Source organism: Bactrocera dorsalis, chromosome 4 (assembly GCF_023373825.1).
Source record: "Bactrocera dorsalis isolate Fly_Bdor chromosome 4, ASM2337382v1, whole genome shotgun sequence".
Taxonomy (NCBI): Eukaryota; Metazoa; Arthropoda; class Insecta; order Diptera; family Tephritidae; genus Bactrocera; species Bactrocera dorsalis.
The window spans coordinates 19,692,700-19,764,788 of NC_064306.1; the positions used below are offsets into that span (position 1 = coordinate 19,692,700).

A 72,089-nucleotide genomic window follows, 5' to 3' on the forward strand; every position below is an offset into this window, starting at 1 on the left:
TCATGAATTCACATCGCTTAATATTTATCAAAAGAAAAGATTGTCATATAGTATTTTGAAATAAAAGCCGTATTTTTTTAATATTTTCCATATAATAGAAATAATGGATGCATTTTTTCATTTGCTTGGTCGATTTTCAGGTGAAATTAGATTCATTGCTTTAAAAAAAATTTGTTTGTTTACATTTTTTTCCCTTTGTAGTGTCTAAATCAGCTGTGATAATGTAACAGTTTTCCAGTGCTGACTAGTATTTTTCCAGTGCTGACAAGTATATTGCGCAAAATCAGAGTCGCACGGACAGATTTAGCGTGGATCAGTTTCAAATCATTTCAATGAAGTGATTTGGAACTGTCATTTTTGTATGGTGAAATCTTGATAAATTTTTAAGATTAGTGGGATAATCCATTCAACAGCCGAAATCGTGTGATGAAGTGTCGGTCTGAACATAGCATTAAACATCTCTTTATCTCTGCATTTGATATACAATATATCTGGTAGTATCTATTTTATGTGAACATGGCTTAATGAAATTTAGTACATTTAACAATAACATAACCAGAATTATCGATAATGATGGATATGAAGGACAAATATTTGTAAAGGTAAACAATCTTATTTCTGAGATCTAGCGTGAAAATGCAAATGACTCAAATAACAAATTCCAAAGAATTGTTATCAACAGCTCTTCAAAGCCGCATTATTCCAAATCAAGAATTCTTGTTACAGGGATCCATATTAGATTCGGCGGTTGATCATTTAATACACAGGTTAGTACAAATATCGTACAATTTTAGATGTTAAGAGAGTTTATAAAGCCCTATTAGAAATATTTTATTTTTAATATCACTCAAGTTTTTACAAATTTTAAATTTTTGGTGAATTTTAGAATAGCATCCCCCGATTTCGAAGTTAGAAATATATGTACATACTCTGAGCGTCAAAAATAAGTAAACAGCAGTTCTACCAATATTAAAGTGTTTATAACAACGCAGTCTTTAATGCAACAATAAAAAGTTGTATTACAGAATTCAAGGTTTGTATTATAAGAACTTAACTTAGTATAAATAATAAACAAAAACTAAACACAGCCAAAAATAATTCACATAAACTAAAAATACTCTCGTTTTTTCGCGTCAAAAATAAGTAAACAGAGTTCTGTAAAGTTAAAATCTGTGTACGTAAACTAAATTAATATTGATTCTAGTATTTTGTTTAGGCTGGGATTTAGAATAGCATCCCCGGATTTCGGGAATAAAATGGGTATCAATGGAAAGGTGACGTTCTCCAGATCACGAAAATATATATATATAGTTGCCGCTGACTTATAGTTTTCGAGATATTCGCATTTAAAGTTGAAAAATTGACAACTTTTACATTGATAATTTGTGTATTGTGAGTAGCTTTTTCTCTTATATTATGCACTTTTCACTTACTAACACTTCACTATAACGTTTCTGCATATTCATTTTTTTAATATTTGTTGTAAATAAAGCTTTATTTTAATTATTTTATTTTAGTTACAATTCTCTGCATTTGCACAATGAGAAAAGTGCTGCCATTGTTATTTTTTTTGATGCGCGGCGCGCCAAGCGGCAACTATATATATATATTTTCGTGATCTGGAGAACGTCACCTTTCCAGTGATACCTATTTTATGCCCGAAATCCGGGGATGCTATTCTAAATATGACCCCTTTTTTGCAAATTTCAAGTTCATCTGTTATTCGCTTTTGATGTATAGGCCATTTGGCGTGGTACTCGTCCACGCAAACCGCTTTTGTGCAAAGTTCTCCTGATTGTACTGGCACTTACTGGTTTACCCGATGTCTCCGCTATATCTTTTGATATTTGAGCAACGTTTGAAGCTGGATTTGTTTTTACTTCCCGTACTATTTATCGCGCTTCAGTGTCAGTAAGGCGCTTTGGTCGGCTCGGCCGTGACAAATTTTCAACAGTCTGATGTGTACCATGTTTATCAATAATTTTTTTTTATTGTGCAATAGTGTCTTCCAACTATTTCTTCGATTTCGCGCAAAGATTTATCTTTTTTGTGCAAATCTAATATGAGTTTTTGGGTCGGCTTTAGTATACCATCCCACGATTATATTCATTTGATAAATGTGTAATTATGGCAACACTTAATATCTGTAAACACGGAATACTATGTGTTATTGTGCATGGAATTAAAATTGTGTAAAATATAAAATGCTTATTTGAAGCAAATAACTAAATAATTACTAAAAAATAAATATGTAGAAACAATGTAATAAAGTATAAGTGCATAAAAAGTGCATAATATGAAATAAATAATTACTAGAAATCGAGAAATTGCAAGATAAAATTTGCAAAATTTTCAACTTTAAATGCAAATATCTCGAAAACTATAAGTTTGCGGCGGCAACAATTATATATTTTCTTAATCTGGAGCAGCAGCTCTATCCAACCATACCACTTTTAACCCTGAAATCGTGGGATCGTATACTAAAGTTTCCCCGAGTTTTTAACCGTTTCAGTGGTCGTTCGCTTGGTCATTACAAATATTGATATTTTAGCGACTTAACCTCAAAAAAAAAAAAACATAATGATATAAAAAATATGTTTTACTGCACTTAATCTCTTGAATAATAACCCTTTACAAAGGGTATTTGGCGCTTCGCCGAAATAAGTATTAAAAACAAACAACGGTTGTTGCTACTGTTTACTTTTTTTTGACGCGAAAAAACGAGAGTATTTTTACTTTAAGTGAATTATTTTTGGCTGTGGTTAATTTCTGTTTATTATTTATACTAAGTTAAACTCTTATAATATAAGCCTTGAATTCTGTAATACAACTTTTTATTGTTGCATTAAAGACTGCGTTGTTATAAACACTTTAATATTGATAGAACTGCTGTTTACTTATTTTTGACGCTCACAGTATATAATTACCGCTGATTTGATTTTTCTGATATTTGTCTTTAAAGTTCAAAAATTCAACTATTTAGAGTGCGCGCTTCTCCGATTTATAACAAATTCTACACTTAAAATTTCAATTTGTATATCCACAAATATCCGAGACAGACATGTAGTAACAATACCATAGTAAAGGTGTAATGGTATTATGTTTACTACATTGGTGACACACGTGGCAATGTAGTAAACTTTTTTATTTATTTTTTATTTTTTTATAAAAGCTTATACAATGTTAATAACATATGTACAACCTAAAAAAAAACAGCACTAGCTTCAGAGGCTATTAGCTGTCAGTTGAATAAATGTGTTGGCTTAAATTCTCCTCAATAGATCACATTCTTTAAGGTTCTTAACAATATTTGTGTTTTTAGTAATTCTATATCTAACATATAGACAATGTTGTTTGAATGCATATTTACTATCTAGAATTAATCCAAGAAACTTAAGTGTAGGAGAACATGAAATATTTACATTGTTGAATAAAATCAGTGGAAAATGACAATTATGTTTTTTACAAATGTGGAGTAAACTGGATTTTAAGTACAATATTGATGCGCCTGTGGAAAGGGACCATAGGGTTAGTTGAGAAAGGATTTCTTCAAAGGTAGAGGATATAGAAATAAGGTCAAGATTTTGAAAATAGAAGGAGATCATCAGCATATAATTGATGCTGAATATTAGGGAAGGAAGAAGGGATAGAGCTAATTACATCAAATGCTATGGTGAACAGAATAACTAATAACGATGATCCCTGAGGAGTGCCGTTATCCAAAGGAAGAGTCGGTGAAGATGTGCCGGAAATAAGAACTTTGATTTTACGTTTAGAAAGAAAGGATTTAACAAAACTAAATATACGGGGGCCAACCTACATTTGATTAAATGTCTTAAAACTACATGTAAAAATTTGGCGAATTCTAAAGCTACATCCTGTGGATATAGTAGATTGCCTTGAGAGGAGTTGAGTGAGTATGCGGTATACTTCTCTTAATCAGGATTGCAATACCTTGTTTGCTTGGTGTGACGGAGGGAAGGTTATAAAAATGACCAGTATAGGCTTTTGGAGTATGAGCTGATATATTGTTTGCAATATGTGTTTCGTTTAATAATATTACAGAGGGGTTATATATTTTAATTAAAATTTCAAGTTCAAGTTATGTTGTTGTTGTTGTTGTTGTTGTTGTTGTTTTAGCGGTTAGCTAATCCCCGTTAGGATGGTAAGGGTTGTTTGTGTTGTCGTCGAGGTCATCTAACGGTAGGCCCAAGAAACGTGCTGTTTCGACGGGGTCGGACCAAAGGGAAGAGGGTGTTAGATGGGTAGGGTTTGTGGGGCATGCAAAGAGGTGGCAAGTGTCATGCGGAGACTCGTTGCATGCAGGACATACATTGGGTATGTCGGGGTCGATTCTGGATAAGTAGGAGTTTATCCTGCTACAGTATCCAGAACGAAGTTGCGCTAGGGTCACTCGCGGCAACTGGAGCTCTTCGTCTGCAATAGGTGGTGGTTTGACTCCAAGAACGCCATTCACGGGAAGGGAGTCGGTGAAGGTGTTGATGGCTCCACTGTGAATGGCGGTCAGTGCCTGTCGAAAGTTAGTTGCGTCCGAAGTCTGGTCGGCGTACTGTTCAATGTCGTCGACATAGTCGAGGAATGACCTCTTGATGCTCCTGGGAGGCGGTTCCGCTCCAAGCAGATGGCTGCAGGGGTGATTCCTACGGAAGCAACCAAGCAGGAACTGCCTGGAGAGGAGTTGATTATGCTCCTTTACAGGAAGCATGCGCGTATCATTATGGGGGTGTTCAACGGGAGACATCAAGAGACATCCCGTCGTGGTCCGGAGTGCTGTATTTTGGCAGGTCTGAAGTTTCCTCATCTGCGTACCACTGCATCCAGGCGACCATATCGGTGCTGCGTAGTTGAGGACCGGCCGGCCGATTGCCTTGTATGTTGCCAACAACGTTTCTTTGTCTTTTCCCCATGTGCTGCCGGCTAGCGACTTGAGGATTTTGTTGCGGCTCTGTACCTTGGCGATAATCGCGGTCGTATGGGGAGAGAAGGAGCATAGACTATCGAAGGTTACGCCTAAAATCTTAGGGTTATTGACAGTCGGAATTTTGACGCCATCGACTGCAATATTAAGTTCAAGTCTATACTCCTTCGTCCAGTTTGTGAATATAGTCGCTGTGGATTTGGTGGGTGAAAGTTGGAGGTTTCGTGCAGTGAGGAAACGAGAAAGGTCGGAGAGGTAGCTGTTTACTTTCGAACACATGCCATCGATTCCATTGCCCGACGTCAATATCGTGCAGTCATCAGCGTACGAGGTTATGGAGACCCCCTCTGGTGGTTGAGGGAGTTTCGAGATATAGAAATTAAACAGTAGCGGGGAGAGGACACCACCCTGCGGAACCCCCTGTTTAATTCTTCTAAGTTTAGATGTTTCACCTCGAAATAGTACGGATGACTGACGACCGTTCAGATAGTTCATGGTCCACCTCTTAAGCCCTGGAGGGAGACTGGTTTTTTCAATGTCCTGCAGTAGCGTTGTGTGGTTGACCGTGTCAAAAGCTTTTGACAGGTCCAACGCTACGAGGATCGTTCTTTCGCAGGGTGGTTTCTGGTTGAGGCCACGAACTATCTGGGCGTTTATGACGCTAAGTGCTGTGGTGGTGCTGTGCACTTTGCGGAAACCATGCTAGTGGCTGGCTAGGCTGAGGTGGTGAGTGAAGGTCGGGAGTAACAAGGCCTCTAGTGTCTTCACTACTGGGGAGAGGAGAGTTATCGGCCGATAAGATTCCCCTTTGTTGGCGGGTTTCCCAGGTTTCAGTAGTGGGACCACTCTTCCGACTTTCCACACATCGGGTATTTGAAGAGTGGTGAGCGACAGGTTGGGGACCTTGGTGAGATATTTTACTCCCGTCGAGCCTAGATGCTTTAACATTAGCATGTTGATTCCGTCTGGGCCGATGGATCTGGAGGATTTTGCCTTGTTGATGACACCCTGAACCTCCTCATCGGTGAAAGTAAGTGGCGCGCAGTTGTTTGGCATTTTGGGCAGCCGTCGGTTAACACATCTCTTGGCCTTGTCTACCGAAGGGTGCAGTGTAAACTGCCGGCTAAAGTAGCTCGCGCACTTCGTCGGGTCCGAAGAGGCATGACCATTGAATTGAACTTCAACTCGGCCATCATGTCTCTTCGGATTAGACAAAGCTTTGACAGTAGCCCAAAGCTTACTCACACCGGTGGAGAGGTTGCAGGACTTCAGGTGCTCTATCCATTTCGTCCGCTTATGTTGATTTACCAATTGCCGAATCTCCAAATTGAGATCCCTTATTCGGGGATCCCCGGGATCGGCATGGCGTAAGGTGTCGCGCTCATTAGCTAGAACTGCTGCTTCGGCTGGGAAATTGGGGCGGATTTCCGCTATTCTTCCAGCCGGGATGAAGCGAGCGGTAGCTGCTGCGATCACCTTGCGGAATTGACGCTCGCCAACGCATACGTCCGTAGGAATGGGTAGAGCGTTGAAGGTGCTCTCGGTAAATTCTGTGAAGCCGACCCAATTAGCTTTTTTAAAGTTAATGAAGGTGCGGTTGTCCACAGAAACGAAATCAGGAGGCTTCTCGATCGAGATAATTATGTGCAGATGGTCTGATGCGAGGGTTAGCATAGGTCGCCAGGTTATGCTATTTATCAGACCACCGCTAGCAATGGTAATATCTGGCGAGCTATTACAGGTGCCCATAACTCTGGTGGGGGCTTCGTCATTCATTGTGCAGAATGTCGAATCGTCAATCTGTTCCGCCAGCTCCATCCCCCTACTATCATTTGACAGGCAGGAATGCCAAAGATCGTGGTGCGCGTTAAAGTCGCCTAGTACCATACGGTTTTCACCACGAAGTAGCGCACCTATATTCGGGTGATATCCTGTAGGGCAACATGTAACTGGGGGATGTATATGAGCATTTCCACATAATCGTCAACCAGGACCAAAAATTAAAATGATAATAAAGATAAAATTTTTTTTAATAAGATTTTACAAAGATGTTTAAATTTTTTGAATATAATGTTTTCATAACCTCTCTTTGGTATTTTCATGAAAAATTTGACCTGAAACCTGAAAACTTATTTGTTTTTACTTTGAGCTATTCTAGAGGTATTTTTTCTCTAGAGTTATTTTATATGAATAACTTATGTTATGGTTATACTTTTCCACAAAATCTCTTTATTAATACCAAATAAGAAGAGAAAAATGCAAAGAGGCCAAACAAAAATCGAATAACGGTAAATTTTTATTTTTCTTATTATCTACGATCAAATCGTACGTTCGCGACCGAAAACGTCATTTATTGCTATTACTTCACATTGAGTGCAAACAAGTGCCTAAAAAAACACGACTAAAGCAAGTTAAGCATCCGTTATCAGAAAACAAAATTACTTTAGGTAAACAGTGCATCAAACTTTTTATTTCGATTTTCAAAATTTCGTACGTTCGCGACCGTAAGTATTGATTTTTTTTCTTAAAATTAGTTTGTTGCAATATCGAAAATGAAAATTGTGTACAAAAGATGTAAAAGATATAATACTTGTCAAAAATGGACGCAAATGTTAAATGGCAGTACTGGAGGAAAGTGGACGATCGTGTAATTTTGACTTGCACTGTTGCTGCGTTATCGGACTTGCTCCATGAATTACAAGTTCAACTGCCAATTTTCAAGCAAAATTTCATTGAAAAGCGAGCACAACAAAATTATTTTGAAAACGTAAGGAAAAATATCACGCCTGGGGTACTTGTCCTACAAATAGATTTTGCGGAAAATTATAGGCTGGTGTGCCAAAATGAAATTCAAAGCGCACATTTCAACTATAAGCAAGTTGTTTAATGAAACTAAGTCGTTTGCAGTATTAGTGATAAGTTTATTGCTTGGAGTTTACCTGATTTACTGGCCGAATTTGGTTGTAAAAAACTTGAGTGGAACTGTTTTGCAAAGTCACATGGTAAAGGTGCAGTCGGTGGCGTTGGAGCAGTTGTGAAAAGAAAAATCTGGCAAATTACGAGAACAAAAAATGTCGTTTTAAACGATGCATTCTCTTTTCACAATTGTGCACAAGAGCACATTACTTTAATTAAAATTTTATATATTGGAGCTGACACAATTTCCGAGATATCTCCAACTTTATATCGAAAATGGAAGGATATACCGAATATTGCAGGTATCAGTTTGCTTTATTTATGAAAAGGTTTCCAAAATCCAAATAAAAACTTGATGGAAAAATCGTACGTTCGCGACTTGTACGTTCGCGACCGGTACTCAACCTTATAAATAAAAAACCAATGGAAAAATTTCAGCGTGCAATTAGTGAGGAGGTAGTTACTTTATTCCAATTTAATATAAATTAATCCTTTTAGAATATTTTGCTCCATTTCGCTATTTTTTGCGTTTTTCTAGTTGCACCCAAAAGCAACTTCCATTATTCGTACGTTCGCGACCACATGTTTGTCGCTAACATATTAAAAAATAAAAATCGAAAGATCCTACCTTTTGCACCAACGAAAGACCCAGCAATATGCTATCGAAACATAAAAAAAAAATTAAGACAAATTTATTTTTCCTTGTTTTTTGAACTATAAATGCGTGCGAACGTACGGTTCGCGACCGTTGGAAATGCCCATATATTAAATATTTCGAGCTCGACATCGCCTGACCGGATAGCTATGCCCTGACATTCTAGGGTAGTATCCCTGGGGTCGATGTCTTCTTCGATTAAACGATACTGCACGGTGTTGTGCAATATGAAGGCTAGGCCACCACCACTATCTCGCTCGCGATCTTTACGTATAACGTTGAAACCTGCACAACTCAGAAGATCTGAGCGGCTGTTTAACTTGGTTTCTTGGACCGCAGCTATCGATACACGTTCCCGATTCATAAGTGCAACTATCTCCTCGATCTTGCTCTGGAGTCCGTTGCAGTTAAATTGAAGGAGTCGGGTTTGTCGCGGGTGTCCGTGGGTGATCCTGGGGGTGAGGGAGTGACGTGTTGGTGGTGTTTGTTGCAGCTGCAGAACCCGCAGGGGCGGTTGTCGCACTGGGGTGTTGGATGGCGACGCCACTGTAGTGAGTTGCGGGGGCAGACTCCTGCAGCATGGGGCAACGTAGGATACACTCCACTCACGTGTGGTGCGCAGGCCGGAACACGTCGGGAAGTGACACCAGCCAGCGCAGGAATTGCACTTGACCGATGTGACATTCCGACGTATGACGGTCTGACACACGGAACAGACTGTGCGAGGAACCAAGAGTTGCTGATTGGTTCTCGCACGAGGATTGGAGCGGGATGAAGGTTGGGGGGGGGGGACAAGTCAGAGTGGAAGCTATGTTGCCTGATTGAGTTCCTGACCGTAGAGGTCCTCAGTTGGCCACTCTGGTTGAGTGGCGGCGCGGCGCGCGAACTATGTGCAGATTGCACAGCCGTAGAGGCTTGTATCGCAGTATTGCGCAGGCAACATGGGGCCACGTAACGCGTGGTCCACTCCCTGTGGGTCTTAAGGCCTGAACAGGTCTTAAGATGGCTCCATCCATTGCATGTGTTACACCTGACCGAGGTGGAGTTTGGATGGAGCCTTTTTGCGCAGACATAGCAGAAAAATTCCTCCGGGCCCGGGTTGGACTCAATGCCAGCACGAGTCAGGAGGATACGGAGCAACCCTGCTGCAAGGCGTTGCTCCAATGACGACAAACACAAATTAATACTCACCGATCCAAACGGGGTTAGATCGCCGAAACAACAGCCCTTGGTCGGATGAAATCCGAGTCAATTCCGGTGCGTAGAACCGGCTGTCTTGGGAATTGCAATTCAAAGTAGATATTAATGTATCCGTTAATATTCCATTGAAGATAAGTTAACATAGAAAAAATAAAGAAAATAAAGTATATATGTATGAAAAATGTAAGTTTTAATTGGAATTAATATCTAGAATTATGTATCTATGGGTATGTGATTGTGGATGAGAGGTGGGTACAGGTGAAGTTGTGGAACGGGTTATAGTGGTAGGAGAAGAAAGGGGTAAGAAGGGTGGAGAAGGAGAATTGTATAGGGAAGAAACGGAGGGAGAAGGGGTTTCGGGGCAATCATTATGGATTGAATGTATGTTGGTAGGAGATGAAGCATTATTTTTTGAAGTTGTAGCTTTAATGTTGTAATTAGAATCATTAGTGTTTGAAGTTTTTTTCGATGTTGATGTATTTTTTGAGTATGTATTGTTGTTGGAAGCTGTTACATTAGCATAAGAGAATGGTGAGGGAGTAGAAGGCATTTGAGATTTGTATAAATTGATGGCTTTACGCATCGAACACTTGTGGATAGTTTTAATTTTAAGTATCTCTTTAGACTGGACATATTTTGGACAGGCGTTAAAGGAAGAAGGGTGTTCACCATCGGAGTTAGCACATTTGACTCTAGAGGATTCAGTGGGAGGGGTATGATTTGGGGGTAGGTTGCGGATAGCACAAGATGCTGTCTTATTACATCGCTTAGCAGAATGACACAGCAACTGACAATTCTTGCAGCGCATGGGATTAGGATAGTACGGACGGACATCGAGGGTACACCAGGCAACTTCAATTCGACTAGGTAAAGTATATTTATCAAAAGTTAATAATAAAGCACCAGTAGGTTCACGATCACCATTGTTTATCTTGGTAAATTTATAAACATCAGATACTCCTTGATCTTTTAGACCATCAATTATTTTGTCATCAGCAAGTTGACAGATAAATGGTGCGTAAATTGTACCCTTTACTGAGTTCAGAGAGTTGTGAAGAGATACCTCAACAGCACCAGCTCCGGGAAGATGTTTGGTTTGTAAAAATTTGTCAGCGATTTTTTTTGTTCTTCACCAAAAGAAGTAGACTGCCGTCACGAAGCGATGTGATTTTGATAATGTCTTTGCTTATGGCCTGAATACCTTTATGTACTGCAAAGCAAGAAGTGGATGCAATAGGTTTCCTGTGATTTGATTACGAGGTACTTGGGATCATCCTTCTTAGTAATAGGTAATTCCGAGAAAAATTCCAGCGTTGAATTTTCTGGATTTTTTCTCTTGTTTTTTGGACTCGGTGATAATAGTGCAAACCTATTATCCCCCAGCCTGTTGGCCCCAGGGGGCATTGCGAAAAGAATTTACGTTCTTACCCGATAAATTGTAGATTTAACTTTATAATGAAAAGTATAAAAAACACGCGGAAACTATAACGAGTTGAAGCTCAAACTGTCAAAGTTAGGTTAAATTGCGCGTACACCAAGTAACGAGAAATTATGCAGCGAGTACGTATATGTGCGCACGATATGAATAAAATCTAACGTACACAACCACGAACGACGAACGAATGTGTAGTAAACTTAAATACTAGCTTTGTTTAGGCATTAAATATTTCAAAAAAAATGTAAACAATAAATATGATGTGTGTTATGGATAAAATAAGTCCAATTGGCTGGGATTTAGAATAGCATCCCCGGATTTCGGGGATAAAATGGGTATCACTGGAAAGGTGACGTTCTCCAGATTACGAAAATATATATATAGTTGCCGCTGACTTATAATTTTAAAGATATTTGCATTTAAAGTTGAAAATTTTACAACTTTTACATTGATAATTTGTATATTGTGAGTAACTTTTTCACTTATATTATGCACTTTTCACTTACTAACACTTCACTATAACGTTTCTGTATATTAGTTTTTTTAATATTTGTTATCGTTCAATTTTTTAAAATACTTTAAAATTAATCTATTTTCATCGGAAAAAAGCGATTTGGTTAAAGTTTCTCTAAAGTCCTCACATTTTTCCGGAAGAAAAATCGTGAAAAATGTTTTGTTTTCCATTTCAATAATTAATTTTGTAAGTCATTTTGACAGAATATTTCGAAGAGCTTTTGTGAATCTTGTTCCACTTATGGCCACATTGTCCTGTTGAAAAACTACGGAGGTGAATACAGATAACGGTAATTCTTCCTAAAACCGTGCGAAATTATTTTCAACCAAGTTCTGTTGTGCTACAGAATCTAGCTTGCTCATTATCTGCACTATACCACCACCACTAGACCAACACCATGCTTCGTAAAGCGACCCTACACCATAACACTTCCCCTACCGAACTTAATCGTCTTCCTTGTGTATCTTAGGTCCAATTCTTTACTTGGGGAGGCGTCGCACCTAAATTCTGCCATCAGGACCGTTGAATTTCGATTTGTCGCTCCAAACCACAGAATTTCATAAATAAATAGTAGAACCCCTATGCAACCTGAAAAATTTCAAACGAGCCTTTCGATTATTGTGTGTAACTTTTGGCTGTTTTAAACGTTGGCAACCCCGAAAGTTGTTTTCCAAAAATCACTGTCTAACTGTCCTACTGGCAATGGTTTTTGCCATATTCCTCGTGCATTGAAGCTCGTATTTGTGAGGAAGTTGCAAAAGGATCCTTAAGCGCCTGACGAACATTGAGGGAATCTTCTCTTTTTGTGAGTTTTTTGTATCTAGATCTCTTTTTTTGCAAATGTTTTATTCTTATAATAATATCTTAGAGCGTTTTGAATTTTTGTCGGTGAACTTCTAAGGCAACGGACAATTTCACTCATATTTTTCCCGTCCTGGAACATGTTCCATATTTGGCGTCTTTCCTTTTCACTGGAGCTCTTGCAACGTCCTATTTTAAATATTTCACACGGCTGTCTATTAAAAAGTTTACTTGCAACTAATCTCGCAAACAAATCACAACCTTAACGCAAATAATTTACTAAGACTTTGTTTTTGTTTCGTCGAAAAAAGACCTTTTTCATGCATTTTTTAGAAAAAACTAGAGGACCCGCCCAAGTTTTACTGTGGCTGTTACATAGGTAGTACTACTAATACCATCTATATGATTTCTATTAGTTAGATTATAAATATTATTTAAGGAATAATCGCATTTTTGGTGAAGCAACTTGTGTTAGTTTACAAAAAAATGAATCATAAAGAATTTCGTGCGTTAAGAAAGAATTGGTTTTTGGAGTAAAAATACTATTGAATTTGGGCTGTGCATCAGTGAAATCAATCGAGTCTGCGTATTAAGAAATGGTTCACAAGCGTGGAAAGACAAAAAAATCGGGTGGCAAGGTTATGGCATTAGTCTTTTGGGATGCCCGTGGTATATTATTCATCGAATGATAAATGAGCCAGTTTTAATTCATTGCATTGTGTGTTTGATTGCAGTTCTATTCTACCATTCCTAATATTTAGCAATTTTAATATTTTTCAGGGAGAATCAGTTTGAAATTGTACGCATATATGTATGTATTCATCGTTCCCGTTTAAATATTGCATTGCTCTGTGCAATGCTCCGAAAAGATTTCTGTATATCTAAAATTTTAATAGACCTTTTTATCAACACTTCAGTTATGCCACTATTTTTTATGCCAGACCTTTTGCAATTGTAAATTGCCTGTCAAGATACCCCCTCCAATAGTTAGCAGGTATGAAAAAAATATTATAGCTACCCATAGATGTATTGAATGACCCAATTTATTACTTAAGAACGAACAACTCTGTCTACAATATGAAAACTTGATCTACAGATGTCGCCTTTTACTTTGGCATCGTTTTGTTTAATACACGTTTACGCCAATTTAAGGTTTGAATATTGAATACTGCGATGGTAGCGCCATCCATCGGTCAAACATTTAAAATTAGCAATTAATTACAAATGAAAAATTAATTTAAAAAACATTTTCCAGTGGACCAAATTGTAAATCTAAACCATTCTCGAATCTCCTTAAACATACACACAAAATTTCATCAAAATCGGTCCATCCGTTTAGGAGCAGTTCAAATGCAAACACACGGTCAGAAGATTTATATATATAAAGGTTATTGCTGTAGATTTATTTTACTTATTATTATATGAAAGTACAACATTTGAAGGATACTTAAAAAAATTTTATCGCAAAATAGCGAAGAATAACGGATTTATCGTCGATCTCCGCAAGTACCTCGAAAAGAAGTTTTTGTGCGGTGACCAGCCTACAACATCACTGGATCATCTGAAACCAAAAAATCAAAATGCTTTCTTTAGTTTATTAGTTTATCTTTCAATTGACGTCGAGTTTTTTTTTTTTAATTTTTAATTTTATGGTACAATTTTCAAGCCAAAATGACGATTTTAGACGAAAAAATCGACCTATTTGTTGTAGTACTCACCGATCCAAACGGGGTTAGATCCTAACCGTTAACAACAACAACAACAACCTATTTGTTGTTGTAAAATTGTTAGTAATTAAAATTGTTGGAAAAACTCGACGTCATTCGAGAGCTATATAACGGGTGATTTTTTTGAGGTTAGGATTTTCATGCATTAGTATTTGACAGATCACGTGGGATTTCAGACATGGTGTCAAAGAGAAAGATGCTCAGTATGCTTTGACATTTCATCATGAATAGACTTACTAACGAGCAACGCTTGCAAATCATTGAATTTTATTACCAAAATCAGTGTTCGGTTCGAAATGTGTTTCGCGCGCGTGTTTTGTTCAGCGATGAGGCTCATTTCTGGTTGAATGGCTACGTAAATAAGCAAAATTGCCGCATTTGGGGTGAAGAGCAACCAGAAGCCGTTCAAGAACTGCCCATGCATCCCGAAAAATGCACTGTTTGGTGTGGTTTGTACGCTGGTGGAATCATTGGACCGTATTTTTTCAAAGATGCTGTTGGACGCAACGTTACGGTGAATGGCGATCGCTATCGTTCGATGCTAACAAACTTTTTGTTGCCAAAAATGGAAGAACTGAACTTGGTTGACATGTGGTTTCAACAAGATGGCGCTACATGCCACACAGCTCGCGATTCTATGGCCATTTTGAGGGAAAACTTCGGACAACAATTCATCTCAAGAAATGGACCCGTAAGTTGGCCACCAAGATCATGCGATTTAACGCCTTTAGACTATTTTTTGTGGGGCTACGTCAAGTCTAAAGTCTACAGAAATAAGCCAGCAACTATTCCAGCTTTGGAAGACAACATTTCCGAAGAAATTCGGGCTATTCCGGCCGAAATGCTCGAAAAAGTTGCCCAAAATTGGACTTTCCGAATGGACCACCTAAGACGCAGCCGCGGTCAACATTTAAATGAAATTATCTTCAAAAAGTAAATGTCATGAACCAATCTAACGTTTCAAATAAAGAACCGATGAGATTTTGCAAATTTTATGCGTTTTTTTTTAAAAAAAAGTTATCAAGCTCTTAAAAAATCACCTTTTATATATACATATATAGAATATTTGTACAAAATTTCAAAACGATTGATGCATTAGTTTTTTCTGTAGGCTGGTCACCGACTTTAAAAATGACATATTCGGGAAAATCGATTCAAAGTTCTCGCCGCTCAGCGCAGTTCGAGCGTCTAACAGGAATATGAGAGCTCGAGCAGAGAGCGAAAACTTTGACGCTCGTTTTCTCGTTTTTTCATTTTTACGATTTTTCTTAATTGGCGAGCAGGATAGAAAAACTAAACGTTTTATGGAATTGGGGCAAAGCTTTGATATTAAATTATCTTCTATTTAAGCTAAAAAAAACTAAGAAAAGTCAAGTTTGAACATATTTTTTTAACAATATAAAGTAGAAATTTCTTGGTCAAAAACCACTTTTTTTTTTCAATTTAAAAAAAAATGTAGAATTATACACTATTTTTGGAATTTTCTTAGTTTAACTAGAAGATAACAAATATGAATCTCTTTGAACTTTTTGTTTCAGATAGAAATTGTGACCTGCCCGCCGTCTGGCAAATGCACATGCGAGATGCATCGGGCATTCGCTTCCCAAAGCAGAATATAAAAGATTTTGTATCCAAAAATTTGCGGATGATGTTTAAATATATACACTATAGACACTAGAAATTTCGTTTCAATCAATTATTTCTTTCCCTCCCAAAAAATCCTCAAAAAATCCTCCCTTAATTGATTGAAGTATCAATTAGCGCAACGAAATTCGCTTCTTACTGTTCGCACACAACTTCCACTAAACAAACAAGTTTTGATACTTACGAACAGTCGCTAATTGAAACGAAATGTGCATGCATGTAATAAAACTATTTATTTTAGATTAAATGTTATGCACGGCATCAACAAATTTTATTCTTATAATTATGAGAATTGAAAATAATAATAACGGGAAAATTTAAATTCTCTTTTCATCAAATGTACACTTCTCCACACCACGAATCAGACTCGTGATAATCATTTTAGACACAGAAATTGTACCACGAGTCAGACTCGTGAAAATACGTCAAAGGGTTAATATGCAAAAAAAAAAATATTTTCTAAAATATAGTTATTTTCAATTTTCAATCAAAACTATAGGAATATGTAAGGATGTTCTAATTAGTGCGCCACCGGTGTATACACTTTCTTGATCTGGAGAAACTACTCTATCCATACATACCCATTTAACTCCAAAATCGGGCGGTGCTATTTTAAACCTCAGCCGAAATTTTTCCGCATCGAAAATCTGTACTGAATTTCCTTAAATAATAAATAAATATAGGCGTAAGTTCCAAATTAAAATCAAGAAAAAACTTAGTGTATTGGTAATCCGCGCGCAGTTTCATTAGATGCAGAGCAATAAAGAGATTAGGTCACGTCCTAAAATAGTTACGATCATATATTTGCAGCAAGTAAATATGTTTACCTTTTATTTAAATGCGAAGACAGCCTCAGGTGTAAAGGTATGCCGCCACATCCTCGGCTGGTTGGTCAGCGATCTCGTTTTCCTAAATACCCTAGTGCTTAAGGATGTGTTTGCGGCTTAAAAGTTGATATGGTACTAGATATGGTATTTCATTTACCCACGCCAATTGCCATCGTGGCCAGGAAGATTTAACTATCCTTTAAGTTCGACATTTTTTATGCCCCTCGATTGAAATAATCTATATTTTTAACTTTCTAGCTCAAAATATTAGACAAATGTACAAAACGAAAATTTTTTTGGTACATTGTGCATAATTTTCAGATCTCTCGTATCATGGCCGTGCTTATCGAAGGAACGGAACGCCTTTATTTCGTTGACCAATGATTAATATAAAAATAACCCAATATTGTCCTAAAAAAATGTAAATATATGAGTTATATATACGACTCAAAGATGCTGCAGAAGCTCTTGTCACCTTATAGTGTGCCAAATAGTAATTTCGGAAACCTCCCCAGGCTCTCCGTAAACTTCACAAATTTTATTAGTGGCTTGCATGGCATTCTTCCGTTTTTTAAACAAAAGTTTCAAAATGTAGCGATTTCTTCATTATATTCACTTATTTTTGAACAGCTGTAGCTTTTTTTCAACTTCCTCGAATTTATCTTGAAATCTCACCTCTCCTATAGTGTTGGTGCATGACACAATGTGATTGGTAGACTGCAACAACATCTATTGACAAAATACGAAAAGACTTTTTCGAATACCCAATATTTGATATGTCGGGTCAAATTGGGATAGATAGGATAGAGTTATCCTATTACAACATTTAGAATAATTTTGTTCACCTAACTGTTGTTTGTAGGACTTAAAACTAATAGAGATATGTTCAAATATATTTCAATGATCAGGATAACAAGAAGAGTTTAATTCCGAATGACTGTCTGTCCATCTGCTCCTGCAAGCGATAACTGCCACGCCTGCAAAATTCCGTTAAGCTGAATCATATAAAGTGCTATATTTAAGACAAATTAAGATACAGAACTGTAATTTGGCACATTGAAATATGGAGGCCTTTGTCACAAAATTTAGTGCAAACCATTATTTTAACATGTATACGTCGAAGTGTAAAAATGGGCGTCGAACACAACAACACAGAGCTAATGCGAGAGAACACTAGTTTTCGTATGCATGCATACTTACTATATGGGTTATACTGATTGTTGCTCCTGAACAATGTAGCTTTTGTTTTTAGGATGAACCCGTCAGATATTTTTCATCACAACATGCCATTGACATTTTCGTCTTCAAGGCATTGCGGCTACTTTGCTAGATTATGGGCGAAAGAATAAGTTCGGGTGCAACCGAACATTTTATACTCTTGCAACTTGCAAGAATCAACGCCACGGAAATACCTTAAGATGTAAAATTGGTATCATTGGCCTCAACACCCGCGCCGTTAGTTCTGCTTTCTCCAGACTGAATAAGGAAGCAAAAGAAATGGGTCTGGCAGTGAACGAGGGCAAGACGAAATATCTCCTGTCATCAAACAAACAGTCGTCGCACTCGCGACTTGGCTCTCACGCCACTGTTGACAGTCATAACTTTGAAGTTGTAGATAATTTCGTCTATTTAGGAACCCGTATTAACACCACCAACAATGTCAGCCTGGAAATCCAACGGAGGATTACTCTTGTCAACAGGTGCTACTTCGAACTGAGTAGGCAATTGAAAAGTAAAGTCATCTCTCGACGAACAAAAGCCAAGTTCTATAAGTCGCTCATAATTCCCGTCCGGCTATATGGTGCAGAGGCTTGGACGATGTCAACAGCGGATGAGTCGACGTTGCGAGTTTTCGAGAGAAAAGTTCTGCGAAAGATTTATGGTCCTTTGCGCGTTGGCCACGGCGAATATCGCATTCGATGAAGATGAGCTGTACGAGATATACGACGGCATTGACATAGTTCAGCGAATCAAAAGACAGCGGCTACGCTGGCTAGGTCATGTTGTCCGGATGGACGAAAACACTCTAGCTTTGAAAGTATTCGATGCAGTACCCGCCGGGGGAACCAGAGGAAGAGGAAGACCTCCACTCCGTTGGAAGGACCAAGTGGAGAAGGACCTGGCTTCGCTTGGAATATCCAATTGGCGCCACGTAGCGAAAAGAAGAAACGACTGGCGCGCGGTTGTTAGCTCGGCTATAATCGCCTAAGCGGTGTCTACGCCAATTAAGAAGAAGAAGAAGTATCACGCCTCATTCCAAAAACATGTTCCTTGGGTTTCATTATGTTACCTCACATCCAATCACCAATCATATGGAGCTAAGTCAGCCAATTCTAATGCAGTCTCGCTTAGTTTCATGTGATACGTACAACTGTTGGGTGAACAAAAATTTATAGTCTGTAGCAACAGATTGGAAGAGTACAAAAATAGCGAAATAACTGCAGTGTTGATAAAAAGGTCTGTCATAATTTGAGGTATACAGAAATATATTCGAAGCATTGCACAGAACAGTGCAATATTAAAACGGAAAGGATGAAGTATATACGTACAATTTCAAACGGAGCCTTCCTCAATTACTAAATATTAGGAATAATAGAATAAATATTAGGAATAATAGAAAAGAACTGCAAACAAATTTGCAGTGCAATGGATCATAACTGGCTCAGTAATCAGTCTATGAATATTGTACCATGTGCGTTTCAAAAGACTGATGCCATAACCTTCCCAGCCGACTTTTTCGTTTTTCCACACTTGAGAATCGGTTCATCCCGTGCAGCCCACTATCCTGACTATCGATTGGACTCTAGTGTGAAATGATGGAGCCATGTTTCTTTTCCCACACACCAATGCAAAAATTCGGTTTTATTACGTTTAAAGAGTACTCAAAAACTCCTCGGAATCAGCAATTCGTTGTTTTTGATGGATTTTGAACTTGCGCGAACCCCAATTTGCACAGAGCTTTCGCGTCTTTAAGACGTCTACTACCTTCATTGTCCTCGATGCTCATTTTGCATCTTTTCAACGGTTTGATTTTCTTGGTGCAGAGCCCAATTTCAACAGTATTTCCCCCCCAAAAATGAATACTTAATTAACACACGAAATGCGTTTTGATCATTTGCCATAATTGTATACGTATTTTTTAAAGCCCCTACATGATTACAAATCATATAGATGGTATTAGTAGTACCATCCATGTATGTATCAGCCACAGTAAAGCGTGGACGGGTTCTCTAGTTTTTTTATAAAAAACACTTTCAATCGATTATTTCCTCTTTATTATCAATACCATGTTCATAATCAATCGACCTTATTCACATTTTCTATTGCACCAACATATGTATGTATAACTGCTATCACGGCGTTTAATTTTTCTCTTTGTAGCGGAATACCATTAGCAATAGCAATTTAGTGTATATCGTCACCTGAAATGCAAAATAACGTAAAATCACTTTTCGTAGGTTTACAGGGGAAGCAAAAGACCGTATATAAAGAAAATCTCTTGAGATATTGAAACAAAATTTTCAAATCTGAATTAACATGAAACTATAAATATTTTTTAGATAAAAAATAATTAAAATTTTATAGTAGGTGTCTTACGTTATTTTGAATTTTCATTTCTGAAACAAATTAACGTATGATCAATCTTAAATTCTCAATAAAAACAGTTGCAAGTTTTCCATATTTCATATTATTTTTATTATTAATGCGTATATAAGTGCTAAAAAAATTTAATTATTTTAAGCCAAAAAATTAAGATAATGTTTAATTATTATTTATTAAAAATTTAATTATTCAAAAGAACACGGGTCTAAATACTTGGAAATCTTCACTCACCTTGACTTCATATCGGATCACTTGGATCATGAATCCGTTGGAAGAGAGGGGCAGCGAGCTTCTTCATGGAGAGGGGGAAGGTTGGTGGAGAGGTCTACTGTCAGGAGCTCTCTATCAACTCCAGTAGTAGACTTCCTGACTATTGCAGAGTCTTTCAGGCCGAGGATGCAGCCATTAAGGTAGCAGTAGATTTACTGCTCCGGAGTGCAGCCTCCTTCAGAGAAGTGACCATTCACTAAATAGAATCGAGTGTCTTTATGATAAGAGTGGTATGGGAGCTAGACCACAACGGAATCGGCGGAAACTGTAAAGCTAAGGAGATAGCAAGAAAAGGCACCCTAGAACAGTTATCGGTAGGACGCAAATCGGTGATCCCGTATCTTCTCGTGTTCTACTACCGAATAGCTGGGGCTCGCGGAAGCTTAGTCAGCGCTGGGCCACCATTGGTGCATGCGCTTTCGCAAAACCCTTTTGACCCAAGATCGATCGCAAGAGATCTAGCGACCTCTTTGCCCTCAGTAAGGCTAGGCTCTCCCTGGTTTTGAGGCTTTTAACGGGCCATTGCTCTATTGACGTCCGCGCAGTATGGGGGAAGCCCTACGAAACCATCTGCAAAAGCTGTATGGAAGAATATGAGGTGAAACACACTCAACACTTCCTTCTTGACTGTCCGCGTTTGAGAGGTCAAAACTTAAACATTATATATCTTCAGACATCTCACCGAACTGGCAGGAAAGTAAATTAAACGCCGGTGCAAATTTCTATTAGATACTAACCGTTTTGCTAATGTATAGTTCGAGCGCAGGAGTTCTTCTTATGAACGCAGGAGTTCTTCTATGGCTTCACAAAAGACCACCACTTGCTGTCTTTGATCAGCCATTTAACCTAACCTAACCAAAGCTCATTAAACATAACCATTAAAAAAACATAAACAATAAATCAAGGCTAACTTCGTGATAAAAAACAAATACTCTTTTATTTTTACATGAGTGATGATACGTTATTTTGTTTCATGAAATAAAGCAATGGATGATACGTTTTTTTGAATTTTCAATACAACTTGGGTATTTCTGATCGCAGTAGCTTAAAATTTGTGACACATGTAATATGATGTGGTGATTCGTAATAAATAAAAAACTCAATTTTGAATTCGTTTGATGATACAATATTTTGCATTTTAGGTGACGATAGGCTCTCCATATGATAAATATTGTCGCGGGAATTTTTAAAATTTGAAAAGCCAACTTTCTGAATATGTGATAGTTATTTTTGAGAATCGAAAATTAATTGGTAAAATTTTAGTTTGAATGAAAAAACGAAAATTCCTATGTTAAATGTATGGGAACCTAAAAAAAAAATAGTGATCCCTTAGAGTTAAGCTACAACGCCTGGTTTGAGGGAGGATTTTTGTTTTGTCAATCACTAACATTTGAGGGGATAAGAGTTGAAAAAAATGTTAAACATTTCTTTTTGAAGCACCCTACTGTACATATTTTACTTTTTTAATAACTTAGAATAATGTTTGGAAAAGGGTCAATTCCGAACTTCGGGTGCAAATATTTCGATTTTAGATGCGACCTTCGAAAACGTGGAAATTATAATTTTTACTAATTAGGACTTAATCTCTCGAAAAAATTTGTTTGGTTTAATATTAAGAATAAGTCGGTTTTGTCGTATACAGTTATTAACGAAGATTTTTTTTTTTGTAAATTAATAAAAAAACAAGAAAAAAACGTTAACCTCGGCGGCACTGCAGGTCCTTTTCTTTTAGTAACTATGTGTTCAGTTTGTATGGAAGCTATATGCTATGATAATCCGTTCTGAACAAATTGGAGATTATATTATTACCTTAAGCAGTAATCCATGTCAAATTTCGTAAAGATACCACGTCAAATGCGAAAGTTTTCTATACAAGCCCTTGATTCCGATCGTTCGGTTTGTATGGCAGCTATATGTTATAGTGAGCCGATGTGAACAATTTCTTCCGATATTAAATTATTTCTATGAATAATAAGCCATACCAAATTTTTTTAAGATATGTCGTCAAAAAAGGAAGTTTCCCATGCAAGCATTTGATTCCGATCATTCAGTTTGTATGGCAGCTATATGCTATAGTTAACCGATGACATTGTTGCCTTAGAAAATAATCTACACAAAATTTCGTGAATATATCTTGTCAAATGCAAAAGTTTTCCATATCAGCACTAGATTCGATCGTTCAGTTTGTATAGCTGCTATATGCTATAGTAAGCCGATCTGAACAATTTCTTTGTATTGGTTACAAACTTCGTATTGATTTGTCAAAAAAGTCTTGCGGTATTTTCGCTAGTTGGCGTTGAAAACGCGTAGTTCTAGTTTTATTCGTCGTCGTGAGTTATCGCGTGGCAAACATGTAAATACGGCATATTTTACAGTACTACTACGATAAAGGCAAAAATGCATCTCAAGCCGCCAATAAAATTTGTGCAGTTTATGGACCCGATACAGTTTCCATTTCCACCGCACAACGATGGTTTCAACGTTTTCGTTCTGGTGTAGAGGTGGTCGAAGATGCGCCACGCTCCGGAAGGCCTGTCGTCGAAAATTGCGATAAAATCGCTGAATTGGTCGAAAGAGACCGGCATAGTAAAAAAATATAAATAAATAAAATAAAAATAAATAAAATTCAATAAAAAATGCCGCAAGACTTTTTTGACAACCTAATATTATATTATTTTCTTAGAAAATAACCTGTGTCAACTTTTGTGAAGATACATTGTCAAATGTGAAAGTTTTCCATACAAGAACTTGATTCCAATCGTTCAGTTTGTATGGCAGCTGTATGTTATAATGGTCCGATATCGGCAGTTCCGACAAAACAGCAGCTTGAAGAGAAAATGACGTTTGCAAAATTTCAAAACAATATCTTAAAAACTAACGGACTAATTCGTATATATACAGACAGACATACAGACGGACATGGCTAAATCTACTCAGATCAACACACTGATCAATTATATGCATATATACTTTAGAGGGTCTCCGACGCTTCCTTCTGGGTGTTACAAACTTCGTGGCAAACTTAATATACCCTGTTCAGGGTATAATAATAACAAATAGAGATAATGGGGTACAAAAATATAAATATAAATCTATATATGTATATATATAAAAGAAAGTTGTTGTTAGTTACACCATTTATAACTCAAGAACGGCTGAACCGATTTGGCTGAAAATTTATGGGGAGGTAGCTTACAACCATGGTAAGGATATATAATACTTTTTAACTTTTTATGTCAAAATTTAAAAGACTGAAGTCATAACCTTTGTAGCCGACTTTTTCGTCTTTCCACGCCTGAGAACCGGTTTATCATGTGCAGTCCACTAAAATGACTCTCGATTGGACTTCAGTGGGAAATGATGAAGCTATGTTTCTATTGTCACAAACCGACGCAAAAATTCGGTTTTTTTACGAGTAAAGAGCACTCAAACACTTCTCAGAATGAGTTATTCGTTGTTTTTGTTGGATTATGAATGTGCGAGGCACCCACTTTGCACAGAGCTTTCGCCTCTTTAAGCTTAGCAAATATGTTTTCATCGGTGGATTTTCCTGAGCCCAAATTCAACGGTATTTTCCTCCAAAAAGCAATGATTTATTAACACAGGAAATGCTCTATGATCCATTTTTTTTGTAAACTAACACACGTTGCTTCACAGAAATGCTATATCTCATTAACTAATAGAAATCATATAGATGGTAGTAGTAGTGTTATCTATGTATCAGCCACAGTGAAGCGTGGACGGGTCCTCTAGTATAAATAATATATTGAAAATACTTATGTGCGCCACTTTATGTAATAAAATGCGTATTTTCTCTAATCGTCGCATAATCTTGCAAAGAGCGGTTCAAGGAGTATTTTAATATTTGTATTTACTGTTAGATTCCATGTTTCATATCCATATAAAATCAACGTATCAATAAATTAAATATTAATAAATATTTGCATTTAAATTTAAAAAAATCAACTATTTAAAATGCGTGTTTCTCCGATTTATAATGCATTTTACACTTATATTTTATATTTTTATATCCACTAACACTACACTAATTCGTTTCTAATCATTTATTTTATATTGAATAGTGCAAAGACCTTATCCGTACATACCCCGAAATCCGGGGATGCTATTCTAAAACTTACGCATAAATTAATTTATATTCGTGTTGAATATTTTCATCTTGGTGCGTGAAATATGTACAGTGGCGGACAAAAGTCTACATACACCCCCTGTTTTCTTCGATGTGAGAGTACAAAAACTTTTTAGAAGAATGTGTTGATACAGTTTTATTCTAATCTTCTTTCTAATAACAACAAACTTAAAAAATCCGTTAATTAATATAAAACTACAAATTTATGGAATAAAAACTCAAATATTGTGTTGACAAAAGTCTACATACAGTACAAAAATATCTTAATTCAGTGCGAAAAACTTTACAAAATGCTAGTTATTAAGACGTTTTAGTATTTAGTTGGGTTCCCATTGGCATCTATAACTGCTTGAAGACGCCGTGGCATTGATTCTGCTAAATTTGTCAACGCTGCAGATGTAATGCTGTTCCAAGGTCCCAATATGCGTAGAAACTTCGTGCTTTCTAATTCTACGCTCCAAAATCTCCCAGACTTGTTCAATAATATTCATATTTGGACTTTGAGGTGGTGTATTTAATTGCCTTGGAGTATAATAAAGCAACCAGTCCTTAACAATTTGCGCCGTATGCATCGGATCGTTATCTTGTTGAAATATCCAACTGGAACCGAGCCCTAAATTATCCACCAAAGGCTTCAAATTATGTTCCAACAGAGACTTATTCTTATAACCGTCCATTTCAACTTCAATAAAGTCCGAATTTCTAACTCCAGAGGCCGCAACAGCTCCCCACACCATTACGCTGCCGTCACCGAGCTTCACAATTGATACTACGTTCTTCGGTTCAAGCGTGGCGTTAGTTTTCCTTCAAATTTTAGTCCTTTTATCACTACCAAAAAGGGTGAATTTAGAATCATCTGTAAATGAAACTTTTTTTCAAAAATCCATTTCCTTTTCTTTGTGTTTTTTGGCGAACTTTAAACGAAGTTTCCGGTTTTTTCAGAAATAAAAGGTTTCTTCCGTGGTGTTCTACTGTGGAATCCGTTATCGTTTAGAGTTTTTTTTTATTTTTCTTGGTTGGATACTCATTTGTGACGTACTTACTATGCGTTCGGCTATATTTGGAGCATTTACTTTTGGATTTTGGTCTACTTCGTTGAGAATCAGGCTGACGTCTCTACGAGATTGTTTTTTTGGGCGTCCACTGCGCGGTTTATTTTCGTTGGAACCATTATTTTTAAAGTTTTTTAGAATTGTCTGTACTGTTGCTCGACTCAAGTTTAAAATTTTAGAAATTTCACCGTATGATTTTTTTTCTTTTCTTTCTTTTATCACCAAATTTCTTACATAAATTAATATTTCATTTCGCGGAGGCATTATAGCTATTGAAATGTTTAAACCCCAACTAAATTCAATAAATATCAAACAATAATCATATTGAAATAAAAGAAAAAGGCTAACGTTGCCTTACTGTTAATATTACAATGTACAAAGTAGGAGATTTGAACTGTATGTAGACTTTTGTCAAAGCAATTTTTGAGTTTTTCTTCCATAAATTTGTTGTTTTATGTTAAATAATGAATTTTTTTAGTTAATTGTTATTATAATAAATATTAGAATAAAACTGTATAAATACATTTTTCTAAAAACTTTTTGTACTCTCATATCAATGGAAATAGGGGGTGTATGTAGACTTTTGTCCACTGCCACTGTATATGCTTTCCATAAATTCTCCAGCACACCAAATGCAGCGTTCTCTAGACAATGGCTGTGAATACATGGGGATGGGTTTAGTATCGTGCCGGTTAGTTTTGGCTCACTGTACCTAAACGAGAGAACTAAATTGAAAATTTTAAACACGCATGTATGCTTAAATTATCGAACTTTATTTGGAAACATATTTTATAAAAATCGGTTCACAAATTTTTCCACAAATTCACTTTAAAAAATGATATTTTTTGCAAATTTCTAAATATATGCTAGTGCATTGTACGAAACCAATTATGGATACATTTTCACGCACATACATTACTTATGAATTATAAAAACCACTAGTAATGTTTTAATTACTTTGGATTGTTAATTTCTTTGTAAATCTTTACATAAAATACACCTTTTTCTACATTGAGTTCAATAATGAGAAAAACCAAAATGACTGCCTAATTTGAACTGTCAAATTACCGAGAAAGCACGAACAAAAGGGAATAAATTAAACCCACTTAGCAATAAATGTATGAAGTGAACGCGAAAAGGTGTTCAATGCTAAAATACTGTGGATGGCGTAGCCGGTGTTGGACCGGCCAGGGTTATTTTTTTAAAGCGCGAGCAAAGGCCGCCAACGCAGAAAGGAGTACTACACGAAAGTACATCGGTCACCCCGGGTATTCGCTCGACCAGGGTTATTTTTTTAGAGCGCGGCCGAAGGCCGCCAACGCAGAAAGGAGTACTACACGAAAGTACTTCGGTCACCCCGGATCCCTTTGTACATTGCACTGAAACATTTTGGTTTTCTTTATTTTGATTTCTTGTCCATACAAAAATGTTGGCTGGGTTGCATTGGTTTCAGTTTGTATGGAAAAATGAGCAAAAACACTGATTTCAAAATCCGTGATCACCGGAAATTCCATTGAAACTGTGCGTGAATTCATCAAAAATCAGCCGAAATCATCATTGAAATTCATGGAAATGGAATTGAACATCTCCAAAACATCGATTTATCGTAATTGACCGAACATTTGGGTTTACGAAAGAATCCAACATTCGAAGGACGAAGACGATTTGACCAAAAATCACATTTTAATCATTAACCACTCTCCGTATTCACCTGATATGGCACTGTGCAAAATGTTGTTTTGAAGCAGAAGGAGACTATTTTGAATAAAATAAATTGATTTTGCTTCTATGTTCTTTTTTTTTAATTCCTGTTTGAAACGCTCCTTGTATGTACTCTGGTTGACATTATACATCTTAAGTTATTTCCGTGGCGTTGATTCTTGCAAGTGTGCAAGAGTATAAAATGTTCGGTTACACCCGAACTTAGCCTTTCACCCATAATCTAGCAAAGTAGCCGCAATGCATTGACGACGAAAATGTCAATGCCATTTTTTATTGTGATATGAAAAATATCTGACGGGGTCGTCCTAAAAAATGTGTTTGTTCAGGAGCAACAATCAGTATAATAGCCCTGACAGACGAGGAAAATTAATACGTTTTAAGCAACGCTATTGAAATTTTATGGCGACAGACGGCAGACTTGTGTATTTAGACAGCTGATTGTGAAATTTGTTAATAAAAAAAAGTGAAATTTTATGGTGACAGACGGCAGGCATGTGCATTTAGACAGCTGATTGTGAAATTTGTTTACTTATTAAAAAAAAAGTGATATAAAAATGAATAAGAGAAATTACACAGGTCCACAAACAAAAATCGATGAAAGGTTCCTTTGACCAAACATGGTGTATTATATGTATTTTGAGCCGCTGAAACCGAATCTGAAGTCCGTTTTGCTCCATCACGTCAGGATTTTTTCCTAACCTCAAAATACATGTCGGATTTTATTTGAAATTTTCAAAATACAAAATGGCGGATCCAATATGGCCGTCAAAGTTTTCAAAAAATTCTTGTATTTTCAAAAAATTCTTCAATTTGTATCAAGGGATTTTCGAGATCACTGATTTCGAAATTAAATGTAAATTTTCAAAATACAAAATGGCGGTCAGAAAAAAAATTTTTTGAATTTTCGTAACACTTTGTACAGAGGGGTTTTTAGGGTCGCTGATCACTTATTTAAAGTCAGATTTTCAAAATACAAAATAGAAAATCCAATATGGCTGTCGGATGTATAAAAATTTCTTTAATGTTCACAAAACTTAGTATATATCTAGAAGTTTTTAGGACCGCTGCCCACAAATTATATCGTGTGCCTGCATCCAGGGTACCTCCACTTGGTGGCGGCGGGCAACGGAGTTGTTCCGTGATCCGGCAGAGTCCATGGATCACGCTCCTTAAGGTGAGTCTGCAACGAATCAGCCTTTTTGTTGACCAATCCTCCACGAAGGACCTAGTCAATCCCCCTTTAAAAATAGTGAGAGGCAAGTGGACTCACTATAAACAAGCACCCCAATGGGAACAGAAGCCTGCTACGCCCACGTCGTTGTTCCTGAGTATATAGCTGAATGCATGAATGAAATGAATTTTTTTCTGACCACCATTTTGTATTTACCTTTAATTTCGAAATCAGTGACCTCGAAAATCCCTTGATACAAAATTTTATAAAAATTGAAGAATTTTTTGAAAATTTTGACGGCTATATTGGATCCGCCATTTTGTATTTTGAAAATTTGTCTTTAATTTCGTAATCAGGGACCCCTCAAAATCCCTCCATCCCAAAATTAAGCTAAATCCGTTAATATTTTAAAATTTTTTTCTGTCAAGTAAAATCCGACATGTATTTTGAGGTTAGGAAAAAATCCTGACGTGATGGAGCAAAACGGACTTCAGATTTGGTTTCAGCGGCCCAAAATACATATAATACACCATGTTTGGTCAAAGGAACCTTTCATCGATTTTTTTTTGTGGACCTGTTAACAGAAATTTATTAATAGAAATTTCGGTATTTTTGGAAAATCAATATAAATTTAACGAAAAAAATCGTTTATTATTAACCACGTTCAAAGATAATATAGTGAAATTAAAAGCAATAATTGATTGTAATGCGAAAAAAGTGTGCGAAAAAGTTAAGAATATTTGAAAAATGGATAGCAAACTGTGCGTTGTTTATTTTCTGTCATCTAAAAATATTAAAATTTGTTTATGTTAATATACTTACACATAATTTAATTAGCAATATAAAACTGCTTACCTCTGATGCTGTAAACGCAAAGGTGATGGCAGACTTCAAGCGACATCTGTCAAAAAATAGCAAAAATCTGCCATTTTTGAGCAGTGTTGCCTACTCAAATTTGGCAAATTCAGCTAAATTCACGAAATTCTTGTGCATTACAAATTTGCATTAACATGGGTCAAATGCGCAGGTAAATGTAGATTAAGCCCGCTAATGCAAATTAGCGCTGTCGTCTGTCAGAGCTATTAAATGAATTTTGAACACGTACTTATTGGAAATATAATTTTAGTATTTATGAATTGTATTGACTTTTGACATAAAGAGACAAAGTGTATCCTATGTCCGTCCCCTGGTTCTAAACTATCTTCTTGAGTTATATATAACGTAACTAACGCGACTTTCTTTTATAAATATAGTTTTAGTGAAATGATGTGAAATTATGGGAATGTTCGAGAAGGCAAATCACCGCAAGAGAGAGGATAAGTGATATTGCCAGGCATTTTAACTTAAATGAGTCAACAATTATGCAGAAAATTAAGCAATCGCTTATGGTGTGGATAGAAGAAATGACAAAAAAACGAATGCCCTTAGATGGGAATATAATTAGCATAAAGCACTAAAAATATTTAATTATTTAAAGGAAACAGGACAAACATCAATCGATAAAGACAATCATCAATTCGTAACTAGTATGGATGGTTTGGAAAATTCACAAAAAGACATGCACTTCACAATTTACAGGGAGAAAGTGCATGCGCAGACGCAGATGCAGCAGAAAAATATCCATCAGAGTTCGAAAAGATTAATAAAGAAAATGATTGTTTACCTGGACAAGTGTTCAATGCAAATGAGACAGGCTTGCGGTTAAAAAAGATGCCTTCAAGAACTCTTATTTCGAAAAACGAAAGATCGAATAGCATTATTGCTGTGCAGCACCACATCGCTATTACAGCTTAGATTAGAGCATAATAGCAGCATTCAAGGCATACTGCATTCGGAAATCCTTTGAGGTAATATTAGAGAAGATGGAGTCAGCAAATATTACGTTTAAAGAAGTCTGGAAACAATTTAAAATTCCGTTACAATTGTTGATGCGTCACTTAAAGAAATTCGTCCTTCAACACTAAAAGCGTGCTGGAAAGCACTAATACCGGAAGTTTCATTACTGTTTCTACACCAATAGAAGATGAACATAGGAACATAGTGAGATTAGCGCATGCACTAGAAGATAATGGATTTGATGAAATAACAATGGCTGATATTCAAGAATTAATTGCGGACGACGAAGATTTAGTGGCATTGATGAATAAAGAATCAGTTGGAGATAGCTCTGACGATCTTTCCGATGTTGAAAATAAAAACGTTTTACTAAAAAATATCGAGAAAGTTTTAAATAAGACAAAGCAGTTGGAAGAATACATTTTGGAGAACGACCCTTTAAGTGACAGAGTAGAAGTTTTTAAACGAAATCTTCAAAGCAATTTAACTCCCTATCAAGAAATTTATAAATATTTGCGAAATAAGAGGAAACGATTTTTTTAAACCAATAATCGTCGAAAGGATGTCCGAATCTGATAGTGAATCAAGTTCAGATTTTGAACTAGTACGAACAAAACGTTAGAAACAAATCATACTAAGTGATGAGACAATTATCGTTCTAATTTGGCTGTAATTTATTAAATCTGTCAACTTGAATATTTTTCGTAGAATTTAACATTTTATTTTGTTTTGTGTTACATAATATGTATGTTCTTATGACTCAACACATAAATATAAAAAATTATATTAAGCACATATTTTTACTACATATACAAATTCCAATATTTTATTGATTTTTTTTTTTACTTTGGAACCAAACTCTGATTTTTGTATGGAGAATCCTCTCAGGAACCTATTCACCGCGTTTTAGAAGGTTTACCTGTATTCAGCAGTTAATTATACTGCAACATTTTTGCGTCAAATATGATTCCTTATTATAGTGTAGCAGTGATTGAGTCTCGTACATCTCCTCAATTTGCTTTCAAACTGTTTATGTTGATCTAAATGTATGATATTTTAATAGTTGAGTTCTTAACAATAATGTGGTTATCATTGAACGTGTATGAAATTGGTCTCGACCTTGCTCTTAACATTATATCCCTAATATAATGACTTTCGATTATTGGTTGACGTTGGGTGAGTGAGATATAAGTTAATTAGGTTGATTTTAAATTAAAGCGTATAAGTTACTAAGATATAAAGTTTTTTCAACAAATTGCTAATTGCAAGAGTATAAAATGTTCGGCTACATCCGAGCTTAGTGTTCTTTTACTTGCTTAATATAAAATTTAGACAGCAGCCGTAAAATATTTCACTGCCTTGGGACTCATAAAGCGCGAGATTGTAGATTCTTTAGTTATACTCGAATTTAATCTTTCCTTATTTGTTGATTTTGTTTAATTAAATTCTGCGATTTTTCATTCTGACGTCTATATATTATATAAAAATTACATGCTATGCTGTTTGTACGGAGAAAACTCCTGAACTACTGAACGAATTGTAGTAATATTTAGCAGACACGACAGCGATCATGCACAACACATTATTTTTCTATTTGTATCGTCCGCACTTTTTTTCGCGATCACCCGGGTATACATCGACATACTTTTAAATAGACTTATCTAGTTTAGACCCAATTTTGTAAACTTATAACAATACATATTTATTAAATTTAGTTGGTTTATTTAAAGTACATTTCTTATTTCTTTATTCGGTGTAGTAGTGTGAACATTCAATTAAAGTGGGTAATATTATCATGCATTAAAATTTAGAAATGAAACACCGGAATTAATGAGTGACAACGAGAAAAGCAACATGACCAAAGTATTTCATATACACTTATCGCGAAACAACCAATAAATGTATTTTATGAATTTATATATATTTTTTAAGTATATCAGGAACACTATCTCGTTGGTTGAAGATTTGTTCACATATTATTAGTTAGAGTCACATGAATGAAGGGTACTGTGCTCTGAATAGTGCTGAATTAAATTAAATTAAAAATGTTTATAATTAAAAATTATTGGTTTTATATCGATTAATTAGTTTTATGTACAATTGATAATGTCCTACAAATATACAGTGCAGTAAACGAGTGAATATTTATTATTTTACAGGTTAAGAGGACTATGTGATACCGTGGATGCATCACCAGAACAGTTTCACGATTTGGAAGTATGTTTAAGTCTAAGGCAGCCAACACAGACCGCTCCACTAATGCTTCGTGTTCGTAGAGCTTTAGATAGAGATTCTCCATTCCAATTGCGATACATTGGTCAACCTGAGTTAGATAGATCTCGTCCAACACTAGTTCGTTCTAGCATAGATGTTGGCTGTACATCCACAATTCTGGATTTCCTTACAGAATTGGGTTGTAGATTGGATTTCGAATACGTTAGTCGTGGTAAGATTGGACTGCTTTATAGCTCTTAAACCTTTTCAAGCGGTTCTTAGTGTTTTTAATCTAATGATTTATATTTTTTCATTTAGTATTGCATTTTAGTTGCACAGGAAACTATAACACGATTTCGCTTTACGGTTGGCTACTAAAGCCAGTATTCTTGAAATAACACAACAAAATCCTGTTATATACTGGATTTAAAGCTATACGCTCGTTGTGACTGAACAAAATTTCATGTTTATGTTTCGTTTTTCAAGATGATTCAATTGAAAAAATCTGAAAAGTTGTTTACTAACTACTAAGAATGCAGTGTTTATGCACAATTATTATGATTATAAATATTTTAGTTTAATCGTATAAATATATCAAAAAACAAAGTAAGAATATTTCACAACAAAACATATTTGAAATTCTATAAAAAGCGACTAATTTTATAGGGTCATAGGATTCATCGTCCATTGCAATGCAGTTAAAATTAGGCATGAACTTTTCATATAATTGTGGAGCACGTCGTTTTGCCAAAACATGTTGGTTATCATTGCGGTTTGGTGCTGCATTCACTTTGAAGGAACGTAATCCATTTCGTTTGCGTACTTTCTGTACATATGAATACATGCAAATGTCCATTTTTTGGCGACATCTCGAACTGAAAGTCCAGGATTTTGTTTCAAATAGGTTAACACTTTTTTTGCTATAAGTGGAGATTCAAATTCTTGTTTTCTACTACTACCGGCCTTTCTATTTAAAGATAAAGAGTCACTGTATCTCTTAAGTACGAAAGATACTAAAGATTTTGCAATTTTTAATTTTTGGCGATGTCGCTGTGAGACATGCTTTTTGCGCAAAACCGATTTGCGAACGTGTATATTCATTGCTGACAAATTTTACACTAACCATATTTTTGTTACAAATATAATGAAATTATGTAGATAATGTAATAAACTTTGGGTATAAATTTGAATTTTCATTTTACCGTTAGAAATTTCTAAGCAGTGCGGATTTTTATGTGACCAGTATTTTTCGTGCACATTCTTTACTAATACTGAATATATAGTAAATAATTTTGATATTAAGTACTAAATGTACTTAAATATCTAATTACCAATAAATCTTATATTTTGATTTGTGCCAATTATGAGAGTGTCAGATGTTCGGGTGCACTCGATCTTAGCGCTTCTTCCTTGATTTTGTACTAATTAAAATCAATTAATAATAATTATTTATTTCAGGTTATATTTTTCGGAAAGGAAGGATGAAAATAACAGTGTCTAAAATAAAGGCTGTTCCTGGAAAACAACAAGAAATTGGTTCGGAAACGGTATCTCAAAGTTATCTCGTAGAACTTTCTGTTCTCGCTCCTAATGGCCAAGATTCCATCGGAGATGAAATGCGTATATTTGCCGAGCAATTGAAACCGCTGGTTCAGTTAGAAAAAATTGATTACAAGCGGCTCGGAGGTTTACCCTGAACATTTGTTAATGTATAAAACTAACAAACATCTACTTTTGATTAAATAAAAATGTTCTAACATTGTTTTCTTGACACCTCAGAAAAAGTATTATTTGTTTTAGCTCAGAGACTGCAAATATCGTCGTTTTTATATATAAATTAAGAGGCTAATGTTTGTGTTAATGTTCTACACATGAATTGTAAGTTTCAAATAAGAACGGCTACACTTCTAAAATTATGGAATGTTTTTTCCAATAAACTGTAAGTTTCAATTAAGAACGGCTAAACATCAAAGATTATGAAACATTTTTACTTTGTTAATTATCATAGCACATTCTTTATGTCATTATGAGTGTAATAAGTTTGAAAAACGATTGGTGAATACAATTTTGAAATTCAGGCATAGGTACTTGATGTTCTATTTAATTCCGGCTTTCTTAATATACGGTAGTTTTAAGATAAATTTTTATATTATTACGAAAAAAGCAATTCGTTTAACTTGATCACTCGGAGTGTTGAAAATTAACTATGTAATAATAAAAAATATCTTATACGGTGTTTTTTAAAATGTTTGGTTTTCAATGAGTCAATACTTTTCTCGGAGTTAGGCTTTTTGTTGATGTGGACGACCTTTATTACCAAAAAATGGCGCTACATTCCATAAACCAACTAAATAATAAATTAATTGAAGGAAACTTTTGATTCATAGATCATCTAACATAGTGAGCCTTTGGCGTAGGCTCCATGATCGTTTATCGTTCGGCGATTTAACGCCGCTGGACATATGAGAATGTGAAATCTCTTATCTACATGGATAAACACGATGATTTTCGGCTTCGCTTATTTTATGGACAACATAATCGGCCTACTGAGCGTACTATTGCATTTTCGGTAATTTCACGTTTTGGGCCGATTGATTTCCCACAAAGATCATGTGATATCACACCTTTAAAATTTTTCCTGCGGAGATATGTAAAGTCTAAAGTCTATGCGGCCAATCACGCTTCGATTCAGACCTTGGAGCAAGACAAAATGCTCGAACGAGTCATCGAAAACTGAACTCAACGGATGGACCAGCTGAGACGTAGCCGCGGCCAACATTTGAAAGAGATAATCTTCAAAGAATTAAATTCCAAGGAATGTTCTTTCGAATCATAATAAACATTCGGCATTAAATTTGAAGTTTCTTTAAAAAAGTAGGGAACCTCGAAATGGATGGTCCTTTAGAACTATAATTTCGTACAAGTCATCACCTTAGGGGTGCGCATCTGTGGTGTAAATTTTTTAAAGTGGGTGTAGTACTCCCCGGTTTAAATCTAACCAACCTTTTTCAAACATTCAGATACCGAATATGTGAGCCTTCTTGCGTATTACTGACGGCTAGTTTATATATTTTCTATTCCTTAAAATAATATGATTTTGTGTCAAAACTGAATAAAATCGGGTCAATACTTCCCCCAATCGCCATATACCTAATATAATTTCTTTTGACTTAAGGTTTTTCTACGTTTTTAATTATTTTAAAGTTTAAAATTCTAATTCATTGGTCTATAAAATTTTTTTATCAAGTAACTCAGTATTGACTTTATGACTTATTAAAGTTTATTAAGACATTCTAGTAGGGGAGCCCAAGAGGGGATTTTTGCAGTTACTTAAGCGTGTCAGAAAACTTTATGGGGAGAAACATTGCACCTTTTTATGTACCCCTACCAAATATGAGCCCTTAATATGGAGGCGTGCGGTGGGGGAAGTTCGTCAGATTAGAGAAAAAAAATCGATCCTTCGGGAAACTCGAGCGCGTAAGATTAAGAGATGGTAAATTAAATGCATGAAGACGAGTGTATATTTCAATATTCTGACAGTTTGAGGGTGGCTTAGAGAAATAGCAGGGTGACAAATCTGTAAAAAAAACGTCATCTTGAAATACTCGAGCGCGATAGATTTTTTTTTTTTTCATTTTAAAGGTAATTCTGTCAGAATCACGATAATCATATAATCTGACAGTTTCCGTGAGGCGATACAGGTAAAGTCGTCGACAAAAGGTCAAGTGTACTGATCACCATAGCGTGGTTGTTGTTAGTAGACTCTTGACACTTTTGTTTGTTTCTCACTCTCTCGCACCGTTCTCATACTAACGTCTGCCGCCATGATGCCATCTCAGCTGATCACCATAGCGTGGTTGTTGTTAGTGCTTGACACTGTTGTTTGTTTGTTGTGTTTTCTATTTTTTTCCGTTTACAGCGATCAGTTTTACATCCATTGTAAAAATGAGTGCCGTAAGTATCAAATGTGTTTTCTGTGGCGAAGAAACGTATGAAAAAATCAAAAAGTTTACTCCACAAACTCTTAATAAGTGTATAACTGTTTTGGAGTATCGCAAAGCGAAGCCTGTTGTCAGGAAGTTCAAGAAGTGGAAACCAACTTCGACGATGATTCGAATGACGAAAATTGACATGTTTTTTTTATTTTAATTTTTTCTATTTTCATATTAATAAATTATTAAATTTTCTGTACATATATATGTATACACTGTTTTTATTACATCCTGTAATAAAAACAAGAACCAAACAGAATTCTTCCACTTTTAAATCGTCAGATTAACGACATGCCTCTATACAATTGTCAGATTATCTATTGGGAAGACTCTGACATCAAGTTCATCCCCCTGCATAAAAATCTGACGCGCCCGAGTATCTCAAGGTCACCTTTTTTTTTACAAGTTTTCAAATCAATAACTGACTTTTGTCCACGTCGAAATTGTCAGAAATTTAAATGGTACACTTTTTAGAGGTTCATTAACATTCGCTTAGAAAATCTGACGCGCTCGAGTAACTTATTATTTTTTTTCTAACCTTAACCTAGATTAATATATATCGACTATCAGAAATACAATGCGCGTATATACCATAAATGACTGACGCGCTTGAGTATTTTTATGTGACTTTTTTTTTACATTTTTGAAAATAATTACCCGCTCTTCTCCCCACTAAAGTGGAAAACTTCACCTAGACTTTCTTTTTTTTTTAAACGTTATCTTGACAATCTAGTAAGTCTCCATGACGCTCCAGTAACTGCAAATTTAGCACTCCGGGCTCCCCTACTATTCAGAGTTTCTTGTTTCTATGGCACTCGATCTTCGCTTTACACAAATATTTATCAAGCGAGGAAATTAACATTCTCGATAATAGAATGATGATGGTTATCATTTCGGACTTTCAGGACTGCATACTAATGCAAAAGGTTCAATTAGCCGAATGATCTTCACATTTTAAATTACGGTTAAATTCATATCTCTCTGAACCAATTGCTCTTCACGATATTAATATATTCTCTGAACAAAACGGCATTACTAATTTGTTAGAAACTTATGCTGATATTAGTTAATTTTTTTTTAATATCATCTCAAAGAAAATGTTTATCAAACACATCCAAATTTTGAAATAATGTAAATACTTTAGCCACAGCCAGACGTGGTCGGATTCTTCTTGTATAGTATACATATGTACATATGTATGTATGTACATACATACATGTATGTATGTATTAATAGGTGAATATATTCTTGAGAGCTTATTTATTTTAAGATGTTGGTTGTTCATTTCTTTTTTTATTATATTTTATATCTTTAGTGCATGAAGTAAATATCTGGGCGAATGAATGAATGAATATGGGTATTTTTTTAAGTAATCGTCGGCGTTGGAATCGGGCACAAGAGTGCGGAGAATTCAAAAGTTAGAAGTTATACATTATTTCCGTCATGTGACACTCCTCGAAGAAAATGACTTTGAGTTGCAAAATTATATAGTTCCCTCCCGTTCTACTCTGGATCCTCTACCTCTAAGGTATAATTACTAAATAAGGTATATTAAAAGCGGTTTCTTCATTCACAAAATTTAATTTGTTGTTGTTGTTGAGGCTTCTCCAAACGTCTGTCTTCTCCAACTACTATATAAAAATTACAATCGCGAGATGATATGACTAAAAACTAAAAATTTGTAACACCTCACATAGTGCAAGTGGAAAAATACAAGGGCAGCAGAACAGCAATTGTGTTGCATATTTGCTGATACCCTCCTAATATGCAGAAGAAAATTTGGTGTTGCGGTAAAACGTGATGCTGTTGCAAGTGTTTACAGAAGTTCAACACTGCTTCGTGATTGCCATCGACATCAAAATTTTTCTAATTTTATCAAGCTGCCTGCGCTTTTGCCAAATTTTGCTTCGATTTCAGCATCTGAGGAATGATAGTATTGATATTTCTATTTCAATAATCTACCCTATTGACAAAATCCATTTGTTTCATAAAAAATATGATAATTCATTAAGATTTCAATGGGAAATACAATTTTACATAAATAACAACAGTTCTTAGGCAAACAACTGCTTCCGAATCAGCTGTGGGAGATTTTTGTGCAACTATTGATAAACTTGATAACAGAAAACTTGTAATTGCACCAATTTATCTTAAAATAAGTGGATTTTAAATCGAGAAATATACTCGAAAATGTCTATTATTTTATCACGCTACATTAATTGCATTCTATAGAAAGTAGGGGTGGTCTTAGTTCGATTTCCTCTATTTTCGCTTTGTAATATGGGAATGTCAGAGGCATGTTATGTACTGAATGTGGTTGAAAACGGTCGAGCAGCTCCCGAGATATGTGATTTAACTTAAAAGAGGGCGTTGCTACATCCATCGTTCAATTTTTTATATTTAAAAAATGCTGGATACAAAAAGAAGCTCGATGTAAGGGCAAAAAATATACTGGACGAGTTTATCGCGGCATTGATCGATCAATTCCTGAAGCGGATGGTTACTGGTGATGAAAAGTAGGTCACTTAAGACAACGTCAAGCTAAAACAGTCGTGGTCGAATCTGCTACTGACTATTCCCCTACGTCCAAACTTTAAATTCTGACCTATACAGCTTTGATCAAAAGAAGAGGAATGGTGTTCCATCAGGAGAACCGCAGGCGTGTGATTGGGTTGGTGTAAAATTCGTTTCAGAGAAATTTAAGAAAATCGACTGCTTCAGTTTTTTTACCAATAGAAGCGAGTATTTCTATAAGAGTGGAGATGTAAAATTATTGGGCCTAAATCCCATCATTCTAGCTATTCTATATAAAATTTTTAATTTTATGCAAAATTAATGAATTTCGTTTTAATACGTTTTATATTATACGAGTATAAAATTCCGAACTTATGGTTTACTTTATGGTATTTTATTATATTATATACAATATCTCGGTATAACGATACAGTTAGGTTTGTTGTTATAAGTATGTATATGTATATACACATATAGTGAATATGGTAATTCAAGTATGTGTGATATTAGTACACTATGTACATATCGTCACCTGAAATGCAAAATAACGTATCATCAAAAAATTCGAAATTGAGTGTCTTATTGATTACGTTTCACTACTTCAAATTACATACATAATATTACATAAGTTCAACATTATCAGGTTCTGCGGTCAGATATAAACCTGTTTCAACCAATATTAAAATTTTGTTTCTCTCATGTTCCATTTTATTCGTGTTTCATTCATGCCACTGTAAATTTTCGAAAATGTTGTTACGTTATTTCGCATTTCAGGTGACGATATATACATATATATAGACATTCGTATATAAAACAAGTAAGGAAAGGCTAAGTTCGGGTGCAATCGAACATTTTACGCTCTTGCAACTTGTAAGAATCGAAGCCAGGGAAATAATTTAAGGCGTAACACCAATCATATAGACTAAAGTCAGCCGGATGTTCGAAAATCTTGATATTAGTTATATAAGCTAGGCCAAGATTTCGCTCAAATTTATGTATTTTAGGCACAAAGATATACTGTTATGGGTAACGCTCTCTTATTTTCATTGAGATAACTCACATATTGGCCGCTAAAAGCGGTACAAAATCAAAGTCGAAAATTTTTATAATAAGTATATGGGGGCTAAGGGAAAGTGCGATTCCACCAATACATACATCACATTCAGACATATCATTATAAGAGAAGTATTTTCCCTGAATTTTAGTTATATGTAAAACACATATTGACCGACATTTTCGACCAAAAGTCAACTACAGGTACCAGGGTCCAAATATTCGGTATCTAGGGTATTGAACAGTTTTTATTGAATGTAAACAGCTTTGGTCATAAGCTGGCACATACAAAAGACATTATTCGTGCAAAGTTGTATCCCGTTATATTAATTGCTTCTTGATTTGAGTACTATAAAACTCAACGTATCAACTGGAATTTAAAAATTGTGCTATATGGAAAGTAGGCGTGGTTGTTATCCGATTTTGTCCAAAATATAATGCCACGTAATATTTTTAATTTGCCGAAATCGCTTGATTGGGTCCCGAGATATGGGATTTCACGAATAAGTAGGCGGTGTTCCCTCGCCCAATTTTCACACCGGCTTTCATAAAGCGCTTTCAGTAGTTTTTAACAATACCGTTATAAAGGGAGTGAGCGGAGTTATCCTCCGATTTCATCCATTTTCAAGCCGTCGGTAGAAATTCTTATAAGATTTCTAGCTTAAGCGGCTTAGGAGATATGCACATTGAACTTGTTAAAGGGCGAGGCCACGCCAATTTTTCTAAAAAAAAAATTTCCCACAGGCAGCCCCTTGCTTCTGCGATCCTCTGAACCTCCAAAATACACACCGCATTTTAACTTTCTCGGCGTCTTAATCATTATATATACATAACCCTATGTCTATCTCGCTGAGTTTTAGTCGATACGTACAGGGGACAACCGTTAGGTGAACAAAACTACTCAGTAGAGACTGGTTGCAAGTAAGTAAGTAAGGAAGGCTAAGTGCGAGTATAACCGAACATTTCATAATCTTGAACTTGCCAGGATGAAAAGCTAGGGAAATACCTCCAGATGCATACAGGATTTGTCCGGGAAGTAATAGGACTGATGCGATTATTTAAAAACTTTTTAAATAGGATAATTCTGTGTCGATGCAGCGCTTTCCAAACATTGAAGGCGTCACGGAAGGCATTCTCCGGAAGAGACTTGAGAGCCGAGGTGCATGCTGCTGGGATCCCCTTCCATCGTCCTTTTCAGCCAAAGAAACAAAAAAGCCCGGGGGCCACATCTGGGCTGTAGGGCGGCTGCGGAAGCGTTGGGATGCCGGTTTTGGTTAGGCAGCAAGAAAGGCGGTGTGAGCCGGGGCGTTGTCGTGATGCCACTTCCAATCGGCTGCGATGTTATGTCGGACCCGATTAACCCTTTGTTTGAGTCCAGAAGGAATAAATTCATGGTGGGCGATGTCTTTGATGTAAAAAAAGTACAATGAGCATCGTTTTCACTTTGGATTTGCTCATTCTTCCGGTCTTCATCAGCGACCTCTTCCCGGTCATCAAAAAAGGTCTGATGCCACCGAAACACACAACTTCTTGATAAAGCAACATCTGGGGAAACCTGCTTTATCATATCAAACGCCTCTGTCGAACATTTACCGAGTTTCACACAGAATTTAATAGCGTACCTCTGCTCTAACGAACGATGCATTTTGGGCTCCACTTGCACATGTCGCGCGATAATATTTGTCTTGACTCCCCAGGTGCTCGGAGACAAGTGACCAGCCGCTCGTTCGTTAGCTAAGAACGTCCTCTACTGAATCCAGTTGGTACGCGCACGCTCCAAAGTACAATCGCGGTAGAAGGTAATTAGTCCTATTACTTTCCGGACAAAGCCTGTAAGGTTGTAAGTCATAAGATTTTATCCACTTTAGGCACAAAGATGCACCGTTATGATCAAAACACGTTCCCAAAATATCATAAAAATAACTCACACATTTGCCGATATATGCAGTATAAAAACACTTGGAAGAAGAAAATCTTGGCACATTTCAAAGGCATTATTCGGGCAAAGTGTTAAGCCCATATGTTCATTACATTGCATTTGGGAAAGTGAAACAATCAAATGAAATTTAAAATTAGGTTACATGGGAGTAATAGTCCGATTTTGTTCATTTTCGCGCTATAAGACAAGAATATCAGTAGAATGGCATAGTTGAAATCGGTCGAGCAAATCCCGAGATATGCGTTTTAAACTAAAAGTAGGCGGGACCGTGCCCTTTGTATACTTTTAAATTCGGTTCCTATGAAGCTCTTTATACCATTTTAGGGGTGAATTAAAATGACTCTGGTGTATTTTTTAAAAATACCGTTCTAAAGGGAGAGGGAGTGGTTACCAACCGATTTCATGCATTTTTACAGTGCATGAGATTTTAAGGGATTTGTTTGGTTGTTTTAGCTTGAATTGTTTGGAATATGTGTACATTAAACGTTTTAGAGGGCGGGGCTGCAACCATTCTCTCAGGTTGATATGTAAATTTAAAGTTTTGTTAAAAATACTTTTTAAATTTCAGAAAATTAAATTTTAATATTCTAAAAAATATGAAAAAATCTCCTAAGTTAAGAAGTAATATCTGATTTGATAACAGAAATATACATTTTTATTTCCTTTGCTGAAATTATTAACGTAATTTTCGATTAAAGTAATTTGCAGGGTCCTATATTACACAAATGTAATAAAGCAGTTTTAAATTTTAACATAGATTGTCTCTTTCCTTAACTTATATTTAATATATCACAACATTATTCTAAAATAATTCTTCCTCCAATATGTACACTATTGAACCTCGTATGTTTTGAAGTTACTGGTTTCTTAAATGGCGTGGTTATAGGCACTGGTGAAAATAGATATCTATTGAAGCAAACAAGAGTGTCATGATCAGATTTCGAAAACCGCAAATCATTACAAAAGTAATAAAATATAAATTTCGTAAATATTGTTATTCAATGTCAACATTTCATTTTTAATAATAAATAAATTTAATATTTGTTATCGACTGATTATTTTTATTCAGGTTTATATACAAGTACATACATCTCAAAATAACGAAATGTAAATGCTGATTAATCTGTTCGTTTCCAATTGAGAGATTCTTGTGACTATCACGTACTGAATTGCAAAATCGTCTCAAGTCACTAAAAATTTCTCTAATTTAAAGCCACGAATTTAGAGACTTGTGACTGTATCACAGTACTGAATTGATCCACAAATGATATTTTACTATTTTAGGCAAAAATTACAATGTAGAAATGTATTTTTGAAATATTTAATTTATAACGCAATGTATAGTATAAATAGGTAATTATTTCCAAGCGGAGCATGCTTTTTCATTAAGACTCATAACATATAGAATCCTTCTCGTCAATTGACTTTTTCCACAAAAATATTATTACTCTTTTATTTCTTAAAACTAGCCATAAAGGCGCCCCTTTGAATAGAATAAAGAGTTTTATAAATAAATACATTTTTACTAATTCATTACAGCATAAAGTTCGGGTGTATCCCAACATTTTATACACTCGCTATTTTCAAAGCTCAAAGCTGAGGGCATTAATTAGTGAGTCAGTCGATGAAAAAACATTGTACGTATAAATTAAGAAATGTTGGGAACGAATTCAATATTAATTTTTCGACTCAACTATGAATGGATCATAATCATATTTGATTTTGAGGAATACTTTGAGGAGCACGACATATGTAGATTTTAAGAATAAATTAAGAATTTTAAGTCTTACTTTTTTTGCTCATTGTAATGCACTTGGTTACAATATATTTTTTGAGAAATTGCTGAGGGCACGTAAAGACCATAGTATTCTCTAAGTGCTCAAAAAGTTTGGTGGAATCTGTTCTCGATAGGTCAAAATCAGTTGTAAGTCAAATTGGTTATCATCTCAAAGAAATATTTATATTAATTTATGTATATTCATAAACGTAAATAAGTGGCTCGCATAACTCAACGTGCTTTGCACAAATTTGGAAACATTGTTAACGACGAGCGAAAAATTAAGTTTTGTTTTTTATAGCACGTTTTGTTAACCTTCCGTAATTGGGCCATTTTGATTGGTACTCACTATATAACTCTATATCTATCGCGATTAGTTTTAAGTGATACAAACAATCATTAGCCGAACAAAACTATTATATTCTGTATCATTACATTGGAGAGTATAAAAATTAAATTTAGGTATATTTTTTTGTAAGAGAAATAAATGTTTTCCGATTTATTTTTTCACACTATATGTAAATGTCAATAATCAAAAAATAAACAAAAGAAAATAAAAAGATGTCGATGTCAATTATTTACTTCAAAAGCAAAACAAGACAATATAATATATAAACGAATTTTTTCGGCGACATATGCGGTGTCCAAGCCTTTCAGTTATATTACAATAAAAAATTCTCTGAAAATTTGAAATAAACCTGACCAATACTTTTATAATTATCCGACAATAAGCAGAAGCTTCTCTTTAAAGATCGTGTAAAACTTCAAACTGGTGCTACTGTGAAGACAAGTCAAAACCTTATTTAATATAGTTTTTTTTATAATATAACACAATTTACTTATACTAGAATCAAATCACTCGGGAGGCCGAAGCGAACAATTAAAAATACTTAAAAAAGTAATTATAAACCCAAAGGTGAATGTTGAAGGACGGTGCTTCACGGTATCGTCCAAAAGGTTTTAAAAACTTTTGAATACTAAAAAAGAGCCTTGACGAACCTTTACTGTGTGCATTGTATATTAACCCTTTCGGGACTACGGCGCCAATATGCCCCAGCAATTTTCAAACTTCTGTATTTTTATTATTTTTAAAGTAAACAAAAGTTTAGAAGGTAAACAAAAAATAACAGTAAACATCAGTACTTATATATGTAGTATCATAAGTGGAAGATAAATTTCACAACCTTGCTAAACATTCATCACTGCGATAACAAATTTTGATGATGGCACACCTGTAAGTTTCAAAGTAACCACTAATCGTGTTTTTTTCATTGAAGAAAATAAGAAATCTATATAAAAATTTGTCTTCGAAGTTTGAGGACTTATACAATGTAAATTATACCATTATACAATTATAAATGAATAAATCTGAACGTGCAACCAGTGGCGTCGCTAGGATGAGGCGAAGTGGGCCGTCGCCCCGAGCGCAACGTCTTGAGGGCGGCAAACGATATTCGCTGTTTTTTAATATTCAGAAAAATAATTCAACAAATTTTTTACAAAATTTATCATAAAAGATAAAGAGTTGGACACTCACAATGTAATAATCTGAATAACAATGAAAAATATTAATTTTTACTCGAATACTCTGTAGTCTTTGAATTTGTCTTATATCTTTTGGCTTATATCTTTCTTAAAAATAGTGAAAGAACTTAAAGATGCACTTTTCTAGCTTTGATCGCAGCAGTATCTTTACTTTTACTCTGTCGTCGCGACGTTTCACTCTCACAGTTACCCTATGCTTTGAATGTAACAAATACTTTTATTTCTCCAAATTTTCAAAAATGATATTTAAAAACTCCAATTTGGGCAAAAATTCCCGAAAATTGTGTCAAAAACGTGCAAGATATAGGGCGAAAATGGTTTTTTCTATGGCTTTTAATAAGATGTCTGTAAATTTACTATCAATTTCCTCAAAAACCGTATTGTGAGAATTTAGGAATTTCAGAATTTGCGTGGCTTCTAGTTCCTAAATTTTATATACTTAATATCGAATATATTTTGTAAAAATTCACTTTTGTTCGAACCACCTCATGGAACTTGTAGGTAAGTAGATAAAGGGGGGCAGCAGAACATCCTTGGCCCGGGCGCCCGAAGTTGTAGCTACGCCACTGCGTGCAACAAAAGTTTTATTTGACATTAATGATGACTGTATTGGGTTTCAATTGCTTAACACACTCTTTGATATATAAAAGCCAGTTCTGGATGTATTACAATGGCGGTTCGTGGGATGGATTCTAAATAAGTGCTTTTTGTTTCAAATTGTCATGGGCCAGTTTTGAGAAAAGTTCAACGCAAATAAAGAGATGGAACTAACACGCTTGTTGACTGTCTGGTGGGGCCGATCTTTGTTACCAGAACTACGATTTCGAACCCTCATCTCAAAAGTGCTGAAAAAAGTCTTTCATAAACTTGCCAATAAATACTGACATATTAGGACTATATGGCCTATGATGAAATTATGATTTCAGCATTTTCAAGTATACAGTAAATCATTTTTTAGCCATCTTTCAAAATATGCAAAAATTACTATAATTATTTTGGATTTTTAAATATAACTCCGTACCGAAAGGGTTAAATGGGGTATGATTTTTTCGATTGTCCATATCAACTAGACAGCAGTGTACTGTCTAAGCCTGAAATATATGATATTACCTTGATGTACCAAGGAGAGTTGAGAAAACTGAAAACCTAAAATATGATGTTACCTCGATATACCAAGGAAAATTGAGAAAACTGAAGGAGGCCCTAACAAAATATATGCCTTTTCTAATCATTTTCTGTGGTAATAATCAACAATACCAGTTATGTACAATTGCTAAAAAGTTATGAATACGCCTGATGACAGACTTTAAAATCGTTTAATATATGTCGCTGGTTTTGAAATGAATAATGACTAAAAATGTCCCTACAAACCAAACCGATTTAATTAATTGGGAGTGATCATCATCATAATCTACCTGATACCATCCATATAATTTGCCAAGAATTAAATAATTTATTGACCGCACAATATTTGTGTTAAATAAAATAAATAAATAAATATTTATGTATTTATCGTCATATACCGTGTTGGACAAAACATATTGGACTCATACTAATGAGGTACATTATCCTCTCATATTCTCGCAATTATCATTTTAAATATAAAAAATCACTCAGATTTGAAGAATATTACTTTATACGAAAAAAATTAAACATATTCAATATTCAGTGCGACAAAATATATTGGAATAATGATTGTTATATAATATTTTAGAGCATAATTATTTTTTTATTAATTGCTTCACTGCATCTATTTGACATAGAAGCTATAAGATTGTTAATAACTTCTTGTGGAAGGCTTAACCAGGCTAATTTTACAGCTTGAATAATTTTCTTTTTATCTCCATTCACTCCTTCTCTGTCTATCCTTCTATTTATTATATCCTTAAGATCTCAAGAGGGTTGAGATCCGGCAATTGAGCTGGCCACTTTAACATTAACATTTAGAGCTTCGACCCAAGAAAGCATCTCGTTCTCAAGGATGTCTTTATACAAATCGACCCTTAATGCCATTGATTCAATGAAGAGGTCCAATACCAAACCCGGAAAAACACCACCATACCATAATGCCACCTCCACCATGCTTAACCGTACCTTGACAGTTTCGGAAATCTAACTTCTTATTTTTTGGTTGGTGAACACTTCTCATTCCGTCTGAATATTTCAAATTAAATTTGATTCATCAGAGAAAATTATCCATTGTTTCACTGAAAAGTTAATGTGTTCCCGAACAAATTGTAATCGCTTTAATCGATTTTTTCTTGATATAAAAGGATTTTTAACTGCCCTATAACTTGTTAGCCCACCTGCACACGCTCTTCGTTGTACAGTACGGCTGCTAACTTTCAAATTTAAGGATTCAAACATGCCGGTAGCGAGACTTATCTGGAAACTTTTTTAATTCTCTAAGTATTTTTGAATCGTCTTGTCGTTTTGTAGCTTTGGGTCATCCTTCACGATGGTGAGATGGTCAAAGATATACTGTTCCTAAATTTATTTGATATAAAAAGTTTTACAAATGTATTTTTTTTTTTTGATACTGTAGGCTTCATAATTAATTGTTTTAATTGAACTGAATGTTTGTTTCCAGCCATGATCACTTTTGTAATTAGTAGAGTTTGAATTGCGTCACGACTTTTTATGTAAAGACACTTGGTTAAACTAAAATGAAGCGAGAATGCAAAATCTTCAGAAAATATACGTAATGGGAATTTCGACCTTTATTGCGAAAAACTGCGACTACTCCAATATGTTTTGTCGCAGCCAATATTGGGTAGTTGTAATTTCTTTTGTATAATATGTAAACTATTAAAAAAAATATAAGGGTTTTCATTGTTTCACTAATTAAACAATATTCCTTTATATTTAAATATTTTTTATATCCAAAATTGTATTTTGGTGTATACGATATACATATTTTAACCATTCATAGCCATTAGTTCAATATGTTTTGTCCGATGTCTACATACATATGTATACGAGTATAAGTTTTTTATCGTTAACGTTTATGTTTTTGTGCCTTAAATAGATTTAAAATACATTCACCTACAGTATTACGAATACACAAAACTAAAACAATTATTTCTGTTGTTAAAGACTTAGACTTAGTCTAAAACTAACTTTAAATTGTTTTTCATTGCAATTGAAAAACTAAACATATACGTATATACATACATATGTAAGTATGTATGAATATGTAAGTACCTCTATATAATATACATTGTAGATACAGTAGACCCTCACAAATTAGAACATCCAGAACCAGAGTTTTTAATGCATTGGACGCTCTGAAATTAGAACTTGAGTTTCTAATTTCTGAGAGTTTTTTTTCTTTTTATCACAAGGGAATTCCCATTCTTGGTTTTTATTTTACTGAAGAAAGGAAAAATAGAAAGGGAAATTCCCAAGTTATATATTTAATTCCTTTTTAGTTTTTGTTTTGCCATATTTTTGGTGTTTTTATCATTCGTATGTGAAATTTGATACGCGTGGACATATTTTACTAGACTCTACCGAAAACTAAAAATAACTTACTAAAAATGTCAAATAAACGTAAAAAACCACTTTATCTTTGGAAACCAAAGTAAAGGTATTGGAAAAGCTGGACAAAGGAGTTCAAGGGAATCGTCTAGCGCTAGATTTCAATATGAGCAAATCTGTCACCAGCTATGCCAAGTCAAATAGATCATCTATATTAAATGCTGTTTTCAACACTTATCAGGAAGCATCAAATAAAACTATGCATAATGCCGAATATCCGAAAATGTAAAGTCGTATTTATGAGTGGTTTTTAAAACAACGCGAAAGGAAGAGTACATTGACAGGAACAATATTAAAGGAAAAAGCTAAAAAAATTTTTTGGTGAAGAATACCCCGATAAAAATAAAAATGCATTCCGAGCAAGCGATGGATGGTTTACTAAATTTAAAAAGCAACACGGCATTCGTTTTATAAAAATTGGTGGCGAGATTCTTTGTAGTGATATTGCCTAGATCACTCCATTTATTCACAGATTCCATGCAAAAGTCACTGAGATGGGGTTAATGGAGTCGCAATTATATAATGTGGACGAAATCGGATTTTTTATAGTTGCCTTCCAGATAAAACATATGTCTCTGCTTGTGAAAAAAGTGCGCCTGGATACAAAATTCAAAAAGAACGAATTACAAATTTACTTAATTCAAATGCTGATAGCTCTCACAAATTAGTGCCCTTAGTTAATGGAAAAGCCAAAAATCCCTAGATCTTTCATGATTGGTTTCACAAGATTTTTATTAATAAAGTATGAGGAAATAATTTTGCTTTTAATTTCTTTAATTTTAAAATATTTTTTTGTTTACAGGTCATCTCAAAAAAATAACTTGCCTCCGAAGGCTTATTGATAACTGCCCCGCGCATGCACCAATTGAGCATCTTCAAACTAAAGATGGCAACATAGTTGCATATTTCTTGCCGCCAAATGTGACAGCAGCTGTGCAACCAATGGATCAAAATCCCATAAAGTTAACAAAACTTGTTTAAAGAAGTAAGTTACTTGCTGAAATAATAGCTGAAGGTGGTGCACTGAATAGTCTGCTTAGATCCCATTCCATCCGAAAGGCAATAATATTTCTGAAAAAAGCTTGGGATGAGATAACGCAAATAGTGATGAGGAATTCTTGGTCAAAGTTGTTAAATTGGGACTCTGACCAATACGACAACGATGATGATGTGCCACTAGCACAGTTGCTTAACAAAAAGGAGGGCTGCAATGAATCAAACTCTTTTAGCAGAAATTGATCCAAACAGTTTCATGTGTATTGATAACATCGAGAAATGGAATGAAGATGAGTTTGAAGATGGTACTGGTTATGACCTAAGTAGCGGTGATGAGTTTTCTGATAGCAGTGAAGACGATGTTGTTGATGACACACCAGTTATTTCAAATGCTATAGCTATTGAAAGCGTTAACAATTTAATAAATTGATGCAACAAGAGTGAATTTTCTTCCAGTAAGCACAAAAAACAAACAAATATTACTGATTATATGTCAAACAAAAACTAATTTTGAACTGAGCCCTTATTCTGAATTTTTAATTAATTTCTGAAATTTTCAGTTGCTTTTTTTAAATAATTGTCATGTAATGGACTGAATTGTTATGTTTTTAAATAAAATAAGAAAATAAATAAAAAAATGTTTTATATAGTTTTTGGAAGTGGCTTAACTCTTAGTTTTATTATTTACGTTAAAAAAAACGTCCAGAAATTAGAACATTTCGGACATTAGAACTACCCCAAAAACAAAGTGGTTCTAATTTCCGAGCGTCTTCTGTATTATCAAAAGAAGTATGTACTCGTATTTATAAAGTAACTAAGGAAATTTTTATTATTAAACTCTCCCTGAATAAAATATACATACGTACATATGTATTATATGCATGTAACTACTTCAATGTTCATTATTTTATAGCATGTACTAACTAAACATACATACATACATATGTATATATGTGCATATAGGAATATGTATGTATGTATGTATGTACATACATATGTATATCGTACTTTGCATACTTGCAAATACCAAATTATTTGTAGTGTGCAACTTCATATTCTCCTATGTATGTAATGTGTTGATAACCTTTTGCAACTATTACGAAATACATTCAGATATTTGACTTTGTGAGCGTTATTAGAAGAATTTCGCACTGATTAGTCTAATTTATTATAAGTTAATTTCTAACAAACAATTAAAACAATACAATTTTCTTGTATGTAAACGTATAACGATCGACGGATTCCATTATTATTAATTTTCTTGCCTATTAGATATATTACATATTTCCATAAAAATCTAATAATAATACCTACAAATCAAATTCTGTTAATGTTATCTTTTTAAACACCCGCATGTGGCTGTTGTATATACATAAGTACAGTATGTATGTAATTATTTAAATTACTCATTGCCTATATGTACATATGTATATACAAACCATATACTTATATATTAATGTGGATATGTATGTATGTATATCAATTACCGGTGGATAATTTACATACATATGTGTATATGTAATCATATAGTACAGATAATGAAATATGAAATATATCCCCATATCGAACATATTCATAGAATATTTACACTTTTTGTAGTATATACTTACATACATACATACATAAATACGAGCATGCATCCACATCAATTTGTGCATATGCGAATGCATCTACTCATGCACATACCCAAGCAAATTCATGCATACATAAATCCAAATGTATATGGACGTAAATAAGTATGTACATATCTAAATTCAAATGACTTTAAATATAAATACACTTATGTGTGTATGCACGCATAAACGTTCGGATGTTTGTATAAAGATTTTTGTTGTTTGCACCAAAGAGGGGAAAACAAGACCCGACTAAGTGTCTGGCATAACCGCCAGAGCTGGCGACATTCTGTCTGCTCCGATCATGCGTTGTTGCCACATTTTCGTGGAGCTACAATTGAAAATACGAGTTTCTTTACACAGCAGTACTCATTGGCACTTGTCTACACATACCATTACAAGTATTTGAATGAACACGTACCCGTTTTTGTGTGCATGTGTGTAAGTGTACATGTGTTCATGCACACGCCGCCGCGAAACACGAAAACAAGTTTATCTGTAAATGCTCAGTGTCTGAAACAAGAAATGATGTGATAAAAAGAAACTAGCAACGTACATGTATATTCATCGGGGGATTGATTTGTTTGCCTTTTTAATACAATTTAACAACGTAGGGAACGAGTCATAGCGGCCGTTACCTCAGCACCGTGAACGAAACATGACAACAGTGTACGTTTAGTTTGATTTGGTTGGAAAACCTGTTTGAAACAGAAAGAACATTCGTAATACATTACTTGCATATTCAGAAGCACGGATAGACGCTTACGTATGGACATGGGTCTGTGTGCGTATTTATGTGTTAGCGGACATATGTACGTATACAAAGGCATATGAGTTCGTGTGTGTACTTTCGGGTATATTACTTGCACGTTAGCATGTAGGCGTTTTTTATGTCGTTGGTATGAAACAAGTACCCACACAATTATGAATATACATAAGTATTTATAAAAATTTTACTAACATACATCATCTCATACATACACATATCTGATAGCACAGGGACAGATAGCTAGTCCCAGTATAAATTGTATACATACATACATATATCTGCATTATATTTACATGTATTACATGTATAGTACAATAATTATAAAATAAATGCGGATCGTTTCACATGCTTTATGTTTACGATAATATTCATCTGAATATAACTTTTGAGATGTTTTTGCACAAATGAATATACATACATGTACATATGTATGTACGTACGCATAAAAACATACTACACGTACATGTGAACATACATAAATTTATATTTATATAAAATAATTTTGCATATACATAATTTTAGGTTTCAGGCTCCATTCATAAAATGATACTTTATTTGGTCTCACATTGTCTAAGGATCATATCACCAGCGAAATAATATAATATGTAAGTATATTATTAACTCATTTTAATGCTGACTTTAAGTTAAATTATTATTCTTGGCCGATTCGAAAACGATTTAAAATACATATAGTATATGCGGCTTCTAGCGAATTTTGAACCTGGTTATAAACGTTATCTCAATTTTCATTAATTTTTAACTTATTATAGTGTACCAATATGGAGCATGTGTTAAAATGCACAGCAAGCAAGTATAAGTAGATCTTGAATTCTTTGTTATTCCAACATACTTTTTTGCATTATTACATTTTTGACATGAAACATATTGCATACGCATACTTCATATTTAAAGACAGACATTTTGTGAATATTAACTTTGCAAAAACTACCTTAAAATCCCAAAATTGCATTTTCTATTTGGAACTTTTTTTCAAGAAATTTAGTTCTAAATTAGAGGGCAGTGAACTGCTTCGATAAATTTAAACATAAGCCCTAAAGCGCGAATATTAACATATGGGCATATGAGCATTAGAGACACCAGATTCTGCTAGTATTTGTTAGAATAAAAAACGGAGATGTTTTTACTGCCGATGGTAGCAATTATTACTAAATTTTAATTCAGATTGTGAATTTCGGCCAGGCCTTTTTAATCTACATATGTATGTACATAACATGGATAAATTTTATATTATATGAATATATGAAATGCGTTAATATTATATATGTACATACATACATGCATACATATGTTTGTACATACATTTATATGTACATATATGTATTTATATACTTATACATCTACTTAGCATGCATGTATGTACATACAAACATATGTACATATATACGTCGTAGAAAAACTCGCTGATGGTGCAACCTGCAAAATTTTGCCTTGGTGACAATAATTTAATTTTAATATAATTTCTTTAAAACTTTAGTATACATATATCAGTTTCGCATTCACGAAGTATTTATGCACGTGTTAAATGTATGGATAAGCGTTGTCAGAGGTTATTAATTAAAAGGATGGCCAAGTCAGATCAAAGACTTAAGAGTATGTACATATGTATGTATAGTATGTACATGTATATTTGTACTGTAATTTTTATATACAAATTTACCGCCATAATGTAAATATACACACATACAAACGTGTGAATGGATGTATGTATAAGCAAATGTTTATTGCTTGCTAGTCAGCGAGTTCTTTGAAAAATTAAATCTTTGGCTGCCTTTAAAATACAACACTGGACACGTTCACCTACACATATTCATGACATGACTCACAGATACTAAACACATAAGCACTGCTCGGAATTGGGAAAACACGTTCTGACTATACAATGTACAGTGTACACTATCTACATATGCATATGTATATACATTTGTACGTATTTGAACTAAAGCAACAGTTGAATTGCCTTTGTATTGGTTAGAACGACAAATGCTTACTTGCATCGTTCACTTGTTCCGTCCGCTATACTTCATGACTGTATGTAAGTATGTATACATATAAGCGCCATGTAGTTACAAATACATAGAAGATGAACCGAGCCAGAATGTCTGGCAAATGCTAGAGCAATTTTGCTGCTAATCGTTTAGTGTGGAAAGAAGAAACGGCGCAATCGAACGTGTATCGTAGAAAGTCGCATTTTTACATACGGGAATATAATAATTTTTGAGAACAATAAAAGGTTATCGAGCGGTATAATTAAATTGTGGTTGTCCAAACGTTGTATTTTTGGATGATAAAATCTGTTTTAAAATTATTAATGATTTTTATATAATGATATCTAAGTCAAATAATACACAAGTGCCAACAGCAGCAATAAATATTTTACAAAACACACATACAACAACAAATATGGCAAGTAATGGCGGTGCGAACAATCTCACAAATAATTCGAAAATGGGTTCTCGCCGAATATTTACACCTCATTTCAAGCTTCAAGTATTAGAATCATATCGAAAAGACAGCGATTGCAAAGGTAATCAACGGGCAACGGCCAGAAAATATAATATACATAGGAGACAAATTCAAAAATGGTTACAATGTGAATCGAATTTAAGATCTTCAGTTGCAAGTATAAATCATAGTGGCTTAAAACATCAGTTTCATAACGTTAATCAACAACAACATCAGCAAGGGCCAATTATGATCCCAACGAATAGTAATAGTCAGTTTGGCTACCATCATTTTGAAAGTAAACCTCAGCAACTGCCCTTGGACACAGCCAGACACAGTGTCGCTACAAATTCTACAACAGTGCCATCAATACCAGTTGTGGTTCCATCAACGAATGCATCAACACAAGGGGTCTATGCAGCGGCGAACTTGGCCGCGGTGGTGGCGGCCGCTGCAGCAGCGGGTGCTATAGCTATCGCCAGCACTTCGACTACAAATACATCGTCACCACTATGTCAGACTGTAGTAAGTGGCAACACTGCAGGAATATCGTCACCAATTCTTCATACTCACCACCTTCAGCCTCACCACCACCATCATCATCATCATTACGATACACCATACACTCATGCCTCTTCAAATATGTCTATACCGATACCCGTTCTAACACATATTTCCCCGCAACACCATCGGCATTACCCATACAACTTACCTCCGCATACCCATACACTGTTACAACCACAATCTCGGGTGTCAACAATACCGTCATTAATGTCGTCAACTTGTCTACCTGTGACTGTTTTGTCTTCAACTGACTTGGCTTCTTCAGGTTCGCCACAAACCAACATAACGGCAGAGGAAGTCCTATTCGAACGAAGTGAGGCAATTAATTCAATTGAATTGAACGAACGTGAAGCGAAAATTGTTGTGGATAACATTGAAGATTGCTGTGGCCGCAAATCTTTAAATAAATATCCTCAAAGTGCATACATTGAAAATGGAAATCAAAAAGAATATGCATTGCAAAACTATAACGCGACACAAGAATCATCAAACACACCGTGCCTAACTGTTACGCCAATCGATCTATCTATTGGCTCTCGACGTGAGAATGCTGAGAACATAAATTGTAGTTTAAGATATTTACCAAGTACTGATGATGTGGCTGAAAATAAAAACGAGAATGTGGTCGATTTGACTTTTAGGAAGCGGAAGGTTATTTCGAGGAATGATCAACCAAACAAACACATGAGAAATTCGGAAAATAATTCTTCCATTTTATTAACAAAAGTTAAAGAACCTAATGAAAGTGATGATGATGATGACATCGAAGTTGAAATGGAAATTAAGTCACCTCCTCCGAAACCAGTAAAATTATTTAAACCATATCTCCTTGACGAAAAAGATGATAAATTTGATGAAAATGAGGAAATTTCAGAAAAAAAAGTTTCCGATGAAAACGAGAGTTGCATATCTTCACTATATAAAATAGAGAGTGATGGAAAACCAAACAATTTTAATCTGTCAAATATTCCCGATCATAATTTTCATGTAGAGAGTACGTACTTTCAAAGATGCAAGCCGTTAAATCTTCCAAGTGCCTTTCATAAGACTTCAATGTCAGCTACATCTCCCGTGATTCCATGTGCCGAAGGGTCTCCTGTTTCAGGATATGAGAGTTCATCTTCAACATATAGCGAATCTTCATATAAAGAGGAGTATTACAGAATAAATGAAAAAAGAAGCTGTAGTATTGATCTGCAAGTACGTGCAGTCTGTGAGAATTTGACATGCCAAGAGAATTGCGTTCGAAAATGGTTAAATCAAGACACAAACTCAAACCCACCGGCAACTAATGCTTCCATTGTTTTGTATGCCTAAGTTTTTTAGATTGTAATTTGTAATCATTTACATACATTATTTTGTGTATACACATATGCAGCAAATTTTAAGTAATGATTATTTAAATTCAAAAAAAAAAAAATGGAAAAATCAAAAAATCTTTAGAGAGATTTATAGAAGGCTGTATATTGTATTTAAAAATTATGGCAATAACTGTAAACATATATATAATTATATATTTATCTTTATAATCCTTTAAGTGGATAAAATTTATTAGTATCTACGGATGTAAATAAACACCCAAATGGGTAGTTTTCGGTAGTTGTAAGCAAAATGTAAAACCGTGACATTTAAAATGCAATAATTTTGAGAGTTAATGTATCAACATATCAATATTAAATGGAATAAAATTATTTAGGATATAAGTATATTTTTATTTACCTACACAGGATATGTATCACCGGTTTTAAAATGTCAATTAAAAAGTGGCTTAAGAATTAAAGCTTTAAATCAAATCGAAAATTTACAAGGAAATTTATGCATGTCATACGTACTCATATAAGATTTGTAATTTTTTGAAGTTATTTCTAAACTTGTATAGCTAAAGTTATAAAATAAAATGAGCTGCAATCAAATAAGTATAATAAAAGTACAAAGACTTAACTATATTTGGTTTTTGTTTTACTCTTTATTTATCCATAACTTTCAGCCTTCAGACAAGCATTAACCATGATTCGGGTTATGAAATAATTTATTCAACCTGAACGGAAACACTTCGCGTATTTTTGTACCAAATGAAATTTATTTGCAAACTTGGAAACAGCAAGAGAAAGCTTAGAGAAACCGAATCAAATACAAAAATCATAAAAAATGCTGTGGTCTATTATAAGTTCCCATACACATATCTTCACTTTTCTCCTACTTTTTGGTCATAAAATTTTCTTTTGCGGCAAAATCAGATCAAAATTGAATGTCTACCTAATCTATACTCTAAAATATAATTAACTACTAAATATTTGATTCATAAACTAAAAATAAGTGTAGAAAATTATCAGGATAACTTAAATGTTCCGATAACCATTGTAAATTTGCTCCATCGTGTATGCTGATACCTTGGGTCCGAACTTCAACTAAAAGAAAGAAAGGATATTAATAAAAACAAGAATAAATGTTAACTTCGGCTGCACCGAAGAATAATAAATTTAACAAATCTATTATAGCGTAATAGAAACAGATCTTGGTCGCTCATTTTGTCTGCCAGTGGTCCGATCTAAACAATTTGTAAGAAAATTGTAACGCTGCCTTTGATAATAATCTTTGCCAAATTTCGCCAATATATCTTGTTAATTAGAGTTTCCATTCAAGGAAATTTTTATTGGTTAATTTGTATAGTTGCTAGGTGTGCAAATTTCTTATTTATTTAGCTAACCCAACTCAGTTCGTCAGTGATCATTTATATATGTGCTTTATTTGGTCTCGGAGTTACGAACTTTGTGGCAATCTTTATATTACTTTTCAGGGTATAAATGTAATGACAAGTAGTGTATTTAAACTTACCAACTTTTTTAAGTGGTGTCGACATCTCAATCATCATTTCACCAACAGTTTTCTTTTGCCCGTTTTTGTTTATAGGTGTTATCAACTTTTGTATATAGGTATCTTCCTATAAATGCGAAAATGAAGAAATAATATTTTTTGAAAATATGTGCAATATTATAGAGATAATATAATCATTATCCAAGTAAATTAGTTTATCTATGGGTAATTGGAGTATTATAAATACAATTAAATATACCCATTTAATATGAATTTTCCTTTTTTCAAAAAATATAATATTTAGGATAGATATAAAGTTACATATACTTATGTATATAAGAAATATTTCCAATTCCGAGAACTGAGGACCCTCGGGGATTGACCAACAAGAGATATTTTGCAAAGCCATCAATTAAGAAAGGAGTTCTTCGGAAAAGAACGAAAGGTCCATTTATAAAACTTATTGAGCCTTAACCCTTTCATGCCCGAATTAAAGTGGGCGAAGCTAAAACATTTTTTAGGACAGATATGTGTTAGTCTTAACTCAAGTATGAAGTGATTAAAATTTCAAAGTCCTGAATGTCCTGGTTCGTTAATTACAGGATGTTGCCTATAGACAACAGCACTTTTACAAAATTATTTTAAACAAACTTAATACTTTTCCAATGATTTATTTTTATTTTCAGTAACTATATTATGTTTATTTATTCATATTTTTCCCTTGGTTTAACAATAAAACAGATATTTTAATCTTTTTAAGCACTTTTCGCGTAAACCCCTTTTTTCGCGATCTTGACAGTTTCACTCCACGAAAAACGCCTACTGAATGAACCCTTGCATAGCTTACGATAGAACAATTCACTGTAAGCTTACACAATAAACCAGACTACATAATGCAAAAAACCACGCGTCAAAAAAACTGATATAACGGGACTTAGAAGCATATATGTAAATGTTGCATATATGCAACATCGGGCATGAGAGGGTTAATATAATTATATAATAAAAAATATTTATAATTCGTAAAGTAGTTGTATTTTATTGAATTGAAAATTTCTCTTTATTTTTTAGTTTATGTATCTTGCATGTAGTTGAAAACTAAGCAGATAAATAATCCCTGTTATGATTGTTAAAATGTTCAATTAGTTTTATATTAATATTAAATATAACATAAATATATGGTAACATTTTAGCAAAATAGTAGTATACGAAAGTTCTATTTATGAACTTTAAATAATAATGCCTTCAAAATTAAATGTGTGCGGCTGAAGTTTTATTATATATAAAATTTTCTTCTGGAGAACCTCCTATATCAACACATACTCCGAATGGGTTCGGTTAGTAAGCACTGCATCGAATAAAATCTTTCAAACTAGTAGTGCGAATATTATGAACGAAAATATGTATTTTATTTTAAAAATGTATTTTAGATTTGAAAAAAAGAAGAAAACAATAATTATATTATATTAATTATTAATTTTTTCAGAACCCCATCAATTAGTGTTTTCATGGTAGTGTCCGATACTATCATAATTGCTGAATACTCCTTTCTTTTAAGGTTTTGAAGGACTTTAGTCACATTTTTTGTTGTCTTCATCTCCCTTTTTACTAAAGCCCATCTCTTAATCGGCCTATGTTCTAATTAGTTAGGCCGATTCGCTGAATTAATCATTATCTTGGAACCACTCTAAGGGTGTTTTACCATAGTGAACGTGAAACGATTGTACCCGATCAAATGAATGAACTGCTCTTTTTGCTTCAACTGTAACACCTGAAATTCCTTTGGAAACTTTGTAACTTTTTTTGGCTTTGAATTTTTCAAAAACATTTCATCGGCTGTATAAAATTCCTGTTCAGGTGCTGAGAAGAGTACGCTAAAATGTAAGTCTCATCGTGCATTATATAGCATTCGACTTTCGTAACAAAATATTTCGTCAGCTTCTTAGCTCGTTGTTTTGCGGTTTCTTTCTTGACTGCTTTTCTCTCCGGAACTTTCAATATCTTGTACGTCTTCAGTCCTGCGTACGGAAGATTCTGAGCCAGTTTCCTTCTCGAAATGCTTGGGTGTTTCTTGATATTGGACACAACGTTCATCGCCTTCTCATGATCATCATAACGCGAGCAATGGTTTTAGGGTTAGACACTAAAGTTGCTTTTAAAAAAATTTAATATTTTAGCGCATCCCATTTCGCTAAGATAAAAAGTTTTTTATATGAAATTTTTAATTGCACAGTAAGGAAAAAATGTAACGGACAATTTTCTTCGACGCATTATTCCTAAGTTTATCTCAATAACTTGAACAAAACCTGAAACTGACCACTGCAAGCTCACAAAGTCCGTTATTAAAAAAAAAAAAAAATAACGTACCACAATTAAGCTACAATATTGGCACGGCACGGTTTCGTGTTATTAAGATCCAAAATAAAATAGCATTGGGCGAGGTATCGCTCATTGTTCAGTAAAATCCCAAGTTAGATGCATAACATTTTCACTTTACGGTCTAAAAATCGCGAAAACTGAACCCAATTCCTAATTTCCATATAACGCTTTGCCTTAATCGAGCAAGTACAAACTTCTATAAGAGTGTAGAGCTGCTGGCGTATGCCGAAGATATTGATATCATTGGCCTCAACACCTGCGCCGTTAGTTCTGCTTTCTCCATGCTAGATAGGGAAGCAAAGCAAATGGGTCTGCCAATAACGAGGGTAAGACGAAATATCTCGTCGTCAAACAAATAGTCGTCGCACTTGCGACTTGTCTTTCACGTCACTGTTGACGACAACCGGAATGTTTAACGTGGGATCCTACCTGCGAAGGTCTAACTCCACGGTACTCAAAAAGTACAACGGATCAAATCAATGCGTTGATCAGCGCCCTGAAAATGCCAGGCATTTCCAGTACCAATTGGCAGTGTGGAATGGACACACTAACCACCTTGGTAGGGTTCAAGGCCCATCATCACTGTTGACAGTCATAACTTCGAAGTTGTAGATAATTTCGTCTATCTTGGAACTAGCATTAACAGCAACAACAATGTCAGCCTCAAAATTCAACGCAGAATAACTCTTGCCAACAGGTGCTACTTTGGACTGAATAGGCAGCAATTGAGAAGTAAAATCCTCTCTCGACGAACAAAAACCAAACTCCATAAGTCACTCATTATTCCCGTCCTGCAATATAGTGCAGAGGCATGAACGATGACATCTGATGAGTCGACGTTACAATTTTTCGAAAGAAAGGTTCTGCGAAAGATTTATTGGTTCGTTCGCATATCGCATTCGATGGAACGATGAGCTGTATTAGATATACGACGACAATGACATAGCTCAGCGAATTAAGAGACAGCGGCTACGCTGGGTAGGTCATGTCATACGTATGGACGAAAACACTCCAGCTCTGAAGTATTTGACGCAATACTCCCCTGGGGAAGCAGAGGAAGAGGAAGACCTCAACTCCGTTGGAAATAGGATAGAAGTTTACTTCTGCATACGAAATAGAGATAACCGGAAGTTTTGTAGGATAAGAAAAGTATTAAACCTATCAATTAGATTAAGTTATCTCACAGATTGAGAGATATTTTTGGAAAAAAAAGTCAGCCATATTCAATGAGGGTCTCATATACGGTATCTGGGTTTGAAAAGCTCTAGACCGATTTCGATAATTTTTAGCAGGTATTATAATCTTTCTTCGATATACTTATGTTTGAAGTGATGCGAAGCTGATGGATACCCGTCGGAAATTGGGTTAGTTAGGAAGTTGATGGGGCAAATCCGTCCAACTTGGGAATTTTATATGGGCGGCAAAAGTGGTTATTGTCCGATCTCATTGCAATGTATATTTTTTAAACTACAGCAGCGCCTACAACTATCGCTATTAGTTTCTGGTGTTACAAACAACCGTAAGGCGAATAAAACTATTGTACTCTGTGCAACATATTGCGAGAGTATAAGAATTACTTTATTAGCATAAGAAATTGTTAATGATATATACTCACATCAGCATAAAATCGAACTGGTATGTATTTAAATGTTTCTTGATCTCCATTAGCCTCCATCAAACGCCTATTAATCGCCCAAAACTGATCAAATTTATCATTGCTTAATCCTTGCCAGAGTTGGTTGTGATCCTTCTTTTGCATCGAAGATATTATTTGTCCTCTATGCTTCAGAACATCAGCTTCCTTTAAACATGACATAAAATATGATTCCAAGAGGTCTCTGTAAATAATTATATGTATTACATATAAATTGTATTTTAGATTATTGTATTTAATAAAAAAAACACAAACCTAGTTGAAAGCTTCACTAAAACGTCTTCTGGGAATTTAGAAAAATGTATTGTAAGATACCACGGCACACTATCTTCTTCAGGATATAGTAGATCATATAAAACCCCTTTATTAAAACAAGAGTCAATATTACTTCGTATGCAACATATTTATCATATTTTAGATATATCACGTAAATTATGCATATTTCATTTAAATAGACTTCCACTAAATCTACATTCAGGGAGAATATAGAATGATGCATGACGTGTCCTACGGAGTAGAGTTATGGGCCAACACATTAAGGGAAAACGTAAAGCCTGCGAAACTGCATCGGTAATTAATAGCATTTGAAAGAAAACAATGTTAACGTTGAAAAAATAATAATAAATGTCACCACTACAAAAGAGGAAATAAAGAGCGATACTTTGAAGCAATAGCAAACTCATTGTGAGCAAAGACGTCCTCGTACGAGGACGGCTAGGATAGTTAAGAAGAAAAAAGGTTAACTTCGGCTGCACTGAAGCTAATATACCCCCCACAGGTGTATTTCTTTTAGTTACTATTAGTTTGTATGGGAGCTATAGTAATCCGATCTGAACAATTTTTTTCGAGATTATATTGTTACCTTAAGCAGTAATCCATGTCAAATTTAGTAAAGATACCACGTCAAATGCGAAAGTTTTCTATACAAGCCATTGATTCCGATCGTTCGGTTTGTATCTGAACAATTTCTTCGGAGATTACATTGTTGCCTTAGAAAATAATCTATACCAAATTTCGTGAATACATCTTGCAAAATGTGAAAGTTTACCATACAAGAACGTGATTCCGATCGTTCGGTTTGTATGACAGCTATATGCTAGAGTAATCCGATCTGAACAATTTCTTCGGAGATTACATTGTACCCTTAGAAAACAACCTGTGCCAACTTTTGTGAAAATACATTGTCAAATGTGAAAGTTTTCCGTGCAAGAACTTAATTCCGATCGTTCAGTTTGTAGGGCATCTATATGTTATTGTGGGCCGATATCGGCAGTTCCGACAAATGAAGAGAAAATGGCGTTTGCAAAATTTCAAAACGATATCTTAAAAACTGAGGGACTAGTTCGAATATATACCGACAGACGGACATAGCTAAATCGAAGCAGTTCAACATACTGATCATTTATGTATATCTTTATAGGGTCTCCAACACTTCCTTCTGGGTATTACAAACTTCGTGACAAACTTAATATACCCTGTTCAGGGTATAAAAATATAACGGAGTGCTTCAGAAAGAAACATGGCGAGGTATTATACTACTCAAACCTGGGCATCGACATTTTAGGAAATATTTATATAAAAAGGACAAAAAATAAGAGCTGTCTTGTATATACAACGATATGCTCGAGGATGACACTGAACACACGTTTTTGAAATGCGTACGCTGGAAAACAGACCAAAATACGAGCTTCAAAACGATTTAAAATGAGAAATACATAGAAATCGAGATACGGTAGTACAAAATCACTTAGAAAACACGACTACTTCCAGTAGGAATTGGCAGAAATTAGCAGAATGAAAATATAGGCAGCGATGATGTGCGTGACGTTATACTCGTATGGACTAATGCCAAAGCGGATGTCCCACAGCCTCTAAGAGTGCGGTGGAGAAGAAAATAAGGCTGCAATAGGCATACAAGAGGATACTTCCACAAGTAGTGTGTTGGGTTCGGATCGTCGATCGACGAATTCCTCAGTCAGTCTCGAGCGGCTATTTGAAGAGATTGGATTCGGGAGTGTTTCTGGTGAGAAAGTCCCTTTATTAAGGACGCGGAGATCCCGTTATTAAATTTTTTACGAACTTAAGGAATGCGGATTGAAACCTTTATTGAATTAAGCGGCGATTAATGAGTGTTAAAAACTTGGAAAAGCAAAGGAAAACCCCTTTTGCTGGACAGTGGAGTTATCGGAGATCAGATCTTCCAGCGGAATTTGATTGGGTATTGTATAAACTTGCTATATATAAATCTGAGATGAGGAAGTCCAAAATATCATCTTCTGTGAAAGCGTGGAAGGTTGTCATAAATCTTTCAGCTTTAGACATATTCTCGCTAAGAACTCTATCCCTTTGGAGCATTTGACAAATGGGGCGAGTGTTTGGACGTTGAGCAGTGCCGAGTGGTTACAGTCATTTCGGGAAGGCTGCACAGCCTTCTAAGGTCTTTTGAATACGCTTCGTCTCCAAACTACAACAGCGAACTCTGACCCGTTACCTTTAGCGCCAGAATCAGCCCTACACTTAACCTAAGAAATGAGATAGTCGACGCGTGACGACATTATGATGATGAGAAGTAGGCATGGCAATGCATCATAAGAATGTCAAGAAAATGGTATGTAGTATATTTGATTGAAATTCCTAACATATCAGGTTTAACCTAGATGTGGGCAGTACCGCGTCCATTGTCTAATTGTCGTTGAGTCCTTTGTAGCCTTGGGGCAGCATCGTTTTTGTGAGGTTTAATTCTTCTAATGTGTTTATTTCCACTTTCAATAGTTTCCTACATAATCGTTATATGGAGAGTGAACATGGATTATCATCTGTTTCACATCATTTGAGGATGTGAGATTCGTCCTTAGCAAGTAAAGGTGTTAATAGCTCCACTGTAAATGAGGGTACAGAACCGTCGGAAATTGGTACGTATTCTTCAAGTTCGTCGACATGAATAGAAGAATTTTTATACCCTGAACAGGGTATATTAAGTTTGCCACGAAGCTTGTAACACCCAGAAGGCAGCGTCGGAGACCCTATAAAGTATATATTTAAGTGATCAGTATGTTGAGCTGAGTCGATTTAGCCATGTCCGTATGTCTGTCTGTTTGTACATATACGAACTAGTCCCTCAGTTTTTAAAATATCGTTTTGTAATTTTGCAAACGACATTTTCTTGAAATTTTTCGAGATGATTTTCTAAGGCAACAACGTATTGTCCAAAGAAATTGTTCAGATCGGTTAACTATAGCATATAGCTGCCATACAAACTGAATGTTCGGAATCAAATGGGGAAACTTCCTCAATTGACGATATATCTTCACGAAATTTGGTATGAGTTATCGTTCATAGAAATAATGTAATATTGTTGAGATCGGCTCACTATAGCATATAGCTGCCATACAAACCGAACGATCGAAATCAAGGATGGAAAGCTTTCGCATTTGACGTGGTATCTTCACGAAATTTGACATGAATTACTGCTTAAGGTAATAATATAATCTCCAAAGAATTGTTCAGAACGGGTTACTTCAGCATATAGCTTCCATACAAACGGAACGATCGGAGTTAAATGCTTGCGTTGGAGAATTTTTCAGTTAACGAGATATATTCCCCAAACTAGTAAAATCTTTTCCTTTGGATAAAAACAACTGGCCGGTTACGTCTTTAGATTTACTTAAGCACATAATTACTAAAGGAAATGCACCTGTGAAGGGTATATTAGCTTCGCTCCAGCCGTCTCCGCGTGAAGATGCTCGATGTGAGACTAGTGCTGTTGTTGTCGTCGCGGTAGAATTAGGGTCGGCTTTAGTATACGATCCTACGATTTCAGGGGTAAAAGTGGTATGGTTGGATAGAGCTGATGCTCCAGATTAAGAAAATGTAAGATAAAATTTTCAACTTTAAATGCAAATATCTCGGAAACTATAAGTTTGCGGCGGCAACAATTATATATTTTCTTAATCTGGAGCATCAGCCCTATCCAACCATACCACTTTTAACCCTGAAATCGTGGGATCGTATGCTAAAGTTTCCCCTAGAATTATGCCGAGTTAAAAACCAGGGTCCGTTCCGGTTACCTAGACTCGACTGCCATGAAAGACGATTAACTCGGACTTTATCTTGCCAACTCTATGTAGTAAGTAATACAGTTTTGTGTCATATTGGGACCTAAGTTATAGGAATTTTAAATGGTTGAATTTTCGAACTTTAAATGCAAATATCTCAAAAACTATAAGTCAGCGGTAACTATATATGTGACCTTCTCTATCCGTACATACCAATTTTAACCCCGAAATCGGAGGATGCTATTCTAAAATTTTCCCTTTTAATGCAGTCATTGAGCTATTTAAAATGTTAATATATGATATAAATAAATCTTCTCATCTATTTTGATTTGTAGCATCTGGTTGCCTCTGCGATATTCATCAAAAACAGTGAACAGTGAAATTTAGGTGACTGGCCTCTTTGGTTTTTAGTCAATTTGAATGTTTTTTAAGATTACTTAACTTACCAATTGGATAGTGTAGTTTTAAAGGGATTCCATTATAATCAAACCATATGTTTCCGTCCTGTTGTTCATGTGATATATAACGACTAAAATATTTTTTAACCTAAAAAAATAATTTTACATACATTAACATGCTTAAAAAATTTAATGTTTTACCTTATCCGTTACTAGAGGTAAATAACTTAAACGCGAGACCATCAAGTAAAAGTTTTCAGGCTGTTGTAAACCGACGATTTCTTCCGAGTCAGCTTGAAAGCAAATAGCAATTTGACCCTCCCAGATCATTCTTAAAATCTCCCGATCGTGAGCCATTTTATGTACCCAATTAAACAAACGCTCTCTTATTATATTACTTGTAGCAAAAGTAACCAAGTAAATTAGCAAAAATAATATTTTAAAATCTGCCTTGTTTTTATTGGCAACACATATTGTACCTGTCTATCAACAATTCAACACCAATTACATTTCGATACCAATAATCGGAAATTATGCCTTCACTCATTATGACATTATAGGGTGTTGATACCAGCAAATAAAATAAATTTCAGCATTTGTAGTTGATGCCATCATTCAACGTTATAAGGGGACTCTATTGTTCTTGCAAGATTGCATGACGACATAAAATACAAAAATCGTATACCGCAATATGCAAGGGCACGAGAGCGCAAACTGCTGAATCTAGTGATATATGAACAGCTGATTCGGTCCATTTATTGGGAATGAATATTGAGCGAAACTAATGTGAATGACTATCTTAATAAGTATTGTGGCACGATTCCAATTACTTTGGCAGTCGGGTAAAAAAAATTACTTTCGATATAAATGGGCTATATACGGATAGGGGAAGGGATATCAATTATGCTAACACTTATATATATCAAAATATTCCCGATTAAAAATTAAAAAAATTGTATTAATAACACTTAGTATATCACAATGTTTCACGAAATTTTTTCACATTTTTCACTTTGTATACTTAAATATACATAGTTATACTCTAAACGTTGAAATAAATTCATAATTCACTTTTATTTTGTTATATTTTAGCTAAATGTATTATTTAAAAGTCATTAAGCACACGTTGAAAAGGTTAGATTGTTCACAATTATGAGAAAAACACCAAGTATGTAGAATTTTCAACGATTTTTCTTTGTTTGTATTTTCGCAGGATCAACTCGAATATATACTATATTAACTGTAGTAAAAAATACTTTCCAACATTTTTCAAGCTATAATTGTGTTGTGAACAGTTTTTCCTTATACATATGTATGTGTGGTCTTGGTCGAGCCAATACTCAGCGTGACTGAAGTACTTTTGCATACTACTTCTTTCCCTGGTCGAGCCAATACCCATTGTGGCTGAATTACTTTCGCTTAGTACTCCTTTCTGTGTTGGCGGCATTCGGCATCGCTTGAAAAAAAAAACTCTGATCGAGACAATACCCAGGGTGACTGGAGTACTTTCGCGTAGCACTCCTTTAAAAATCTAAGTATTTTATTACGTATCGAAAAATTAAAGAATTTCTTTTGCCATGCAGTTAAGGATTCGGCATGTAGTAGCGGGACACTTTGGTAGTATACATGACGCATGCATGTTTCGACTAGTGCTCTTCCACTCTCAAAGATTCACGTTTTTCTTCTTCTAAATGGCTAGAAGGTGATTCTACTGTCACGCATGACTAACACTCATGGAAGCATACGGCTCGTACCATGCATCATGACTCCTATTATCAGTAACTCGAATATGTACCTCGAATATTACCACAGAGAACATTCACTGCACCACAACCACAGCAAAGAACGTACGAACCAATGGACGTCGACTCATCAGCCCAATTGAAACGGCCAACGCGACAGAACTACAACGTACAATCTCAGCACGCAGGCAATTAGCAAAACAACAGACCAATTCCCACGACAGCCGGTTCTACGCACCGGAATTGACTCGGATTTCATCCGACCAAGGGCTGTCCTTTCGGCGATCTAACCCCGTTTGGATCGGTAAGTACTAATTTGTGTGTGTCGTCATTGGAGCAACGCCTTGCAGCAGGGTTGCTCCGCATCCTCCTGACTCGTGCTGGCATTGAGTCCAACCAAGTTGCCTTCGCAATACTGCGATACAAGCCTCTACGGCTGTGCAATCTGCACATAGTTCGCGCGCCGCGCGGCCACTCAATCAGAGTGGCCAACCGAGGACCTCTACGGTCAGGAGCTCAACCAGGCAACATAGCTCCCACTCTGACTTGTCCCCCCCCCCCCCCCCAACCTTCATCCCGCTCCAATCCTCGTGCGAGAACCAATCAGCAACTCTTGGTTCCTCGCCCAGTCTGTTCCGTGTGTCAGACCGTCATACGTCGGAATGTCACATCAGTTCAGTGCAATTCCTGCGCTGGCTGGTGTCACTTCCCGACGTGTTCCGGCCTGCGCACCACACGTGAGTGGAGTGTATCCTACGTTGCCCCATGCTGTAGGAGTCTGCCACGCAACTCACAACAGTGGCGTCGCCATCCAACACCCCAGTGCGACAACCGCCCCTGCGGGTTCTGCAGCTGCAACAAACACCACCAACACGTCACTCCCTCACCCCCAGGATCACCCACGGACACCCGCGACAAACCCGACTCCTTCAATTTAACTGCAACGGACTCCAGAGCAAGATCGAGGAGATAGTTGCACTTATGAATCGGGAACGTGTATCGATAGCTGCGGTCCAAGAAACCAAGTTAAACAGCCGCTCAGATCTTCTGAGTTGTGCAGGTTTCAACGTTATACGTAAAGATCGCGAGCGAGATAGTGGTGGTGGCCTAGCCTTCATATTGCACAACACCGTGCAGTATCGTTTAATCGAAGAAGACATCGACCCCAGGGATACTACCCTAGAATGTCAGGGCATAGCTATCCGGTCAGGCGATGTCGAGCTCGAAATATTTAATATATACATCCCCCCAGTTACATGTTGCCCTACAGGATATCACCCGAATATAGGTGCGCTACTTCGTGGTGAAAACCGTATGGTACTAGGCGACTTTAACGCGCACCACGATATTTGGCATTCCTGCCTGTCAAATGATCGTAGGGGGATGGAGCTGGGGGAACAGATTGACGACTCGACATTCTGCACACTGAATGACGAAGCCCCCACCAGAGTTATGGGCACCTGTATCAGCTCGCCCGATATTACCATTGCTAGTGGTGGTCTGATAAATAGCATAACCTGGCGACCTATGCTAACTCTCGCATCAGACCATCTACCCATAATTATCTCGATCGAGAAGCCTCCTGATTTCGTTTCTGTGGACAACCGTAACTTCATTAACTTTAAAAGGGCTAATTGGGTCGGCTTCACAGAATTTACCGAGAGCACCTTCAACGCTCTACCCATTCCTACGGACGTATGCGTTGGCGAGCGTCAATTCCGCAAGGTGATCGCAGCAGCTACCGCTCGCTTCATCCCGGCTGGAAGAATAGCGGAAATTCGCCCCCATTTCCCAGCCGAAGCAGCCGTTCCAGCTAACGAGCGCGACACCTTACGCCATGCCGATCCCGGGGATCCCCGAATAAGGGATCTCAATTTGGAGATTCGGCGTATGGTAAATCAACATAAGCGGACGAAATGGATAGAGCACCTAAAGTCCTGCAACCTCTCCACCGGTATGAGTAAGCTTTGGGCTACTGTCAAAGCTTTGTCTAATCGGAAGAGACCCGACGACCGAGTTGAAGTTCAATTCAATGGTCATGCCTCTTCGGACCCGAAGAAGTGCGCGAGCTATTTTAGCCGGCAGTTTACACTGCACCCTTCGGTAGACAAGGCTAAGAGATGTGTCCTCGATCTGTCGCTCACCACTCTTCAAATCCCCGATGTGTGGAAAGTCGGAAGAGTGGTCCCACTACTGAAACCCGCCAACAAAGGGGAATCTTATCGTCCGATAACTCTCCTCTCCCCAGTAGTGAAGACACTTGAGGCCTTGTTACTCCCGACCTTCACTCACCACCTGAGCCTGGCCAGCCACCAGCATGGATTCCGCAAAGTGCACAGCACCACCACAGCACTTAGCGTCATAAACGCCCAGATAGTTCGTGGCCTCAACCAGAAACCACCCTGCGAAAGAACGATCCTCGTAGCGTTGGACCTGTCAAAAGCTTTTGACACGGTCAATCTAACAACGCTACTGCAGGACATCGAAAAGACCACCCTCCCTCCAGGGCTAAAGAGGTGGACCATGAACTATTTGAACGGTCGTCAGTCATCCGTACTATTTCGAGGTAAAACATCCAAACTAAGAAGAATTAAACAGGGGGTTCCGCAGGGTGGTGTCCTCTCCCCGTTACTGTTTAATTTGTATATCTCGAAACTTCCCCAACCACCACAGTGAGACGCGCATGCTACCCGTAAAGGAGTATAATCTACTCCTCTCCAGGCAGTTCCTGCTGGGTTGTTTCCGTAGGAATCACCCCTGCAGCCATCTGCTTGAAGCGGAACCGCCTCCCAGGAGCATCAAGAGGTCATTCCTCGACTATGTCGACGACATCGAACAATACGCCGACCAGACTTCAGACGCAACAAAATTTCGACAGGCACTGACCGCCATTCACAGTGGAGCCATCAACACCCTCACCGACTCCCTTCCCGTGAATGGCTTTCTTGGAGTCAAACCACCACCTATTACACACGAAGAGCTCCAGTTGCCGCGAGAAACGCGAGTGACCCTAGCGCAACTTCGTTCTGGATACTGTAGCAGGTTAAACTCCTACTTATCCAGAATCGACCCCGACATACCTAATGTATGTCCTGCATGCAACGAGTCCCCGCATGACACTGGCCACCTCTTTGCATGCCCCACAAACCCTACCCATCTAACACCTTACTCCCTTTGGTCCGACCCCGTCGAAACAGCACGTTTCTTGGGCCTACCGTTAGATGACCTCGACGACAACACAAACAACCCTTACCATCCTAACGGGGATTAGCTAACCGCTAACAACAACAACAACAACAAAATCCTTTTCGACAAGCGGTTCAACACATTGGTAATGATTTAAACGAACAAGAGAAGACTCAGTAAAGCACCAGAAAAAAACACCAATGGGAAATCAAATAAATGATGAACAACACGAAATACAATCCCTCTACAACGAACCATCCAGCGAAATCTATGACGAGCATCAACATTTTTTATAAGGCATCACGAACTACCACCTTACAAAGGATAGTACCAGATGGTAAACCTGTGAACATCTTAATATACTCAGGTGCGACCAGTAGTTATATTAAAAAAAAAAGAATACATTTATTAGAATTTGATCTT

General features: G+C 35.6%; 3 protein-coding genes across 3 annotated transcripts; 2 read left to right on the plus strand and 1 right to left on the minus strand.

Moving 5' to 3' along the window:
- The first annotated feature begins 560 nt into the window (after nucleotides 1–560).
- Nucleotides 561–34,441, plus strand: LOC105226850 (mediator of RNA polymerase II transcription subunit 18). Its single transcript, XM_049454734.1, has 3 exons — nucleotides 561–767; nucleotides 32,619–32,905; nucleotides 34,132–34,441. The coding sequence occupies exons 1-3, from the start codon at nucleotides 637–639 to the stop codon at nucleotides 34,368–34,370; spliced, it is 657 nt and encodes a 218-aa protein (XP_049310691.1). The 5' UTR covers nucleotides 561–636; the 3' UTR covers nucleotides 34,371–34,441.
- A 19,959-nt stretch (nucleotides 34,442–54,400) lies between these two features.
- LOC105226871 (uncharacterized) lies at nucleotides 54,401–57,384 on the plus strand. Its single transcript, XM_011205989.4, has one exon. The coding sequence runs from the start codon at nucleotides 54,755–54,757 to the stop codon at nucleotides 56,753–56,755; it is 2,001 nt and encodes a 666-aa protein (XP_011204291.2). The 5' UTR covers nucleotides 54,401–54,754; the 3' UTR covers nucleotides 56,756–57,384.
- Nucleotides 57,385–57,496: 112 nt separating this feature from the next.
- On the minus strand, nucleotides 57,497–67,237 carry LOC105226856 (autophagy protein 5). Its single transcript, XM_011205965.3, has 6 exons — nucleotides 66,940–67,237; nucleotides 66,787–66,886; nucleotides 62,541–62,646; nucleotides 62,247–62,469; nucleotides 58,274–58,379; nucleotides 57,497–57,846 (listed from the first exon to the last, which is right to left on the minus strand). The coding sequence occupies exons 1-6, from the start codon at nucleotides 67,093–67,095 to the stop codon at nucleotides 57,725–57,727; spliced, it is 813 nt and encodes a 270-aa protein (XP_011204267.1). The 5' UTR covers nucleotides 67,096–67,237; the 3' UTR covers nucleotides 57,497–57,724.
- Nucleotides 67,238–72,089: the final 4,852 nt, after the last annotated feature.

Excerpts from the sequence above, each read along its gene's own strand:
- LOC105226850 (XM_049454734.1), top strand. The coding sequence starts at position 637 with ATGCAAATGACTCAAATAACAAATTCCAAAGAATTGTTATCAACAGCT. Across the intron at positions 768-32,618 it reads GTTGATCATTTAATACACAG|GTTAAGAGGACTATGTGATA; the intron begins GTTAGTACAAAT and ends ATTATTTTACAG. Across the intron at positions 32,906-34,131 it reads TTTCGAATACGTTAGTCGTG|GTTATATTTTTCGGAAAGGA; the intron begins GTAAGATTGGAC and ends TATTTATTTCAG.
- LOC105226871 (XM_011205989.4), top strand. The coding sequence starts at position 54,755 with ATGATATCTAAGTCAAATAATACACAAGTGCCAACAGCAGCAATAAAT.
- LOC105226856 (XM_011205965.3), bottom strand. The coding sequence starts at position 67,095 with ATGGCTCACGATCGGGAGATTTTAAGAATGATCTGGGAGGGTCAAATT. Across the intron at positions 66,887-66,939 it reads TACCTCTAGTAACGGATAAG|GTTAAAAAATATTTTAGTCG; the intron begins GTAAAACATTAA and ends TTATTTTTTTAG. Across the intron at positions 62,470-62,540 it reads TTAGTGAAGCTTTCAACTAG|AGACCTCTTGGAATCATATT; the intron begins GTTTGTGTTTTT and ends AATTATTTACAG.